This window comes from Rattus norvegicus, chromosome 12 (genome assembly GCF_021556685.1).
Source record: "Rattus norvegicus strain SHRSP/BbbUtx chromosome 12, alternate assembly SHRSP_T2T, whole genome shotgun sequence".
NCBI classification, from domain to species: Eukaryota; Metazoa; Chordata; class Mammalia; order Rodentia; family Muridae; genus Rattus; species Rattus norvegicus.
The window spans coordinates 15074565-15138102 of record NC_141545.1 but is presented as its reverse complement, the minus strand read 5'-3'; the positions used below and the strand labels follow the sequence as shown (position 1 = coordinate 15138102).

At 49.4% G+C, this 63538-nt stretch overlaps 3 long non-coding RNA genes across 5 annotated transcripts; 1 reads left to right on the top strand and 2 right to left on the bottom strand.

The window, feature by feature from the left end:
* Positions 1-22677: 22677 nt before the first annotated feature.
* Positions 22678-23847, bottom strand: LOC120095887 (uncharacterized). Its single transcript, XR_015634219.1, has 2 exons — positions 23663-23847; positions 22678-22841 (listed from the first exon to the last, which is right to left on the bottom strand). It is a non-coding gene; the product is annotated as an uncharacterized LOC120095887 (long non-coding RNA).
* A 3797-nt stretch (positions 23848-27644) lies between these two features.
* Positions 27645-62857, bottom strand: LOC148002182 (uncharacterized). Its single transcript, XR_015634631.1, has 3 exons — positions 62638-62857; positions 30631-30785; positions 27645-30226 (listed from the first exon to the last, which is right to left on the bottom strand). It is a non-coding gene; the product is annotated as an uncharacterized LOC148002182 (long non-coding RNA).
* Positions 51523-59610, top strand: LOC148002183 (uncharacterized). 3 transcript variants are annotated; one of them, XR_015634628.1, is made up of 5 exons: positions 51523-51714; positions 57661-57803; positions 58224-58362; positions 58731-59240; positions 59352-59610. It is a non-coding gene; the product is annotated as an uncharacterized LOC148002183 (long non-coding RNA). The 3 variants fall into 3 exon arrangements; XR_015634629.1 differs by having other exon boundaries at positions 51539-51714; positions 57710-57803; XR_015634630.1 differs by having other exon boundaries at positions 51550-51714; positions 57710-57803; positions 58735-59240.
* Positions 62858-63538: the final 681 nt, after the last annotated feature.

Genomic DNA, 63538 nt, shown 5'->3' with positions numbered 1-63538 from the left:
CTCTGTACACAGCAGGGCAGCTGCACTTATGAACTCACTGTGGTCCTGACAGCATGTGTATGACCTGTGCAAGCCCAAGCTAAACCAAAGCCCAGCACAGAGAGGGGAGTTGGGCATTAAATCTCACATCTAACCAAGGTGCTATTGGTGCTAAGAGTATATAGCCCCTGGTGAGTTGGTAACGCTCCAATGGAATATTATACATCCAAGAATATATGGGGAACGTAGGTGGTTTTGAAGCATGAGAGAGAGGGAGGAGGGGTGTGAGAGGGAGGGAGGAAGAGAGAGAGAGAGAGAGAGAGAGAGAGAGAGAGAGAGAGAGAGAGGACATGTTTGATGAGTAGGGAAGGGAGGGGTGCATGTGGGAAGAGTTGGGGGAGGGGAGTGAATAGGATCAAAAGACATCGAATAAGACTCTCAAAGAACTAATAAAATATATAACACATGCTTTTAGAGATAGAGACATAATCACAGTCAAGCTCATATCACGCCATAGTTCTTTATAGGCTAAAACCCAGCTTTACAGGCTGGAGAGATGGCTCAGTGGTTTAAGAACACTGACTACTCTTCCAGAGGTCCTGAGTTCAAAGCCCAGCAACCACATGGTGGCTCACAACCATCCATAATGAGATCTGATGTCCTCTTCTGGTGTGTCTGAACCAGCTACAGTATACTTATATATAGTAAATAAATAAATCTTAAAAAAAAAAACCCTGCTTTATGAGCCCAGGGTAGTGGTTTTGAGTCCATGGAGCGCAGAAACGAAAGCTGAGATTCAGAATGGAATTCAGTCTCTTCTCTGTGGCAATCTCCCTCATTCCAGGACCCAGTGATACTCTCAGGCTTTCTGCTTGGCATTCTGTAACCATTGCTTTGGACTAATTAGAATTTGCTTAGCTAGTTCAAATGGCCTGATTTTAGCATTCTGCAATTAAATTTCTTGGGGCAGTGTGATATTTAGCCATAAAAGGAAAATATTCCCTTCCCCATTCTGAGAACTAGTTGAGCAAGGCAAAGAAAGGTAGACTGTATCCACTTAACTCCACAGTCCTCTACACATATGTATGTGTATAGCATGTGTGCTCTGTCATGCCTAGGGAGGCCAGAAGAGGGTAAATAAATAAATTTCCTGGAGCTAGAGTTATAGGTGGTTGTGAGTGACCATGTGTGTGCTGGGACTTGAAAATACGTAAGTCGAATTTGGGCTTTCAACCTCCAAAATGATACAGCGGATAAACTTCTTTTCTTTGTTAAATATCTAGCCTCAGGTACTTTGTTATAGCAACAGAAAATGGAGTAAGATTATGATGTTACTGATTGATAAATATCTCTTCCTTGCCTGTTGGTTTCTGTTTCAATAAAGTTACTTTGTACTTTATTACAAAGGGTCCTCCCCATCCGGTGACCAGAAAGTGTTTCTAGAACAGGGACCATCTAGTCCTGGGGCCAGGAGGGGACAGGAAGGGAGTAGGAATCTAGTTCTAGAGACCAGATGTTCTTCCATGTTCCTTCCAGATGTTTTTAGAGAGTTTTCTCTGCTGTTTTCACAGCAGACTCCACATCTGGATGCTGCAAGTGAGGAAGGCAGACCTGCACACCACGTGACAGCATCTGGGCAGACAACCTCGGGGAACTCCATGAAGTACTTATGTAGGGAAGCCATAGCTCATGCAGTTACCACCATACAACAGAGAAGAGTCATCACTGTCACCGGACTGGAGAGAGGGCTCAGTGGTTAAGAGCACTGACTGCTGTTCCAGAGGTCCTGAGTTCAACTCCCAGCACCCACATGGTGGCTTGCAACCACCTGTAACCCCAGTTTCAAGTGTTCTGAAATCCTCTTCCGGCCTCCTTGAGACTGTACTCATGGGCACTTGGCAGGCATATGGTGTGCAGACATAACAGCCATATACATAAAATAAAATATAAATTTAAAGAATAGCCTTCAATAAAATATCAACAGCTCTCTGGGGTTTTTGTTTGTTTGGTTGGTTGGTTGGGTTGTTTGTTTGTTTGTTTGTTTGTTTGTTTTTTGATAAGCAAGCAACGTGAGCGTGTGCCACAGGCCTGTATTGAGCGTCCCCAGTTGGGTGATGTGCCATCCTGGGTGTTTCTTTATAAAAAGGAGAGGAAAAACACTTATACTTAATATTCGCTTCTCAGTTTACTGGCCCGTGAATTAGCCTAGTACTGTCATAGTTATGTTCTGAGGGACTTCATAAAACCCAGTGCCTGGCACATGAAGGAGCCTAGTAAAACTCATGGGTCCTCAGTATCCCAATGCCAGAATGTGTCTCCTCCACATCAGTTCCGGGACCTTGCTTCCCGCCTCCCCTCCCTGGGACCTTGCTTAGTAAGCTGACTCCGCCTCTCAATCTGTGAAGCAGACTTGCCTTGCCCAGGTAATTCCCGGATGACAGTTTCCCCAGGCAGTCTCCCAGGAAGGCAAGCTGCCTGGTTCGGTTCGACCTGCCGGGCATTTAATCTGAGGCACGTGGGAGCCTCGACTCCCTCCATGAGGTCCTGGTATCCTTCACAGATGCCGGCGCTCACTGCACTGGGCTGCGGAGCTCACACCCTTGCCTCTGCCTTAGTTAGTCCTGCTGGACTCCTGATGCTTTTGTCTGATGTGTGGCTTCTCACTTTTTTTTTTTCCGGAGCTGGGGACCGAACACTGAGCTAAAATCCCCAACCCGGCTTCTCACTTCTTGCCTCTACTCTCCTTGGCTTCTTAGCTGCCATGAGCTTCCAGACTATCCATTGGCATTTCCTGCTCATACTGCATCCCCACCGGTTCGCATTTTTCTCTAGGCTCCGCCCCACAGTTACCTGGCAACAGCCAGGTGTGCCTGACTCACTATAAAAGGGGCTGCTCCCCCCCTCCTCTCCTCCTCTCCCTCTTGTCCTCTCCCTCTCTCTCTCTCTCTCTCTCTCTCTCTCTCTCTCTCTCTCTCTCTCCCACTCCCCCTCTCTTCCCATTACCCTCCCCCCTCTCTTCCCATTACCCTCCCCCCCCTCTCTCCACGTGCTCATGGCCGGCCTCTACTCTTCTACTCTCTCTGTGTCTCTCTGTGTCTCTGTGTCTCTCTCCCTCCTCCGCCCCCCGCCTTTCTCTGTCTCTACTCCCTCAACTCCCCTCCCCATGCCCCCGAATAAACTATTCTATACTATACTACTGTGTGGCTGGTCCCTCAGGGGGAAGGGATGCCTCAGCACGGCCCATAGAAGCACCCCTTCCCCCACCCCTGACTGTGCATATTCCTTCTCTCTTTATTTTTAATAAAACACAACAACCCCTACCCAGCTACATCTATGCTAGACTTCCTAGGAAGTTGCCCACCCATGTGGTGCAACTTCACGTCTTCATGCCCAATTTGTGCCTTGAGCCTCACTTCAAATCACTGAAAATATTTTTCACTTGCCTTTTTAGGGGTCTGGTTCCTTGCTAACTGCATCTAGGCACTGTGCAGTTGAGCAAGACAGGCCTGTATACACTCCTAGTTGCATCCCAGGACCCAGGCAACCACACCTACCTCACAGGTAAGGTTTCTGAAGGCAAAGTCTTCTCTTCTCTCACATCCCAGGGCTGCTTTGGCCTGGGCCTGCTCCTCAACCACTCTCTAGGCTGCCTGGAAAATGCTAAGCCTCATAACCAAAACTGCTGGACTGAGAATGTAGCCAAGTCTAGCCCAGTGACAGGTACAGAATATGGCCAATGAATATGGATCAAGTAAATGCCTTAAATTTTTGCTGCATGTAATCAATCGTAAGGTTTATCCTGCCTGCCAAGCAGAACAAAAGGGAAATTTTCAACATTTTCTCTGAGAAGTTAGCATTAGATGGCAGCAAAAGTGTTGAGCTGGGATGAGGAACTGGCTTGGATCCTGCCTTTGTCACATTTAAGTTGTGTCATGGATACACTCCTCATTATGCTCAGGCTTTGGTTTTCTTAATGTTTGTCCTAATATATATGTGAGCATTTTGCCCAAGTATATCTGTGAGCACCTGAAAGAGCGTACCCCACAACGGGGAGCCGCGTCTCTCGCTCCGATCGCGGGGTGGGGTGCCCCCAGGAATCACGAGTAGCCATTCTTGATGTAACAGCAAGAGGTAGCTTTTATTAACGAGATCCCTATTAGCGGGATCCCGGGTCGGTATGTATCCCACACAGGAGACAGAGGAATCGACCCGAGCTTCCAAACTTGGGGGTTTATATAGGGGAGGTTAGGGGCATTCGAGAGGGTACACATGATTGGTCAATTCAAATGGTGCACAGTTACTTTCGGCGCGAAATTACATCAGCAAGGTGTACGTGCTCTCTAGCAGCTCGGCAGGCAGGTAGGGTGGCTCATCTCACTCAGGGGGGTGAAGGAAGGGGAGGGGGTGGCTACAGATGGTCAATGTCCTTGGGGCTGATAGCTGGTTTGGCAAGTCCTATCTCTGGCTCTCCCTCAGGCACGTCCGGCCCTGCACATCCGGACTCTGACAATGAGTAACCTTTTTAAAACTCTAGTTCTACACACCAAATGCATGTCTGGTGCCCACTAGGGTTGGAGGAGGGTGTTGGATCCCCTGGAACTGGATTTATAGATGGTTGTGAGTCACCATGTGGGTGGTGACGGTCAGACCTGAGTCCTCTGCAAGAGCAGCCAGTACTCTAACCACTGGACCACCTGTCCAGCCCCACGTTTTGGTTTTGTTTCAAATAGGGATGCTGGGTCAGACACTATTTTAAAGTGTCCCCGGCTAGTCAGCGCTAGAATTCTAAGAATGTTGGCAGGAAGTGCTTGTGGTTCCCCAGCTTCCCTTGTGTCTGTCCTACTTCCCATCCTTATAAAGTGAGTGGATTTCACTCCCTACTGAATGCCACCCATCGCTCAATCTCCCATGGACAGGAGGGGTCAGCTGATACCTTTGCTAGTCTGAGGCAGGGGTCCTACTTCCTGAGATGAGAAGCTTGCAGGCTCAGGATGTCCCAGACTGACCCACTTTGGTGGAAGAGATATCTGGGGCTGAGGGCAGTCCTCACTCAGCAGTACTTCCCCCTCTCTGTGCATCCTGGGCTGATTTCTACAGGTCTATAGCCTGTGGGGGAGGAGGAGACAAAGAGAAGTGGCCACGATCCAGCGTGATCTGTCTGCGCATCATGACAATAAATCCTCACATCTTACTGCGTCTCATTCTGGATTACGGACTCCTTGAGAATGAGGACTTTGGTTCAGATGAGCTCTGTGCATATGGAAGGGATCAGTTAGCAAGTACGACCACTGTTATCTCAGCCTTGATCCCCAAAGGAATAAGTAACCAGGGACCTTGGGCTGTCCTGCATGCTACAGAACCTGCAGTCTTACCTACTACAAGGCAAGGCTCTACTCTCTAGACTCCTCCAGTCCATGATACTTGGCCACCGAGAGGAAGATAGCATTAGGGACTAGTTTCCCATGTGTGTCACTGTCCAAGGATCACCAGTGTGTGGAGTTTTGGCCACAACAAGGCAAGGATCAGGAAGGTCATCTAGGAAAATCTAGCAGGCATAAAGTCATACAATATAAAATGGTGTTTTACAAAACCTTATATGGTAAAGACCAATAACATCTTCTCTCTCCTTTCTTGCTAACATTTCTTCTAGCCCAGGCAATGGCTACTTGAATGAGCTTAATAGATCCAGACTTTATAACTCCATCACTATCAGCTCCTTGAAACAGGCCAAGCATGGCTTACAAACTGAAAGTTTAATGTTATTCCGTTTTAATTTAGACATTTTTTATATTATGTGTATAAGGGTTTGCCTGCGTGTGTGTGTGTGCCTGGTGCCCTCAGAGGTCATCAGATCCCCTCAGAATCGCAGATGGTTGTGAGCCACCATGTGGGGTGCTGGGAACCAAACCTGGGTCTTCTGCAAGAGCAGCCAGTGCTTTTAACTGCTGAGCCGTGCCTCCAGCCTGATTTAATGAATTTGGTTAAAGGCCACATTTGACACACTAAAACTCTGAATGAAATGTCTCTCTATCCTTACTGCCTCCCCCATGCCCCATAGTCATTTAGAACTGTCCTGTGTGCCAAAGAAAGTTTCAAATGTTACTGTTCCGTCACCTCACCTGGTGTACACCGCTGTGAGGTGAATTCATCTCTAAAGTCGTGTTCTCCTCATCCTTTTTCAAGCCTTATATCCACACCTGCTCTCCTTTGGAACCTTTGTTTTCTTACACCCTAACTTTATGAATCACTCTAGGTGAGTCAGGCCCTCGTGTCACTGCTGCCGCCGCCACCAATGATGATGATGAAGATGATGATGGTGATGATGCTAAGATGCTGTTTCTGATGCTTGCACCCACTGTCTTACAAGTGCTGTGAAGGTTCCAGGCTCTACACCTCTTATTCTGTGACGTTTTCTTCTAAACCAGCTACTACTCAAGACTAATTCTGGATTCTTCTCTCCTAGGACTCCCACCAGTGTCCTGTATACACACCACAGCTCTCTATAGAGTAGCCTGGGCCACTCTCTGCTGTGAATCCCACTGAAGACGAGGTCTGGCTGCTACCTGAGCGCCTCACGCTGCCCTACACTTAGTAAACGTGGGCTGTTAGGATGGCGTGGTGCTGTCCATGGTCCTGAAATAGCGCTCCAGGGCTGAGCACCGACTACCCTGAGTCCAAACCCTCTAGCAGAGAAGAAACCAGGTCATGGTGTGTGTTGTGGTGAAAGAGGAGAACGTCTGATGAGAGAAAATTGGAGCATATCAGCATGGGGAGCCAGAGAGATGGACGGTGAAGGGGAGTGAGGTAGGAGAGACTTCCTAGAATAAATTTCGGGATCCTAACTAACACAACCAGACAAAGACGAGAGCCTCCAAGGGGAGGAATAAGCAGATGCATCAGCTTGAACAAACACATTCTCACAGTGCAGTGCATCTGGGCAGCAGGTGTGGTGGATGTGACATTCACGGGCAGTCTCCGAGTTAATACTGCATCTTGGTGTTTTTTTTTTTTCTCTCTCTGTCTTAAAAATATCAGTTTGCATGCCACCCATAACAAATTGGAACTCTCTTTTGTTTATTCTATTTTATTTATTTATTTTTACTTATTTTATGAGTTCAATGTCGCTGTCTTCAGACACACCAGAAGAGGGCATCAGATCCCATTACAGATGGCTGTGAGCCACCATGTGGTTGCTGGGATTTGAACTCAGGACCTCTGGAAGAGCAGCCAATGTTCTTAACCACTGAGCCATCTCTCCAGGCCAAATTGGAACTCTCTTACGTTTCGTAAACTGGGTTGCTGGCTTCCTGGTGTGGCATGTTGTGTTTCTCTTGCCACTTTGCCATACCAATTTTAGATAGTTCAATGAAAATTTAGTCACTCTCATCTCTGGGATACTAAGTCTCTCATTTTCTCAAACATCTCAGCTTCTTTCTCCCCACTAACTCTGTTTAGATGAAGATTTTGTTTTGTTTTGTTTTGTTTTGTTTTGTTTTGGAGCTGGGGACCGAACCCAGGGCCTTGCGGTTGCTAGGCAAGCGCTCTACCACTGAGCTAAATCCCCAACCCCTTGTTTTGTTTGTTTTTGACGGAATCTCATGTATCCTGCGTTGGCCTTAAACTTTCAATGTATGACCTTGACCATCTGTCCTCAGGCCTCCACCTCCCGGGCGCTGGGTTTACAGGAATATGCTCCCACCAAGCTGAGAGGCTTGACGACATTCTCATTTTTCCAAGAAATTAAGATCAATAAGAAAAGCAGAACATGGTAGTGTTTGCCTGTAATACTCCCAGTACTTGGGAGGTGGAGTGAAGAGAATAGAGTTCAAGGCAAAGATCTTCCTCCCATCTATAGAGGGCAAAGGAAGAGACTAAAGCTAGGTGGACTCCCCACTCCCCCGTCCCCCTTCTTTCCCCTGCATGCCCATTAAAACCACTTCCGCCTCTGTTGTGGACTCCTTCTGCTCTCACTGGTTCAAGGCTTTTGCTCCAGCAACTATGTTCTCTCTGCGTTGTGGTTTTTCTTGGCTCTGGATCATTTCCCAGCTCACAACTGTCCTAGCATTTCTTGTGTTTTAGAAGCCCTCCCTAAGCTTACGCCATCCTGTATCGGTCAGCTTGACTTTGGTATAATACACTCCTGGGGGTGGTTGACCTATAAAGAGAAAGCGGTTATCCTGATCCACTGTTTTAGAGAGTTCAGTCCATGATCTGGAGGGGAGGCAAGATGGCAAAAACTACTCACTTTCTATCCAATAAAAAAGAGAGAAAGCAAAAGGGGGTGGAGTCCCACAGCCGACTCTCACTAGGCCCCACCCCTTAAGGGTTCCACCCTCTTCCAACTGCACCTAACACCTGGACATTCAAGTATACACTTGCCCTAAACTCTGATCACCCCATTTTTCTGTTCTGATTTAGAGCTTTCCCTCTTTTTACCCACCTTTCCTTTCAGGCCTTGACCCACTCCTCATTTCATGTAAGTTCCTCGTGGACGGCCACCACATCGGAAGCTCAACGACCTGTTCTTATCCTTTCTCCTTCCTTTACCTATCCCCGCCACTGACGCGAGTGTTCTCTCCCTGCCTCCATGAACAGCACATTCCCCTCCCCCCTTTTGCTTATTCTTTTCCTGGTTTCTCTTGTACCTCAATAGCCATATTTTCCTCATTTTCTCTACTGAGTACTTCGCTTCTCCCAACGGGGACAAGACCAACACACAAGTTCTCGGCCTGCTACTACCTGTAGTCACAGCAGGGGCTGCCGACCTGTCTGCTCTGTGCTCTGAACTGTTAGCATGTGCATTAGACACCTGGTGCTCCGTGACACATCTCTCCTTGGTTTGAAAGGATTATCCCATCTGATTCAATGAGAAGGACTTCAAAGGGGGCATCTTTGGCTCCCTACTAAATCACCCTGCTAGCCCAGAGGAAACCTCGCCATGATTGGCGGGTATTAGGCAAACGAAGCACAGGTGGGAGAAGATCCAGTATCCAGGGAGAGTATTTAAGAATGTCAAGCCTGTGGCTGAAAAAAGCAAAAAAGCAGCAAATGGAGAAGGAAAGACGTTCTAGAAAAAGACGAAATTTCCCAAATAAAATTTACAAAGCAAACCATAACATTGTATAGATCTAAATTTGCTACAAGGTATCGTGCAATTTATATAAATATGTATAAATATTTGGTGAATTCTATTTGGAAATAAAGATTACAGACAAAGTAAAAGAGGAAAAGAATGTCAACCTCTTTGTATTTAAATTTTCTCATACCCAAGAATAAAATGCCGTTCAGTCCTGGCTCCTTTTTCCTGGCTTTGTGGAGAAGTTCCTTGCATGAGCTTGAGAGAGCCCTGATGCCTGATAATAAGAAAACTTAGTAACAGCCTATGCTCTAGACCCAGAGGGTCCCCAGCAGCCTCCATTACTGAAGCTCCGACTTTTCTTTTGCCCTGTGGTATCTGCAGTGGCCCTTGAGTGCCAGGACATTTTTAACTGGAAAATTTGGATTTCCTATTTCAAACTTACTACGGAAACCTCCCCCTCCTCCACTTCCACTGTGAACACCGTGTATACCGTATCTCATCTTCCATGACTCTGTCTGCTTAATTATTATTTTCCCCCCATAAGTGCTAGCAGTAACCTAGCTGTAATGTACTTGCTAATGAGCACAGCTTTGAAGGGCCACGTAAGGATCCAGTAGAGGCCTTCTTCCACCATTGCCTCTGAGTGTGGCCACGTATACCGTCCCTTGGCATGCAGAGAGGCCAACACAGACGCATACATACGGTGCCAACAATGCATTCGCCCCCATAAAACGAAATTAAATCTTAGCACACGGTAGGTGTTTTCACATTGGTAAACTGATGGATTTCCATGGTGAGTAGCTTACAAGATTATTGATTTTGGGGGAAATTTGGAAAAAAGAAAACTACATCGTCACATTTTGACATAATTAAGCATGCTCATTTGCACACGTTACTAGGTGCCTCTGCAGTGACCCACTTCTGGGGCTGGTGAGATGGCTCAGCGGTTAAGGGCACTGACTGCTCTTCCTGACGTCCTGAGTTCAATTCCCAGTGACCCCATGGTGGCTCACAACCATCCGATGCCCTCTTCTGGTGTGTCTGAAAACAGCTACAGCATACTCATATACCTAAAGTAAATAAATCTTTTTTTTTTAAAGAAATGACCTACTTCTAAGTACACGGAATAAACTGATGTGTGGCACATCAGCTATGGTTACTGCATGAGGAGAGGCAGTGACAGGTCTTAACACAGGAGGTGTGTCACTTACGGAATTGTGATGCAGCCGAGCAGGATGTGGCCAGGGGTAAGAATTTGAGTGTCCCAGTTCCTGGGACCATTTGGTAGCCTTAGGGATGGGGGTCCTTCCAAAATAGAGACTTTTCTTTTATTGTGCCATTCTGGGAGGAAGATAGGACTTAACTCAAAATCGGTTTGAAGTGTGACTCACAATGACTTCATTTGCACAGAATAAGGGCACAGGGTTCTCCTCTCCCAGGGGACACACTAGATGACATTTGTCATGGCTGATTCACCCCTGTAGAACAAAGAGAAGAGTGATGGATGGGTGATGAAGAAGTACCCCGGTTGCCTTTTCTTCTTTTTGAGTGTGCATGACCCACGTGAGCACAGCATTCTGAGAACATCATGCAGCACCTGATGGAGGGAGATTTGCCTTGTGTGGAGGCAAAGCTGAGCTCCGTGACCACACAGTACCTGTTTATGTAACTGGAGGTTCTTCTCCATTTGGCTATGCCCAGCTGGAAGAGCCCATGGATAGGGCTCTCTGGGTCTTTTGCTGACCTCTTGACGTCCCAGGAAAGGCCATTCTTTGCTCCCCTAAGTTCAAGGCTGTGACATGGGCCTGATGAAACTGCTTGCCCCCAACTCCCCCTGACCTCGGTTCCAGAAGCAAGAATGGCGTCTTTGCCTAGGCTTGTCAGCCCGGAATTCTGACAGCATGAATTCCTTTAGTCCTCTGTTGTCATGGAGCTCTAGAGATGGGAGCTTCCCCCAGGAGATGCTCAGGTTGAAACGATCCCGAAGTTCTGTTCCTAATTGAAACAGAACTTTTCCTGTGGCTTCTGAGATGTGACAACGTACACTCAATGACTGTGGTGTGGCTCAGTGAGAGCGCGTGCTCTGTGGTGTGGCTCGGTGAGAGCGCGTGCTCTGTGGTGTGGCTCGGTGAGAGCGCGTGCTCTGCGGTGTGGCTCAGTGAGATCGTGTGCTCTGTGGTGTGGCTCAGTGAGAGCCTGTGCTCTAGCGTGCTCTGGGCCCTAAGTTCCATCATCATTCCCTGAGAAAAGGAAAATCACCCCCCATAGAAACCATACTCCCAGGGGGGCTCAGACATGTCAAGACCTCACCAGTATGACATCAGTCAGAGCAGGCCCACCTAACACTGTCAACGATCCTTCTGGTTCTCCACCCCAATTCTTAATAAGCACCTCAATTCCTTGAAGCCATGAGGGGCCCTGGTGTTAAAGAATTCCTAACCCTTTCTCAAATAAAAGTTAAATACAAATCCCAAGGTAGCACCCACAGTGTTCCTGTTCGGATAACTGAAATAATTGAAAGATAACATTCTTGGGAGGAAGTGGGGCACTCTGTCCTGAGAAAAGAGGGGACAGTTTGTCACTCTTCGGAGACTATGCATCTGGCTGGCAAACAACAAAACTATTACAGGCCCGGGAAGTAGCTGAGCTAATTTACCTAGCACACATGAGGCCCTGGGTTTGATCCCCAACACCTTATAACCAGGTGAGGTCATGCACACTTGCAATCCCAGCACCAGGGGTTGAGGACCAGAAATTTAAGATAATCCCTCCTCGGCTGCACAGTGAGTTCAAGACCAGCCTAGTCGACAAGAGACCCATTCATAAAAGAAAAATAGTGGTGGCGACTCTCCTAGCTTGCTTCCGTTGCTATGACAAGAACGATGACCACAGCAAAGTGGATAGGAAAGGCTCGGTTTGACTTACATGTCCCAGGTCACAGTCTGTCACTGAGGCAAGTCAGGGCAGGAACTGAAAGTGTGAACCTGGCGGCAGGAGCTGATGAATAAGCCAGGGAGGAGTGTTGCTTACTGACTTGATCCCCGAAGCTTGCTCAGCCTGCTTTCTTGTAAAACCCAGGACCACCAGTCTAGGGATAGTACCACCCACAATGGGATGGACCCTCTCAAATCAACCATTAATCAAGACAATAGTCTACAGTCTCGCCCACAGGCCTATTTGATGGAGACATTTTCTCAACCATATCCATCTTTCCAGATGACCCAGTTTGCATTAAGCTGACAAAACCCAGCATAGGTGCTTAGATAGGACCACTTTGCTCAAAGACAGGGGAGAGATTGAACCCTACGGTTTGAGTAGAGCCAGCCAAGTCTGCAGAGTAGTCAGCCTCAGGAACAGGGAGGGCCAGCCTTGGCACAGGTCGCCTGATGGCACCGAGTCAGGAAAGCAGACTGACTCCTCATCTCAAGCCCACGTTTGTTATTATCAACAGCAGAGCGATGGGAGAATGTGAGTGCCTTGGGCTGGTCCTGTGCTAGTGGTGGGATTGCCCCTGACGCCCTAAGATCTCCTGGGGTTGAGATGGTCTCAATGGCGACCAGAACGAAAGGAAACCTGAGGGGTCTTGGGCATGAAAAATGGGTCTGAAATTCAAAACATCCTATTCTAGTAGTCTGGGTGATTACACACCACACACACACACACACACACACACACACATGCACTCATGCCTGTGTGCACACACAGAGTTTAAAAAAATTTTTTTAGAGAAGCACAAAAAAGCAGGAAGACAAATTGAAAGATTACCTGGGTATCTCCCATCTTGGTTCACAAAATGTAACATTTTGGTGATGGACTGGTTTTTAGTGTATATTTCAATGTACATTTTCCTGGATTTCTTGGTAATTTTGGTATCCACTTATAATTTAATTATTTCTGAGCAAGGGTTCACTGGATACCAATGGAGGACGCACAGGATCTAAGCAAGAAAATAGAGCCTTGGACATATAAAATTATGAGTTATATACGTTAGTCAACCTTGTGCTGCGGTAAAACATAAAACCTGAGGCAACCAACTGTCTCAAGAGAAAAGTGTTGATTTGGCTCCGGTCTTAGAGGTTTCTTGACTAGACAGCTCTACACTTCCCCTCCAAGGGTCTCCAAGAACCCACAAACCTCTCACTAGATCCTACCTTACAGAGGCACAGTGCCACTACAGGGGCAGGGGAGGGGACAATCAGCATCCAAACTATGGCAATTGAAAATCTTAATTCCCACCCTGCATTCATGGCCAGCAAATGCTAGGCGGTGTGTTAAATGACTCCTCCTTCCAGAAAGGCCGACGGTAAGCCAGGGCCATTGAAGGAGCCTCTCAGTACTGACTCACACTTAAGTTAATGCAGTGGTGGTGGAGAAAAAAATGCTAAGGGGGCAGGGTTATGGGGACAAGAGCAGGGAGTGGAGCCATCCAGACCCAGGTTCAAGACAAAGTGAAAGGCACCAGAGGTCAGAGGTGGGGGAGGGGGTGGGGGGGATGAGGGGTGGGGGCACGAAGGGGACAGGGTCGGGGGAACGGGGACGGACGGACACACACAAGACCACGACAATGACCACCACCACGACGACACCATCAGCCTTAGCAGGAGACTCCGCACCTGCTCTCTGGGGAGCAAGAAACAGGGACAATGGAGGCCGATGATGGACTCAGCGCTTTAGGTCACTTGGCCTTAGTGATTGCGGGGAGGGGGGGGGTTGGGAGGTTGCGGGGGGGGGGGGGCGGAGACGGACCGAAATGGGCTCCAAGTAAGGGCCTGTTCAGGGAGACCTCAGCTGTTTATTCCTCTCAGGGAACTCAAGAGCACAGTGACACTCAGAAACTTTGCATGTGTCATTTTTGGAAACTCCCACCTGCACTGTAAATAGATTTAAAATAGAAAGTCGGGCGCCGCCTCGTCTCCCACCTCCTCCCCGCAGCCTCTCTCAGGAGTTGGAATGCAAAGTTCCATTTAGAGAGTCCCAAGGTTTGGTGCTCACCTTTCTGGAGGCCTCGCGGCCACCCAAGGGAACAGGTTTGGGTGGCTGCATTCACTAGTCTTTTGCAGGTCGGTACAGGTCCCCACTGCTGGCTGAAAACACAGGGTCTGGACAATAGCCCCTGTTTTTATTGCAGAACAGTGGGGCCCTGGAGCCTTCTGCCAACAGAAATGAAAGCCAGAAAGTTACAAAAGCCCTGAATGAGTATCCAGTAGATTGGGTCAGGGCTCAATTGGTGAGTGCTTTGAAGTTCTTCCGAGGCCATTAACAAAAAGGTGCGAGCAAGTCTGTATTTATCTCTCCCCAATCCAGGCCCATCTTACTCATTATTAACAGCCAGTCCTTCAGCCACATCAGCAAGATTGACCACTCAAGGCATTTAATGGATGCCAGGTTCTTTTCCAACGGCCCAATGAGAAAGCAAGAAGGGTCGATGGCCACCAGCCTCTGTGGGGGATGCTGGGAGAATGGGAAAGGAACCGAACTGTTTCCTATCGCTCCCTGACTGACACTTTATTTTCCGATCCTCAGGACAGCTATATAGCATAGACACTTCCCCTTCTGCTCCTTCCTTAGAATCCATGGAGGCAGAACAATTATGTAAATTGCTTCAAGACCCAGAGTCACAAGAAAGGGGTCCTGCACTCCCCAACGACACATTCGGTGTCACATGTTTCTGTCCCCACCTGAGGGAGCCCAAGAATCTCACCAGATATGCCTCTGCACCTCTTAGTTCTGCCGAAATTGGGCCCGACAGCCACTGCTGTGTTTCTAAAACCTGCCACAGAAGCTGCTCAGGACGCAGGCACAGACCTTGAAAGCCAGGCTGACCTAAAAGTCTCCCAAGAAGCCAGGGGAGCACGGAGGAAGGAGGACCTCACAGAGCTCCATTAGAGTCCAGAAACACCACAGAAGTCACAGGCTTTCTAACGGCAATACTGCTTTACCTTCCTGTCAGCCTGTGAGCTTCTAGCACTCCTCATACAGGCATTCCAACTGGGGCGAGCGGGCACCTCTTTGTCGTTTTGACGTGCACTTCGTCTCCAGTGCGATGGCCCTTGTTTTCTATGGATTACCTCAAGAAGGTTCTGTGCAGAGGGGAACGCAGTTACCCTGAGGTACTGAGGTACTGAATGAAGATGTTGACCAAGCTGAGGCCTATGAGAAGCAAGGGAAGGAGATCTTACACAAGGTCGCATCCCAGGGAGACCCTCCTGGTCCTTCAGACTTAAGAGAAGAGGCTTCTGGCCAACGCGGTCTGGAGAGGACCCTCAGGGAGGGTGCAGTTCATCTTGTGGCCCTGCTGCCAGACAGCACAGTTCTCGGGCTCCAAGCCACCTTGTCATGCTGTGTGAACCTCTGCTATTAAAAAAAAAAAAAAAAAAAAAAAAACTGCTTATTTTCTATGCCCTTTTCGTCTGACAGGTGAAGAATTGCCAAACTTTGGGCTCTAAATAACTCTCATTAGTCATTATCTGGGATGAAAGGCCTCATTTACTACCTGGGAGCTCCTTCAAAGCCATTCCAAGGCAACCTTTTTAACACCAGGAGGGTATTCGTCCTGATTTGTACCCATAGAGACAGAATGCAGGTGGGTAGCAGGCCTCCAGGCTCAGCTGCAGGCTAAGTGTTAAGGGCTTATGCCATCGAGGGGCTGAGCTGGTGCACGGCTTTCAGGATTGTCTGAGGCTCTCGTGCTGCTGTCCTCTACATCTTGAACATGGTCGCTGGATATGGGCTGATCTCCCGCACTACGAGGGGGCTATTTTGCTTAGTAGGCAAAGTTTATTAAGTGGCAGGAAATGTATCCACCAGCCACAGACCACAGTCAATGTTTTACATTCGAGAGGTTCCCCTTTGTGACTAAGATGCCACAAATCTAGCTGTGACCCCGTAAGTGTATGAAGACCTCAAGAGCCCAGAGGACCAGAACGGAGGGATGCTGCTCTCAGGGACCACTGCGACCACAGAGACAGAGCCTGACAGTAGCCATTTGGAGCAGCCATCTAAACTCTAGACCCCATCTCTAAAGACGGTTCTTTAGTTTACTCTCCTCAGCACCCCAGTCTCTCTCCAGCCTCAGATTCACTCACGCTCTCATCACATTCGCTATTTTCCCCTTTGCTGTGACAAAATGTCCAGCAAAAGACAACTCCAGGGCTCACAGTTGGAGGGGATGCTACCCATCAAGGCAGAGGAGACACAGCAGCACGCAGATCCATGGTGGCAGGATGGCCCCTCACATCCCCAAAGATCAGAAAGCAGAGAGAGAAATCCCCAAGGTCCACACCCAGTGACCCGGTTTCTGAGACTCCACCTTCCCCAAGTCATAGTGCTACTGGGGGAACAGTGCGGTGAAGTGGGGACCAAGTATCCAAACGTACGAGCCTATGGGAGCATCTGATGTTCAAATCGCATCACCGATGAATAAGGTTGACACTGGCTTTCATTGACCCAGAGTCCAGGGGCGTGTGCACAGCACTTCAGACAGCACTGTAACCTCCAGGTCCCTAAGCACTGAGTACACAGCAGGGAATGGCCTTACGGCTGAGGGGGAGGCTCTAGACAAGAGGAAATGGGCCACAGAACCCAAATCTGGTTATGCTCCAACCCAACCTTCTCTCCCACCCAGTCTTGGGTCTCCAAGTAGTACTTTCCACCAGCTTCCCAGGCTCCCCAAGAAGACATGAGTCTGAGCTTCACAAATGGCCCTGTGGTTTCCAGCTTCAGAAATAGGGCAGAAAGGAAGTGTGGGGAGGGGACAGCCTGCTTCCTCTTCCAGATCTCTATTTAGTCTCTCTTCCCCACTGGCCTGGGACACTGCAAAAGCATGCGGCTGCTTAGAACCCTGTGTGCCTGGTATCACGGAGCTTAAGGAGGAGAGAGAAGCCTTGGTACATGGAACCGAATTGTTAGCAGTCCAGCAAATGGTGGAGAGGGGAGAGGAGAGGCTGTGCCACGAGATGGCTGGAAATCTACACCAGGTCCCAGCAGAGCCACGATAATGCTGCAAACACGTCCACAGGACGGTGGGTTGTCCTGGGTTTGCTTTATTGCTTATATTATGTTAATTGGGTTCCCAAATTACACAGGAATTCACACGTCTACACGTAAGATGCCGAGGATCCCTGGCCCCAGCTGGCTCTAGTTGGTAAAGTTGCTGGGAAGGGATACAGAGGCAGGACTTTAAAATTCCCAGGCAAGGGAACCCAGGGAAGAGGAAGGAATTTTTAGAACGGGAAGCAGGAGGATCAAGCTTGGGAGCTACAGGAGAGGAAAGCATACAGTTACCTGAGAGCCAGGGAAGAGCTGCCCCTCCCCCATTGGGGTAGCAAAGATGGAATGTAGTTTTTAATAAGTAATAACTCAGGAGTATCGGAGGGGAGGCGTTAGCAATTTGGAAGTTTGGGAGTAGCACAACCATTGAGCTGCTTAGGGCATATTAAAAATAAGGCACTGTGTCTGTGTGTGTGTGTGTGTGTGTGTGTGTGTGTGTGTGTGTGTGTGTGTTTCATTCAAGAATCCACAGCATTGTTGCAGTAGCAAGAAGCATGGGCGCAGCCCCCCAGTAGGGAGTTAGAGCGGATTAACTACTACCGCTCTAGTGGATAGTGGGAGAAGGCAATCCTGAGAAGCATACATAGACAAAATGCACCATATCTGCTCTTTTGAGTGATAACGACCCCAAGGTATTATTTATCCTAGTTTGCTTTTCTATTGCTGTGTCAGAATATTGATCAAATATGGGGAGGAAAGGGTTAATTGGCTTACAGGTTACATTCGTCACTGAGGAAGCCAGGAACTGAAGCAGAGACCATGAAGGATCTCTGTTCCCTGGCTTGCTCCCTTGGTCTTGCTCAGCCTGCGTTCTTGTATAACCCAGGACCACCTGCACAGCCGTTAGACAGTGGCCCACAGTAGGCTGACCCCTAACTATCTTAGTTAGGTTTTCCATTGCTAAGAAGAAACACCATGACCAAGGCAACTCTTAAAAGGAACAACATTTAATTGGGGCTGGCTTACAGTTTCAGAAGTTCAGTCCATTATCATCATGGCAAGAAGCATGGCAGCATCCAGGCAGACAGTGCTGGGGAAGGAGCTGAGAGTTCTACATCTGAAGGCAAACACAAGAAGACTGACTTCCAGATGGTCTTCTAGGAGGAGGGTCTCAAAGTCCATCCCCAAAGTGACGCACTTCCTCTAACAAGGCCACACCCACTCCAAGGCCACACCCACTCCAACAAGGCCACACCTCCTAATAGTGCTATTCCCTGGGGCAAGTGTATTCAAACCACCACGTTACCCCATAAGAGAGCAATAAATAAAACACCGCAGACATGGCTGCAGGCCAAACTGACAGCCTAAGCTAACTATGACCAGGTCATTCATCAGAGCACAAAAGCCAAACCTGTGCAAGTCACAGGGTGGCCCAGAAAAGGCTGTCACAGGGAGAGCAGCAGTGATCTGGAACCCAGTTTGCCTACCAGCATGTGCTTCTCTAGGATAAAAATGAGTTGTTTGGGGCTGAAGAGATGGCTCAGTCAGTGAAGTGCTTGCATGAAGATCACAAGGACTCCCTGGCAGTAGCTTTAGCCTAAATAATGAGTTCTAGGATCCTTAGAGACCCTGACTCAAAAAAGATTGGTAGTACTTCTGAGGATGACACTCAAGATTGCCCTCAGTCGACACATGCATGTGCACACACATACATGCACATAATGCACACATGTGCACCTGCACACACATGCACCTGCACACACATGAACATGCATGCACATGTACACACATGCACATGCACACACATGCACATGGGCACACATGCACACATGTGCACATGTACACACATGCACACACATGCACATCGGCACACATGCACATGCATACACATGCACATGGGCACACATACACACATGTGCATGCACATATACATAATAAGAAAAATTAACACCCTACTCTAAGACAATCAAGTCTGAGTTCTAAAACTGTGACGTCTACCATTTCTGAGGGGGTCTAGCATCAAACTTTACCTGACAGGTATCTCCAATAGGATGGTAACTATCATGGTTTAAATGGGAACTGTCCCCTACAGTTCCTGACATTGAGCACTTAGTTCGGAGTCAATGGCGCTACCTGGGGAGGTTTAGGTGGTGCAGCCTTCCTGGAGGAGGTACATCACTGAGGAGAGGGCTTTGAGAAGGAGAGCCCCACATTCCTTTCGGTTCTCACCCTCCCTGCTTCCTATTTGTCATTGAGGATGTGAGCTCTAAGCTTCCTGTTCACACCCTGCTTCCCCACCGTGATAGATTCTTATCCCTCTGGAATGTAAGCTAAAATAAACTCTTTCTTCCCTGGTTTGCCTTGGTCATAGTGGTTTATCACAGCAACAGACAAGCAACTACCGGTGGCGAGCTGACGTCATGAGATCTCTGCCGTTCAACTCATTCTCTCTGGGAAGCAGGAGCTCTCAGCGGCCCAGCACTGCCAGGATGTGCCAGTCAAATTCCTAGAACCTGCCCCTAACTTCCCAGCAGCAAAGACAATTTAAGCCTTTCTTCTCATGTAACATTAGTAACCTCAGCCCGGAACCCCCAAGATTGTTCTGTCAGGGAGACTTAAACCCCAAGGGGAAGACCTATGTTCTCTCGGGCCTGACAGTTCGGGACGGTGGCCTTTGTATGTGATTGGTCACAAGGGTGGAGCTCTGAGAGATAGGATTAGTACCCCTTGAAAAGAGACCCAAGAAGGCCCTGAGAGATGGCTCAGTGGTTAAGAGCACCGGCTGCTCTTGCAAAGAACCCAGGTTTGATTTCCTGCTCCCACACCACCATCTATAATGCCAGTTCCAGGGGATCTGATGCCCTCGTGTGGCCTGAAACACCAGCACGCACATGATGCACATACATACATACATACATACATACATACATACATACATACATACATACAGGCAAAACCCTCAGACACATAAAATAAAATAAATAAATCTTTAAAAGATTAGAAGCTACTGAAGAGATCTGCCGGGTCCCCTTCACCTTGTTGAGGGTGTAGTCTGGACTTGATCCAGACATGGAGAATTTCAGATGTATTCCTCCCCGCCACCCCGCCCCTGTGTGCGCTCTCAAGCTCGTGTGTGCACATGTGTAAAGACATGTGTGCAGGTGCACGTGCACTCGTGTGCCTATGTAGAGGCCACTGGTTGTTTGTATTTGTCAATCATCGCTCACTCCCTTCCTTTCCTTTCATCTATTTTCAGGCCTGTTTTATTTTGTGCGTGTGAGTGCTTTGCTGTACGTTTGTCTGTGCATCACGTGTGTGTATGTGTGTGTGTGTGTGTGTGTGTGTGTGTGTGTGTGTGTGTGTGTGCGCGCGCGCGCGCTTGGTGCCTCAGGAGGCTAGAAGAAGGTGTTGGATCCCTTGGAACTGGCATGGAGGGTGGACGTGAGCCATTGTGTGGGTGCTGGGAACTGAACCCAGGTCTTCTGCAACAGCAGCCAGTGCTCTAACCACTGAGCCACCTCCCCTCCTCCTCCCCCCACCGTCCCTTGCTTTTTTTGAGACAGGGAATCTCAGCAAGCAATAAAGCTCACCGACTCACTTGACTGGCTGTCCTGCATGCCCTGGGTATCCTTCTGCCTCTACCTCCCTGGTGCTGTAAGTCCCCACTTCTTACATTCATGCTTGGGTTTGAACTCAGGCCCCTATGCTTGGATGACCTGGGAGGGAGAAGCATGTGTCCAAGCCTAGAACTCAAGCACTATGCTTTATGTCTTCAGGGAGCAGGGGCTCCCATATACCAGACGATTGGCCCTTAGCTAGGGCCAGGGAGTTGATGTCCCTTCTGCAACGTGTGAGGTCCAAGCATCAGCCACATTGCCTCACACACTGGGGCTCCGGTGCACACAATTCCTGTGTGCTGTTCTTCATGGCTCCTCCTGCCTGGTAGCTCCTGTTGATATCAGGAACCGGCTTTACAGTTGCAGATCACCTCGGAATCCGGCAATGATGGTGATGTCACCCGTAGGCGATAGGGATCGCGCATCTGTTGCCATGGCAATCATCATACATTCCCAGAGTCCGCTTGGCTCACCTCCACCTTTACCAGAGAGCGGTTACATCACAACCCAAATAAAAGGCAGAACCCCCGACCTCCACCCCCTTTTTCCCCTTCGTCTTTTGCCCCGTTCCCCCACAATAAACCTCTCACGTGGGACTGTACTGGCCTGGTGTTGTCTGCCCAGATGCAAGCCTCAATTCTAACACAACAGTTCCTACTCACCAAGGGGAAATGACAAAAGATCACCTACAGAAACTCCCAGGGATGGCGAGACCCACCACAACTATGGGATCAACGTTCAGTGGTGGCCCAGAAGACGATGACAGAGGCAAATCCCTAACAGCCACTAAAAGCTGACCTTCCAGCAGAACGTCACAGGCACTAACCAGGTGCCCATTCATATAAGTTTAGAGGCTGCAAACCAGGGTGCTTCGAAGACCTGTTTGCTGGAAGTTTTACACGGCACAGTGTACAGTGCTCTCTGGCCACAAACCTCTGTTCTGTTGCTGAAATAGAATACTTGAAACTGGGTACTTTTTTTTTTTATTAAAGGGGATATTTTGACCCATAGTTCTGGAAGGTGGGAAGACCAAAATGAGACACAATAATGGGGAAAATGTCAGGCTGCTTTGACTCCTGTATGTAAGAGACAAGACATGAAGGAGGGCTTGCTGTGTAACCCCCTAGTCTCAGAGGGGCTCATCCAATCCTGTCAGAGAGGCAGCCCTGAGGAGGCAGCAATCCATCCATGAGAACCCTACCCCACGACCAACCAACCTCTCTAACTCGCCTCTCCCTTCCAACACTGAGGAATTAAGGTTCTGAACAGTGAATTTTGGGGGAACACCCTCAAACAAGAGCAGGAAAAGACCAGGGAAATATCAAGAATCTAAGGTGTGTGTGTGTGTGTGTGTGTGTGTGTGTGTGTGTGTGTGTGTGTGTGTGTGTGTGGGTTTTCAACACAGGGTTTCTTCATGTAGCCTTTGCTGTCCTGGAATCCACTTTGTAGACTAGGCTGGCCTCGAACTTAGAGATGCTCTGCCTCTGTCTCTGGAGATTAAAAGTGTATGCCACCACTCTGGCTGTATTTTTCAGAACTTTTTTTAAAGTTAATTGTATGAGTAGAGTTGTGCGAATGAGGGCAGCACCAGCGAGGCAACAAGAAGGTGTCCGATCCTCCTGGAGCTGGAGGGGCAAGTTGTTGTGAGTTACCTGCATGAATCCTGGGAAGTGAACTCTGGTCCTGCAAGAGCGGTCAGTACCCACTCTTAACAGATGAACCATGTCTCCGACCCTGGAAGATATTTTTACCCTGCTTTCCTAACTAACGAGTTAACTTGTCAAGGCTTCATAGATATCAGAAGACAGAAGATACCACATCAAGAAATCATGGGCTCTCTCTTTCTCATCAGATCCCTTGGTGCCCTTACTGAATTCCTCAAGGCCGTGTGTGCACTATGAGCCCCTGGCATAGCTGAGAGGCCTGTCATTAGGAAACTCCGAACTTTTGTGCTGGGGATATTCTAACATTCTACTGGTCAAGACGCAAGTGCACCTCACTTTCTAGAGAGGCTGGATTTTTTAATCTTTAATGTTTGCAAGGCAGACATCCATGAAAACCTTTCTTCCAGAACAAGGCCATCTGTGTCCCTGTTCACAAAGTCCCCAGGGAGAATCTCAGAATGGGGACCATGTAGATCAGAGAATCGGTGTCCTCTTCCAGAAAGTCACAAAAATCTGTAAGCAGGAGAGTTATACTTTGAAGAAGGGGGCATCTCAAAGAGGGGCACTGCCAGTCAACACATCTGCTTCCCAACATGGCCACGCCCTTCTCTGGTTTCCTCTATTGATTTGGTTCTTTTAATTGGTTTGTTGAGGATGTGTGATCAAAAATGGTTTGGGCCACAAGCTGTGTGACCCTAACTTCAGTAGCAGACAGAGACTCCTGAGTGGTGGCCTTAAGAGTTGCTCCTCCGGGGGCTGGGGATTTAGCTCAGTGGTAGAGCGCTTACCTAGGAAGCGCAAGGCCCTGGGTTCGGTCCCCAGCTCCGAAAAAAAGAACCACAAAAAAAAAAAAAGAGTTGCTCCTCCAACCAGAGCTTCCAGGGACTAAGCCACTACCTAAAGACTATACATGGACTGACCCTGGACTCTGACCCCATAGGTAGCAATGAATATCCTAGTAAGAGCACCAGTGGAAGGGGAAGCCCTGGGTCCTGCTAAGACTGAACCCCCAGTGAACTAGACTATGGGGGGAGGGCGGCAATGGGGGGAGGGTTGGGAGGGGGACACCCATAAGGAAGGGGAGGGGGGAGGGGGATGTTTGCCCGGAAACCGGGAAAGGGAATAACACTTGAAATGTATATAAGAAATACTCAAGTTAATAAAAAAAAAAAATTAAAAAAAAAAAGAGTTGCTCCTCAAGAAAGGAGGGAGGGATTGAGTCAGAAAGGCTTCTTCAGGCAGGGGTCTCTGCTCCCTCTTTGCAGGGGCCCGGTTAGTGAGGTCAATCGTCCGATGTCCAGATTTGAGCCGTCTGAGCCTAAGCGTGAACTCACCAAGCAGAGAGCAGCTTGAAGCCCTGCTTCTTTGGACTGTGATGATACTCCGAGTCTCTAAGCTCCTTCTGTCTTCCCCATAAGGAGAGGGACTGACAGAGCCTCCTGTTCCCTGCAGACCTGTGGTACTGAGCGTCTCTGGGGTCTGTGCACCCCACACTGTGCCAGAAGGCACAAGATGCCACAGGATAAAAATGGAACGTTCCTTGCAACCGTCAACTCTTGTTCATCCCTCATTTGTTCCGGAAGAGCGGATGTATCCGATCACGTGATAGCAAAGGGACTCAACACGTGCTAAGGTGATTTAGAGTCTAACAGTGTAAAGAGCGTAAATATTCTTGGAATGTGATACAAGATCTGCATTTTTTTTTCTAAATATACCTACAGACACAAAAATTTTACTTAGTAGCTCATTTCTCTTTATTCTGCGAAACTTTATCCAGTAACCCAGCAGAAGGCCTGGTCCAGCTCGATAAAGAAATAAGAAAATCTTAGGAACTGACCTGTGGTGGGACAAGTTTATGACACTGATGCTCAGGAGACAGAGAAGAGAGGGTCAGGAATTTGAGGCCAGCCTGATCATAAGTCGGGGGGGGGGGGGAGGAGAAAGGGAAGGAGGAGGGGGAGGGGGAGGAGGAGGAAGAGGGAGGGAGGAGGGGGAGGGGAGAGGGGGAGGGAGGAGGGGGAGGGAGGAGGGGGAGGGGAGGGAGGAGGGGGAGGGAGGGGGAGGAAGGAAGAAAGACACTAAACAAAAAAAATAGAGTTTGAAGGAAGTTGACAGAAAAGGTGGAACATTTGAGTTGGAATCTCGGAAGCAAGGAGGAACAAAATGTAAGATGATAGGAGGGCAGCATTTCAGGAGAGGATAAATCAAGTACCAAGGTCCTAAGGTCTGGAGTACTGTATGAGAAAGAAAGAGACGCTTGTGGTCACAGTGCTGTGAACTACGACAGGAAAGAGAAGAAGTAAAAAAAGCTTCCAGCTCTTAGCCTGGTGTGAGGGCAGGGCCAGTGGGCAGTCATGGCCACCTGGGCAGCCTGGCATGAGGGCCTGTGGGTGGGCATGGCAGTCACAGAGAGCTGATACCAACTCGAGAGGGAGTGCAGTAGAGGAGACAAGTTAGAAAGACATCGATCATTGAACCACCACTACCATTATGGTGCTGTGGGCACCCTGACTTGTAAACCCTGGGGTAACTCTGTGATCAGGAGCTCTTACAAGTGTTCTTTTTCTTTTTTCTTTTTTTTTTTAGATTTATTTTATTCATTATATATAAGTATATTGTGGCTGTCTTCAGACACACCAGAAGAGGGCATCAGATCCCATTACAGATGGTTGTGAGCCACCATGTGGTTGCTGGGATTTGAACTCAGGACCTCGGAAGAGCAGTTCAGTGCTCTTAACTGCTGAGCCATCTCTCCAGCCCATTCTTTTTCTTTAATATTTTTTAAGTATTTATTTATCTTATGTATATACTTACACAGTGGCTGACAGAAGAGAGCATCAGATCCCACCATGTGGTTACTGGGAATTGAACTCAGTACCTCCGGAAGAGCAGTCAGTGAGCCATCTCTCCAGCCCTCTCCCTCAGGTATTCAAAACAGGAAAGTTCCTGAGCTCAACGGAGACACCAACAATGTCAAAGAACAGGTGACAGCAAGCAGTTAGAATGAACAGCACAGCCCTGCCTCAACGTTAACAATAAAAATGGAGTCACTTCTGTCAGCGTTCCCCAAATTAACCCAACAGGCTGTGGAGATTTTTTAAGATAGTGTTGATTGTTATGTCTGCGCATTACATGCATGCAGTACCCATAGACGCCAGAAGAGGGCACTGGATTCACTTGGATTAGGAGTTAGAGGTGTTTGTGAGCCACCATGTGGGTGCTGGAAACCAAGCCTGGGTCCTCTTCGAGAGCAGTCAGCACTCTCAGTTGCTAGGCTGACTACCCAGCCCAAGATGTGGTCCTATGTGTGGCTGCCCGACACTAATCTCATCTCCTTGTAATCTGTTTGTGGGTTTTGTTCCTGTTTTTATTTTTTTGTTTGTTTGTTTACAATACAGGCAACATTCACCTGGAGACTGAAGTGTAAAAACAGAGCAGAGAATTGTAAACACTTGGCAGGAAAGAAAAGGTTCTAAAGAGATGCCTGTCCCTCCCCTTGTCTGTCCGACTTTTAAAACAACATACACACGCCCCCAAATGGAATGTCCCCAGGAGTCCTACGGGAAGAGAAGAAAAGAGTTGTAGTCTGGTGCCAACCAGAGGAGGGCCTGTCCATAAGTAAAAGTTTACACAATCCCGACAACTGGTCAAATTGCCAGGGGGAGGTAAGAACAGAGGCACCGCTCCTTGGAGTTCTCCTCCAAGGACTTCTTTCCAGAGACTTCCATTCAGGCAAGCCTGGGATTTTTGGATTCACCACAAAAAAGAATTTGGGGACACAGCAGTAGGAAGCAGAGTTGGCGTTTATTAAAATGGATCGGAAGGCGTACTGGAGCAAGAGTGTGGGGCTTCTCAAAGAGGAAGTGTGCCTTGCAGTCTGGACAGTAGACGCACATACATGACCACGTGTCTTTTCTTTCCTGCCAAGTGTTACAATGTAACTAAGTTATGTTGCTTAGTGTGACTTACAAAAGGGCTTAAGAGTTAATGAATTTCCCTTTGTAAACAAGGTCGGTTCTCTCCTTCCACCTTGTGGGTCCTAAGGATCAAACTTGGGCTGTCACCCCGGAACCACCTCAACAGCCTAAAGTCATTTTTAAATCAAGGAGTCACAAAGGTTTTGAATTTAAAGATGTATCTAAGTACGACTCTTGATAGAAGGGGAGTGCCTCTTGGTTGAGAGAAACCAACTATGAGATAGACATTGGGAGGGCGGGGGTGAGGTAAGGATGGCTCAGCTGGCAATGCCCTTGCTGTACTCCACTGGAAACCTGAGTTCAATCCCCTAGAACCCATGTAAAAATGGAAGGCGAGGACAGACTCCACAAAGGTGTTCTCTGACCTGCACACACATGCACACACAGGCACATATGCACATGCACACACACATACATACACACCCGCTCATGAACAGACCCATGCAGGCACACTCACATAGGGACAGACAGACACATGTACTCGTGCACTGATGCACACACTCGCACACACACACACACACACACACACACACACACACACACGTGCAAACCCACGCACATCCCCACAAAATACTGTTCTGCTTTAAGAAGGACATCTGAGGAATGACTTGAGTCTCTACTTTGAGTATAGATGTTAGAAGTTTCCCCATTCACTTCACTCACTGAAACCCTGGATCTTTACGGGAGATGTCATTTTCCAAGGTTGCCAAGAACAGATAAGTCAGACATGGCCACAGGTTAGAGAAGGAGAAACCAAATGATAACTTGGGGGGACTGCAGTCTACCCTCTCTGCACCCCCACTTCCCTGTGTGTTAACCATCAGCTCCTTGTTAAAAACAAAAATAAAACAAACACCACCAGGTATGAATAACAGTGAAAAGATAGGTCGTGGCAGTACCCTGTAACGGGGGTGTTATGAGCCTTAGAGCTGATGACTAGAATCACTTAGCTCCCTCTCCACACACAATCACCAGTCATTGGCCCTTAATTATCAATTCTCAAGGCTGGAGATGACGGCTCATTGTTTAAGAGCACTTGTTCTTCCTGGGGACCCAGTTCAGTTCCCAGCACCCACATCCAACATCTCCAGGGAGTACGACACCACCGCTGGTCTCCACGGGCATCAGCAACCAGTTTTGGGTGTCAGGCAACATCTGATCTACCCAGTCAGCCTTCTGTAGCAACAACACTTTTGATATCCATGGCAGGGGAGAGACCCCACAACAACCCCCTGCAGATATCAGGGGCTCTGTACCTTTTTTCCCCGTGAAAGATTCTGAGAACGGAACAAATGATGCACGAGAAGGAGTGAATGAAAGGCAAGGAACGCAGTAGAGTCAATCATTGCTGGCCCGGTTATTTTATTCAGTGGCGTCTAGAGGTGTGTTTCAGCCCCCTCTAGTGGTGATGTTTGGCAACTTCATCACTTTCCGGAATTGTTTACGGTTTAACCAGCCTCTTTCCCAAGAACCACAGGCAGCAGCCAGCCTAGTGCTGACCACCACTGCATAAAAGAACTCAGAGCTGTACTGCCTTGACAGGAAAGACCGTTGCATGGCCAGGAGGCAGAGGCTGTGTGGAGGTTTACAGAGAGAAGGGTCTAGAGAAATTGCATTGTTTGGAACTGTGGCGTTTAAAGAGAACTTTACCATTAGCTCATGGGAATGGACCTCTCCCACACAGACAAGCTTGTCTGCCATCATCCTCTGCCTTAAGTAGGGTGTCTGTTGCTGTGATGAAACACCATGACTAAAGCAGCTTGGGGAGGAAAGGGTTGAGTTCACTTACACTCCCACGTCATCAACGGAAGTCAGGACGGGAACCTAAACAGGGCAGGAACCTGGGCGCGGGAGCTGATGCAAAGGCCATGGAGGGGTGCTGCTTGCTCCTCATGGCTTGCTCTTTATAGCTTGCTCAACCTGCTATCTTATAGAACCTGGGATCATCACCCTAGGGATGGCACCACACAACAATGCACTGGGCTGCCCACATCAATCTCTAATCAAGAAAATGACCTACAGGCGTGCCCACAGTCAGATCTTATTGGAGGCATTTTCTCACCTGAGACTCCCTCCTCTCCAGTGACTCTACCTTGTGTCAGGTTGACATAAACCGAGCCAGCACACACACCCCCCACCCTACTCCGGAGCACCAGGATGCTTAGAGCTGAGTGACAAGGAATGGAAGCAATGGGGAGGAATAAAATAACACCGGCAGCAATTATCGACTCCCTGCTGTATTCTTCGCCCCTCATTCAATGCTTATAGGATTGACTCCACTGACTCCTCACAGGAGCCATGTCAATACATCATTTCTCCCATTCTACAGATGAGCAAACTGAGGCAGGAAGAAAGGAAGTGACTTACCCAAGCTCTTCTTGAAGGCTTAGATTTTTCTCTAAACCTGCTTTGTTTGTGGTTCTTAAACACTTCAATATTCCTTCTAACCCACCGACCAGAAGGTTGGTGACAAAGAAGGTTAGTGGGAAAGGGGTTTTGTGGACCTGTTTAGTAGTAGTTCTTTGGGGGAGATTCCACTCTTGGTGGTCAGGACACCAGCCTTGCAATTCCATAGCAAACCAAACATCAAACACACATCAGTAGCTGCAGGTGGATCCAGCAGAAACCGCCAGGCTCTGCCAAGTCAACAGAAGCATCAAGAATCACCCGGAATACCACGAGAAGTTCTTTGGCATTTCTTTCTGTGAAGTGAAAGCCAGCAAAGACCAGAGAAGGCCAGTGACGGGTCACGCGGAGTCACAACGAAAGAGCCATCTCTCTCTGTTTATAGGGTTCCATTTATACTCTTTCCAAACTTCACGAGTTCTCGCAAGCGTCTGCTCCAGCAAAACATCACGTCCCCTCTCTGCCTCTATAAAACATCCTCTCACAAGACAGCTTCCAGGAAAACAGTCACGTGACACACCTGCGTTTCCAAAGAAATCAGAATTTTCCACTTCACTTTCGAGCTTTTACGTGGCTGATCCGGCTCCTGAGCTCAGCTCCCTTTTGTTTAAGACAGTTGTTGTGACCGGTGTCTCTTCACTGACTCAGACTCAAAGTGTCCCCATCCCTTTTAAGTCCACCCTGAACAGTGACAAACAATGCCAAGGGGATGTAGGGGTTGTGAGGACAGTTTGGGGCTGGCCTTTAACTCAGGGTCTCTAAGACTGAGTGTCTTAGGGCATGGGACGAATGGTTAAGATTTTTCTGAACCAGGGCTGGAGAGATGGCTCAGTGGTTAAGAGCTCTGACTGCTCTTCCAGAGGTCCTGAGTTCAATTCCCAGCAACCACATGGTGGCTCACAACCATCTGTAATGGGGTCTGATGCCCTCTTCTGGTGTCTGAAGATGGCTACAGTGTACTCACATGCATGAAAATAAATAAATAAGTAAATAAATAAATAAATCTTTAACAACAACAACACCAAAAAATATTTTCTGGACCTTAAGACCCTCCTTTGAAAGGCTGATGATGTGAACCCTACCAGCTGGTGGAACCAGGTCCCGTGGATTCTAACCTCAATCCCGTGCCCCTGGAAGGCCACAGCTTTCAATAATTCCGTGAACTACTGGAGGACCTTCTTTTTTCCTTTTTAATATTTGATTTATTTTGTTTTTATATATATGGATGTTTTGCTTGCGTGTATGTCTGTGCACCACGTGTGTTCCCGGTGCCTGTGGAGACCAGAGGACGATGTCAGATGCCTTGGAACTGGAGTTACATTTGTGAGCCACCTGTGGTGGGTGCTGGGAACCAAACCTGGGTCTTCTGCAAGAGCAGCAAAAGCTCTTAAGCGCCGAGCAATCTCCCCAGTCCCGAGGACATTCCCTTTTGAAAGGTTTCGGACTCCGGTGGCCAATTCATCTGATTTTCTGTCCCGATGAGTCCACTGCACCGAAGGCCATTAAGGAACCCGACTTGATCCAGAGAGAAGCACAGAACAATGAACCAAGATCAGAAGCAAAGAGTCATCAAGAGAAGGGCTTTGAGAGATGAGGGGAGGTCGGGTACAATGACACATGCTACCTCTGCACTTGGGAGGCAGAGATGATCTCTGAGTTTGAGGCCAGCCTGATTTACCTACCAATTTGCAAGCCAGCCAAAGTAAGTTACAGAGTAAGACCCTGTCGATATGTTTGCATGTTCGTGTGTTTGTCCAGTGTATAGGGAAGGAGAGGAGTTGGGTAGAGGGACACAGTCACAGAACACTGGCTGTGTAACTAGTTGCCTCGAGTTCCCAATCCCCACAGAATCTAAGCTAGACATATCCAGGTCACCTTGGCCCAGTGGACGGTAGCTACTGTGATCTAAAAGATCTCACCTTTTAGAACGTTTACACAGGGCTGCAGAGATGGCTCGGTGGTTAAGAGCACTGGCTGCTCCTGCAGAGGACCCAGGTTCAGTTCCGGGCTCCGCGTGACAGCTCACAACCATCTGGAACTCCAGTTCCAGGGGATTCGATGGCCTTCTTGGGCTCTGCAAGGCATACATATGGCTCATATACATACGTTCAGACAAAACACTCAAACATCTAAACTAATTCAAACCCGTTCCTCCTAATGCAAAGCCTCCGATGACGTCATTGGGAACACTGGAATTGTGGGAACACTGGATTGTGTGGCATGTGGATTATGTCTCGTCCAAGTGGTTATGGAAAAGAGGGAGGAGGGGTGATTTTGGGGAAAGAAAGAAAAAAGGGGACCCAGACAAAGGCCAGCATGGTGTGAGCCGCTCCGGCTCTCCTCAATACAGCCCTGCCCGCACTGTAAAACCCCTTTACCCAGATGGCGCCGAAACTGAGTTCTGGGTGCTGCCAGCCCAGTCTTGAACGACTACCAAGCACTTGAATCAGGAATCAGGACCTTATATGGAAAAAAAGCCAGCCCCTGCCTGACAGACACATCCAGGGCTCCCTCCCCACCTGACTTCTCCGGCCTCTGCCTCGCTCAAGAGCCGCTCCTATAAACCTGAGCTGTGAGCTGCCTGCTGCCACTTTGCAGTGCCTCCCACCCCCACCCCCACCCCCCACCCCAACAAGTACACACACTCCCTCGACCTTTGCGACCTTTGCAGGGTGATGAGAAAGGAAAGGAAGGAAATTCTGCTTAATAGAAACCTCTTAAAAGTAAGGACAGAGCGCGATGCATTCCGCGTTTGGATTCTTGGTCCCTGTGGTTGCAGGCGGGGTTGCCATCGCCCTCAAGCAGGAAAGGACCCTACCGCCAACCACCCCCTAACCCACCACCCAACCCCCTTTAAGTACAACCCTGACCGTTTTTGTTTTTGTTTTCGTTTCTGGTTTTTGTTTGTTTGTTTTTGTTTGTTTGTTTGTTTGTTTGTTTGTTTGTTTGTTTGTTTTTTCACCTGCCCTTGCGGGAATGCAGTTATCAAAAGCTGCGGTGCTCCAACCCGCCACAGGATGGCAGTGTTGTCCCAGGTAACACACAGACTGAGCCCCAGGAAACAAGTTTCCGCATTCCTGAACCTCAGGGAAACACGGGGCTGAGAACGTATTATAAAATAACCACGAAGCTGCAGGTAAAAATAAAAATATGATCACGTAAATTAAACAACCTTTCTTTATTAAACCTCCTTACTAAATATTGGGGGGAGGGGGGCAATCCTTTCCAGGATGGAATTGAAGATTGCATTTTGATGTCTCTAAGCTGTTTCAAGGGCCTTTCCCTGGAAGGAAGCTCTGCCAGAAGCCATGGCAATAGGGGGCAGAATAGCATACGCTGGGGGACCAGAGGCCCTGAGCTCCAGCTGCAATTGGACCTTGGCTCCAGAGGCTCTTTTGTGTCTCATTTCGGAATCCAAGAATGACGGTGGGTTCCCACTTCACCAGCTGTGAGGAACCCCTGAGCAAACTTGCATTAGGTATCCAGCGTAGCACAGTTAAGTGCTCAAAAGCCATTAACTTCAGCCATTCTCAACTTGCTGGGAATCTTTAGAGCCGTGTAGCTCCTTCCCAGTTGGAGGAGCCTCTTATCCATAGGTTTTTTTGTCTACAGTTTCAACCTGCCCGTGGTTGGCAGCGGCTTGAAAGTTCTGAATGGAAAACTTTCAGAAATAAGCATTTCGCAAATTCTGAACTGCGCTTCATTCCAAGAAGCGGCACAATAGCCCGCGTCATCCTGCTCCTCCCCCGCCCAGGGTGTACCATCTCTGTGTGCAGTGGATCCACACTGTATATGCTACCTGCTTTTTCGTTACCTAGGACCTAACTCAGTTATCGGGTTGACGGTCATCGTACAGAGCATCACAGGGACAGTGTCCAAGAACCCTGCGGTTCCAGGAATCCTTGGGAGAACGGGGTTGGGGGGAGCTGGGGAAGGTGGTCCTGGAAGGTATGCCTTGTGCGTAGGATAAATTATGGTCTCCAGTTCACCTGCGTTCATCGACAAACCGTTCAGAGTAGCCCAGGGTCCACTGGCACGAGGGGAACGCAGCCTCATCCAATGGAAGAGTCCTCGGCCTTAAGAGGAATAAAACCTGGCACGTGTTACAACGTGGCTACAGCTTGAGAGCATAGCCCCAGCTGAAGTAAGCCAGAGCCGAGAGGAAAATTCCTGTGTGATGCTTCGTACATGAGGTCAGACTGAGAGAAGAACACCAGGGTGTTGGTTGCCAGGAGCTGGCAGGGGTGGGAGCAGTTAATGTTTCAAGAGATTGGCTTGAGTTTCGGTTCCGCAGGATGAAAAGCCCCGGAGGCAGATGGTGGGGGTTGCGCAAGGACTGGAAGGGACTTAATGCCGCCGAACTGCACGCATGATGACAGCCAACGTGGTCCGTTTTTATGGTGTCACACAGTTAAAGATTATTAGGTTAGAAAGAAGTGTTTTCCTTTGACAGGTCCACTTGGCTGAGATCCTGTGCTCTGGGTAAGACATAGGGTACAATTCAAATTTAAACAGTGGTTCTTAAAAGGAACCCTCTCGTCCCACAGTGTCTGGCTCAGACTCAGCAGTGGCCTCCTGAGGGCGACTGCAGCCAGAGGCTTGGCATTCCCAGAGTCCTCTCTAACAGCAGTGACCTACAACCCTGTCATGCTAACACCCCCAGGCGGCTGAGAGGGTTTGGACACCCCTACCTCCTTACCCGCTATCTCCCCATCTCTAAACCCCAGAGCCACACACTGATTTCACCCTTCCCCAGGTTCTTTGTCCTTCTTGGTTCCCCAGAGAAGAGAAGAGGACCTTGGGGGACAGTGGGTTATACCCCAGAGAGATTTAGCCTTCCTTGGAAGGAATCCAGACTCCTGAGCCAGAATTCTCCCCTTTGCCAGGAGTGGAGTTGACAACCCAGCTGGCATGCAAACACTGACCAGAAAGATGGGGAAGCGAGTCCTTCAGTAGCAAAGGCCAAGCTGGGAAGCAGAGGGAAAACTCCATTCGAGACCAGTGATTGCACAGTGGCACTGACATCCTCATTCTTCTTTTTTTCTTTTTTTCCGGAGCTGGGGACCGAACCCAGGGCCTTGAGCTTGCTAGGCAAGCGCTCTACCGCTGAGCCAAATCCCCAACCTGACATCCTCATTCTTAAAACACCAAAGAGGAGGTGTCTACAGACTCAGTGGAACTACTCAAATGAGGGAGCTGGTGAGATGGCGCAGTGGATAAGAGCACTGGCTATAATTCCAAAGGACCTGGGTTCAAGTCCCAGCACCCACATGAAAGCTCGCAACTGTCTGTAACCCTAGTTCAGGGGATCTGATGCCCTCTTTTTGGTCTCCTCAGGTACCAGGTACACAAATAGCACATAGACATACATGTAGGTTAAACACTCATACATATAAAAAAGAAATTAACTGGGCTGGAGAGATGGCTCAGTGGTTAAGAGCACTGGCTGCTCTCCCAGAGGTCCTGAGTTCAAATCCCAGCAACCACATGGTGGCTCACAACCATCTGTAATGGGATCCAGTGCCCTCTCCTGGTGTGTCTGAAGACAGCTACTCTGTGTGTGTGTGTGTGTGTGTGTGTGTGTGTGTGTGTGTGTGTCTTTAAAAAAAGAAAAGAAAATAAATTAACTGATAAACTGCACACTTCCTAGAAACACCCCAAACAGAAGTACAGCCGGGGAGGAGGGGGACACCAAGGCAAATGTTCCTTCCCCATCTAGGGCATATCCAGGCACAAGCTTCTGCTCAATGAAAGCACAGAGTTACACACCTACACACCTTCTGCTTACAACCCCATTAGTTAATTAAGTCAAAACTTTACTGTGTCTTCAGATTAGCTCTACAGCTAACTTAGATGCTCCCAGCCTCCTGGGGGTCTGCTGGTCCCTTTGCTTGGCTCGCAAACGTCAAGTGGAAGCTGTGATGACAGCTAAAGCGAGGCCTAGCGGTCCTTCCTTCGTGATTGCAGCTTTTCTCCTTGGTATCTTTATGCTGTGCTATAAAAGGCCTATTATACTTAATTTAAAGAGTGAGGCCTGTTGACACCTCTTTCAATTGTTAATCTTTAGGAAGCAATGGGCGGAATATTATTTGAAAGGAATAAAGCACTTGCTTTATTGGAGAGTAGTAAAGGTCTAATAGCCGGCACAACAACTCGCTGTTTGCTCTTCAAGATAGTTGGATTTATTAGCTTAAGTCGCTCAAGGCATGTTACAGTCAGCCTCGGCCCCGCAAGTCTTTACCTTGGGTTGCTGGAGCACACTGAGGTCTGGCGAGAAGCTGGTCTAGTCCGTGAGCACACCATCCCCAGGCATGCCACCCACAGCCCACCCCACACGTGCCCATACATTTACATGATGGCCCACGCTAAACCAGGGGACAGTGGGCTGTCTGTCATAGGTTCTGCACACCAGGCCACAGTCTGTCTCATCTGTCTCTTGCAAGTCCAGGAGGACCAGACCGGGACTTAATTAAACACAAGAGCCTGAAACCTCTTGACTCTAGGCAAGTTGATTCCAGAAAATTCCTTATTCAGACTGGGACCTTCAGTTTCTCCTCATCGGGTGAGATCTCAGGGCCAGCCAGTGGCCTCCAACCTTGGGGTAGAAATGGCAGGCCCCAAGAGAAGTCCAAAGTGCACACTTTTGAAGTGGCAGCTGTTCCCAGAGATAAGCTGCTGTCTTTCAGAGACCCCACAAAGACAAAAGTGTAAAAGTTCATAAGTCTGCCAGACGACCTGCTTTGGCTTCTCTGAGATGAGGCCTGGGAAGGTTTCAAAGCCTAGAGCCCCATGTTAGGCTTCTAAATACCAGCTACTCTCTCCTCTAGGTAAGTGACTCCACCCTGGTACGCTGAGGTGAAGTTGGGGGGCTGTCTGGCTGGACAGCCCCTCTGCTCACAATCACAATGCTGGTCAAGGGAGCTAGCTCCATACCCACCCACGCCCAGTTCAAAAGGTGAGCAGCCCCAGCCAGGGCCTCCTGACAAGCCTCGAGCTGGCCCCACTTATCCTCCTGCCCCTGAGAAGCATTTATCGCTTGAACTTTCAGCCTACTAATTCCAACCAAGGTCCATATCGCTCAGCTTCAGGCAATAAAAAGAAAAAAAAAACCATATGTTTATCTTTTGGAGTCAAATCCTGTCTCTCCCAGATGACTCTTCCACTGGTCTGTTTCCTTGTTCTCTGTGTCCTAATTCCCAGTCAAGGCCAGTTAGCTCGGCTCTTCCAGCAAGCCTGAGAACCTGGCCTCTCAGTGAAGGGAGCAGGGCCTGGGTTCCCTGAGGCCCATTCAAGGTCATGGCCAAGGTCAGGAGCTGTTAAGAGCAAGAGCCCTGGCCTTCAGGTGTTCTGTTCTACAAATAACGGGGTGGTAGTCAACCAGATCTAAAGGTATCTAAATAAATAAATCTCTCCTTGAAGCCATAATGGAACTCTGGGAAGCTAAGGAAACCTAACACCCACAAAAGTGGTGGTATCTGGACATCCCATAGCACCAGACAAGATCTGCATTAGGCCCAGTGTAAGTTTGAAGACACAATGACCCCCTGGTCTCCTGTTCCACCTTCTTTCTGCCTGCCCTGGGACCATGTGTCTGGTTTCTGCACTATTGAACAAGATTCGAGGTCAGTGTTGAGTATTAGATACCACCCTAGGGAGAAGGAACCAGACGGAGGATGAGACACCTTTGGGTTGATACACGGATGGACAACAGGTTGGCAAGCACCAACCCAGGACCAAAAGTCAGCCCCAGGTAGCAATCCTTGGCTCTCACTGGCTCTGCCCTTGAAGGAATCTCATCAAGTCATTGTGTGGGCATGGTCAAGATGGGGTAGGGTTGGGGGGGGGGGGTCCTCCACTAGCTATGTCTGAGCAAGCAACCCCAGAGATGTGTCCTCAAAGACAGGCAGCACCAGGGCTCCGCTAGGCCAGCCAAACCACTCCACTCTTGAGTCAACACCAAACCTCATCAAAAGAGGAAAAAACTACCATTACCCCGGCTGTGAGGGGAACCTGTCAGGACCAGTCAGACAGCACCATCTTGGGAGCTCCTGTCTTGGTGGCACCAACACTTAAGGACACTTTGGTATTTCTGGACCCCTCTTAATCATAGTTTGGCCGTTTTCTTTTCACTAGCCCAGCATCACTGGGCAACAGACGTGAGCATCTCTGAGGCAAGCAGAGGCCCCAGATGAGTGTCAGGAAAAGAGGCATTGGCTATGGTAATCTTTATGTACCCAGGACCCCCTTAGGAAATCTAGAGATCCAAATGAGTTACGATGGGGAGATGCCCAGGGGGTTGCCTGTGCCTAGCAGTGACATACAACCCTGTCACCCTAACACCCCGGCGTGTGCATTCACACCATGACCATGCACGGCGGTAAGGCGAAAGAGGTGGGAGCTCAGAGGGCTCTGTGTATCCATGTGGCACATCCCACCGTCTCCTCGCCCAGCCAGTAGCAGCATCCCTGGGAGATGCTGGTACTGCCAAGGCATTAATGATGCTGTAAAGTCATAAGCGAGAGGCTAAGCGAGAGGCTGCTCCCGCACGGGTGAGCACTTGATAAAAGGGAGATTTACAGCCACATCCATCAACTTAATTATCTTTTACTAGGGTTTAAACTCAGTTGTAATGCTAATCTGTATTTAGTACGGTCTACGGGATCTACGGACACTTTACGATCTTCCTCTATTCACAAGTGTCAAATTATGGCAATATTGATAAAACGGTAGGGACGGTGGGGGTTGGAGGAGGCAACCCCAACCTGCCCATGTGCTTTTTACAACTCCGTAAAAGAGGGAAAGAAAGAGAACCTACTACTCTCTGATGTAAAGATGAAACCACGCCGCCAATAATCTGGGCTGATAGTGTTTCAGAAACAGTTTCATAGACAGCAAAAGCGTCTCTCTTAGACGTCTCCAGCACCGACCCTGTACGATCCTTAGAGCAGTTTCTGCAGACTGGACCGGAGGAAGCTAGTTCAAGGCAGACTGAACTCTGCTGCCTCTGTCCTTGCAGGCTATTTCCTGTAGACCAGAATGGGTCTGGGAGCCTTCCATGGTCCCTCTACACAGAAGAGCACCCATCCTCTGCTTCCCTACTTCTTTTTTTTTTTTTTTTTTTTTTTGATTCTTTTTTTCGGAGCTGGGGACCAAACCCAGGGCCTTGCGCTTCCTAGGTAAGCGCTCTACCACTGAGCTAAATCCCCAGCCCCGCTTTCCTACTTCTTGAATGGGTTCTCAACCTGTGGGTCATGACCCCTCTGGGGGGAAAAACAACCTTTTCACAGGGGTCACACATCAGATACCCTGCATATCAGATATTTGCATTAAGATTCATAACAGTAGGGGGCTGGAGAGATGGCTCAGCGGTTAAGAGCACTGACTGCTCTTCCAGAGGACCTGAGTTCAAATCCCAGCAACCACATGGCGGCTCACAACCATCTGTAATGGAATCCGATGCCCTCTTCTGGTGTGTCTGAGGACAGCGACAGTGTACTTATCTATACTATATAAATCTTTTTTAAAAGATTCATAGTAGTAGCAAAATTACAGTTATGAAGTAGCAGTGAAATTAATTTTATGGTTGGGGGGAGGGGTCACCCCAACATGAGGAACTATATCAAAGGGTCCCAGCATTAAGAAGGTTGAAACCACTGGTTCAGGGGACCCTGGAGGGAAGCATGCTCCCACCATGTGGTTGCTGGGATTTGAACTCAGGACCTCTGGAAGAGCAGTCAGCGCTCTAACCGCCGAGCCATCTCTCCAGCCCCCTGAGCTCAACTCTTGACTCTTGAAAGGAGCCATGGCCTTTACAGGAGGAGCTCCTGATCCTCAGTCCCTCTCTTAGGTGCTGGGCTTACACGTGTGTGCCACCACGCCCTGCTCCTATATCTTTCAGGGGCACCGACCTCTCGCTGCCTAGAGGAGCAGTTTGTTCCGATGCCCTCTAAGTGGTGGGCAGTGTACGATTCTCTACCCGGAACCCACAGTCCGTCTTGATGGTTCCTCACCTGTGTTGCCCGGCACACAATAAGCGCTCCAAAAAGGGAGACACAAAGAGGGGGAAGGAGCCAGCCCTGCTGAAGGCTCAAGGGAGACAGAGCGCCACAGTGGAGAAAACTCGGGATGCTCAGGGCTCAGGGAGACCCTGGGGCGGGGTGAAGGGAGCACATGTGGGAAGTGAAAGGCAGAGAAAACTTCAGGGTTCCTGGGTACCTACTGTGTGACCTGGGCACCTACTGTGTGACCTGGGCACCTACTGTGTGGCCTGGGCACCTACTGTGTGACCTGGGTACCTACTGTGTGACCTGGGCACCTACTCTGTGGCCTTCCTAGGACTGAGTGATAATAAAGTCTGGGGAGTCTACTGAGCCAACCTGAGTGCCAAAACATCCAAATTAGTCCCTCAACATACAGATGCCTCATGCTTCATGTCCGACTGTGCCCCATGTCTGTCTGTACAGTCTACCACCACCCCCGCTTCTGTCTCTGTAGTGTCAGCAGGCCAAGAAGGGGTAAAAAGGATGGGGGGGGGACTTTTTTCTTTAAAGAATAAAAAAGAAGAAAAGAAAGAAAGAAAAGAATAACAAAGCCATTTTTAAAGGCTTCTAGTGATAACGGGAGATTCCAGTGTTCAATTATAATGAGAGAAATTAAAAGAACATTGCCAACGATTGTTAAGGCAGTTGTAGCGAAAAGTCAACAATGGAGAGAAATAAAGTCAATACAATTTCTCTACCTGAAAATATAAACGCTCTCGAAATGATTTATTTGGCCATAAATTATTTTCATGCACTCTTTCTTCTTCCCCCTCCCCCACCTTCCTCCTTCCCCGCTGCACACACTTTCAAATAAATGTCATTTGTCCCAGCCGAACAGAGATTGTAACTAAAGGGCTCCGGTATTTTTTAACTCCAGAAAAATCACTGAACGTATAGGCACACTTATGTCTTGAAAGCAAACCTCCATGTTTTACATTCTAAAGTGTTGACAGGACTTTAAATTCACTGTCAGCTCAGAGGGGCCAGAATTGTCAGGAAGGCCCAGTGGTCTCTATGGGTGACGAGAGGCTTCAGGTAAGGAAGGGGGAAAGGTCTCAGATCTAGCCAGTTCTGTTTGCTCCAGTGTATGGAGGCAAGAAGTCAGTACAGGACCTGCTGTATCTTATCCATCCCATCTTATCAGGTGGTAAATCTGTCCTTTGATCCTGGCAACAATGTGGAAAGTTGGGGACAGCTGCCACCACCCTAGTCAGCAGTGCCTCGGCAATGGCCATAAAACGTTTATGAAACCTGTAATAAACCGGACAGATAAGGAAGAGGGCTTCAGATTTCAGAAGTCAGCAGATCCGTGGAAAATGCCCTCTTCTACCTCCGAGGTCCCTTTATTTGAAAAGCAAACACAAACCCTTTGGCCATAAAGCCTCTAAGCAAAGAGTTTCAGCAAACCCTGAGATTAGATGTGTTTGGATTCTTTACTCCGATTCAGAAAGCCCCTCCCCTCCCCCTGCTAGAAATTCTCAGCATGAAGGCCACCACTAAGGGCACCAGGCAGGATCAAGAGCAAGGGTGACCCAAACATGAGTTCCGACGAAATAGTCGTTTAATGCCCCAAAGTAAACAGATATCCCAGAACTGACGGGGCGGGGGGGGGGGGGTGTCAGCTGTGACCGCGTGACTTGTTAAAGTCTCGAAGGAAGCTCTCTGACATGAGAAGAATCGGGCAAGGGTTTTAACCGTCTGGGACTTTTCCTTGGTTGGCTTTTCTGGGAAAGACTCGACAGTTGAGCTGCCAGACACAGGCGATCTCAGAAGCAGGTGGAGCAAGCCAGAAAGCCGTGTGTGTGTGTGCGTGCGCGCGCGTGTGTGTGTGTGTGTGTGTGTGTGTGTGCGTGTGTGTGTGTGTGACACACACACACACACACACACACACACACGCACGCGCCCGCAGAGGCAAAGCTAGAACAGCCCTGGGAAAGGCAAGTCACTCCAGAGCAGAGAAGGCTGCCGTGTCAGCAATGAATGGACGATGCCCCAGATGGCACAGAAAGTCAAACTGCACACTGGAAGGCAGAGTGGGGGGTGGGGGGTAGGCTTGCACGCAATGCACGTGGGTAGGTGCCTTTGTCTAGAACTCCTAAAGAGCAGAAAAATAGTAGAACAGACTAAAGGAGGGGCGTTTGGATTCGGGGTCTGTCAGTCTCCCTTCCAACCCCATCCCCAGTCAACTGTATCCAAGTAGTGAAAAAGAAAGCTCCAGAAGCCAAATGACTGACAGAACCCTGGACAAGCAACTCCACGAAACAGAAAGGCTGTCTCCCCCACATATTCCCAGGCTAGCACGGTTTCCTGTTGCACCTTCACCTGCTGGGCCTCCCTCCCCCTTTCCCTCCCGCTCACCCCTCCCTCTCCCTCTCCTCTCGTTTTTTATTTTCACACTTTGCCTAGTTGTTTAACATACAGTAAATCCTTAGAAATCCTTGCACATCTGTCCCTGATCTAGTTTCTCTATCAATTTTCCGGGCTTGGGGCCGGGGACACTATTTGGTTAACCTTGTAAAGCACCTGCCCCAGCATTCGCTGGATACCTGGAGCTAATGGGAATGTGGATGGGGAGGATACTAAAGGACTGAGACCTGCGGGCTCACTCTCTCCCCCTGCAGGCCCTGCCTGGTACTGCACCTCTGCAGCAGGTTCATGGATAAGTGGTATCTAGGGAGTGGAGTGGCTGGAGTAAGGGCATGTAACAGCATGTTGGCTGTCTATAAAATGTCGCTAAGTGCTGGTGTAAATATTGGTCAATAGTGGTTTGCCCAAAATGACTGGGGGAGGGGGGTTGAGGGGCATCTCTTAAGATATTCGATGCTTTTAACTAAAAGCCATGGAGTGGTTCATCCCCGAAAAACACCCAGTTAAAGCTATGCTTGCACGCAAGGGAGCATCGAGCGTTCTTCAGGCCGCCCCAATGAGATGAGCCTTTTTTCTGCCCTCTGCCATCTCTGGGCATCCTGGGAAGGCCAGGAGGGAGACAGAAGGATCAACAGCTCTGAGGACAGATGTCCTCTAGCACAGGTAACGCTCACCAGGACAGGAAGTCACGAAGCATCTTCCTTAAGTCAAAGATCACTGAGGTGAGATGGCCAGGTGCACCCTCAGGCCTGGGACAAGGCACAGAAGGATGGTGCTTGCCTGGGGTGTGTCAGCCCTGAATTACGGTGCCCTCGGCACCGTCACACTGCCTCTGCCAGCTGCCCCCACCCCCAGCTGTCTGCCATACTCAACACCTTGAATATCCAACTCTGAGGCCCAGACTTTCACTTGAATATAGAGGACCACCAAACTGCAGGGTTAAACGCTGTAGCTATCACGGGTGTCTGATTATTGATGCTCAGAATGAATCGCTGGAAAGCCTTAGGAGTCTCTGGTATGCACGGCCTCTTCTGGGTAAAGCTTAGATTTTTGCCCAAAGGTTGTCAGTCCCTGCTTCTTCTCACCCAGGCTTATGCTTTGACAGAGGTCTTTCTCTTGTACAGTCTTTCAACATTCATGATCATGAACCAGACGGGAAATGGGGACAGTTATCGTCTATGTTTTACAGACAGAGGTTGGCCGTGTCCAAGGTTTCAGAGCAGGACTGGTCAGGGCACGGAACCTAACCTCCATCTCTTCGGAGCACCGCCTCCAGCTGTGGGCCTGACCGCTTCAGATCCTTGGAAAGAGTGAACGAAGGGGGCGCTAAGGTCAAGGACAATGAGGAGAGTGACCCTGGGCTCTGCTTACACCCCGTGTCAGATGAGTTATCACAGGAAACAGAAATAGGGGTCAATTAGCTTCCCATCACGGTGGCAAAAGTACCGGAGATAAAATATCTTAGAAGGAGGAAATCTTTGGTTTGGCTCGTGGTTTCAGACTGTGGTCCTGTTTCCTTGCTTTGGGCCTGTGGTAGCCCATGGCAGGTCACGGTGGATGCACACAGCAGAGAAAGTTGTTTACCCATTTATGGCCAAGAAGCAACTTCAGGAGGAGGTCAGAGTCCTAGGAGTTCCTTTGAGAACACACTCCCTAACCTCCTTCCAATAGGCCTTACTTCCTCAAAGCTCTCTACCTCCCAGGAATGCCATCGGCTGAGAACCAAGCCTCCAATTCGTGAACTATCAAGGGACTCATTAAGGATAAAAAGACTCCAGCTTAAGACCTCCAGGCCAAAGCCAACCACCACAAGGGTACAGTTGGGTCCTCTCTGCACACAAGCTGGAGCTAGGCCAGGTCTGGACAACATCCGCCTCCACAGGCCAGACCATGTCTCTTCTCTGCGGTCTCCCACCTCACCCAGATACTTCAGAGCTCATTGCCCAGCCCTTCCTGACAGACAGGCTTCCCTTCCACATACCGACAGGAGCCTCGAAGGATTCCTATTTGTTTAAATGTCTGGATAGTGGATATTTTCAAATGGCATATTCTTAGTGATGTTAGTGGAAGGAACCCAAAGACCTATTACATATAAATAAACAAAATGTGGTGGGATGCTTTCCCTTAAAAAGGAAGGATCTGGACTGGAGAGACGGCTCAGTGGTTAAGAGCTCTGACTGCTCTTCCAGAGGTCCTAAGTTCAAATCCCAGCAACCACATGGTGGCTCACAACCATCTGTAATGGGATCTGATGCCTTCTTCTGGTATGTCTGAAGACAGCTACAGTGTACTTATATATAATAAATAAACCTTTTAAAAAAAAAAGAAGGAACTAGGTTATGTGCCACCTCACGAGTGAAGCTGGAATACATACAAATAAAAGTTAAATAAGCCCATGACCAAAGGACGAATATTTGAGAATTCTGCGTCTATGATTCTTCGAGCAATCAGTCTGGAGACAGACAGGAAATAGAATGGAGGCTTCTGGGAGCTGGAGGAGTGGGGCACGAAGAGTGACTGTTTAAGGGGTGCAGTCTCAATCCTGCAAAATGAACAGCGTTCTATCCGGGGCTGCTGGTGACGGCTGCACAGCCATGTGAACGTGTGTAATGCCGGCAGTGTGCATTTAAGAGTTAAGATGGAAAGTCTTGCCTTATGTGTACTTTGTTACTGTTTATTTCCAAGTTTGGATGTAAAGTCAAGAGAAGATGGCATCAGGCTTTGTCCCTGGTCAGGGGACACCTGGCCTCCCTGCAGAGCCCCTGCCCACACGCTGTTCCTCAAGCTCCCAGCTCTGCCCAAAGCAAGAGCACCCACCTGCTTCCCCAGCCCTGATCTCACGGCTTGTTTCTGCCTAGAGAGGTGCTTGCCCAGATGCCACCGGCCACCCACGGTCAGAGGTGGCCCTGCATGCTTGGCTCTCTCCCAACTAGTGGGAGACATCTTGCACACAGCAAGAGGCACACTCTGCATTCTCTCTGCATACCTTGCTGCTCCCGCAGAGACTGCATACACTTGGTGCTTAATAGAAATGAGGAGGGAGGTGGGGGAGGGTGAGAGAAAGAAGTGGAGGGATGGAAGGGAGATGCGCCAACGTGGGTCAGAACCCACCTCCACTCTGGAATTTATTTCCACTCCGTGTGTACAAATGGGGCCTCGGGATGAACGGGCAGTATGTCCTGTGGGACGTGATTTCTCCCTTCCCCGTCTCACTCCCCAGAATTTTGGAAGTGACGGTACCCATACCCTAGGAGGCCTGTTCAATGTAATTGGCATCAGGGCCCACAATGAAAGCCACTCGCCCACCCCACCCCACACCCCACCCCCCCCACCCCCGCCGTCGCTTCCTGCTGCCCAAGAACGCTCAATTCCGGAGCAGGCTGCGCAAATCCAGGGCTCTACCCATTAGCCCGCACCACCTGGGCGCCCTTTCCTCTCTCGGCTTCCTGGACCTCCCTGGCTCCCTCAGCCCTGGGGCAGAATTATCCGCACAAACTGTTCCGGGGTGATAATGAAACTCTCGGGTCAGGAAGAGGGAAGCTTTGTGACCTGGCTCGAGGAGGGGGACTCTTTGCTTGTCGGACCTTGGGTCTCTTTGCTCATCAGTCCTTGCTATTTGCCCACCTGTCGTTTCAGTTTTGTGACAAGGTGACACGCAGAGGGGAGAGGGCACATTTTTGGCAGGAGAGGTAATTTATTAGACGTCCACTTGCTGGCTATAAACATCTCCTTTCGGTTTGTTCTTGCAGTCCCGGCCTGCCACAGGGCTGATCCCCGGTTAATGCATAACTCGGTGAGTGCCACTCTCGGGGCAGGCGGGCCTCACGCCCCAGCTCTTCCCTTCCTACTCCACCTGACCTGACTGGGGCCATGTCACCCTCTGCTTGTACTCGCTGCAAAGACGCAGGCCCGAACCGAAGTCCCACAGGGGTTGATGCTGAGTCAAATGAGGTCACTCTTACTGAGAGCTGTAGGCTAGCCTTCAAGTTTCCCACCCGCGTGGGATGGCTGTAATGGCCACCTTAGCACAAAAAGCAGCCACCAGTGCGCCGTGGGGATGAACCTTCTGTTCTCTGACATCCTCCCTGGGGCTCCAAATAATCAAGGGTAAAGAGGAACACACTGGAACTGTTATGCTCTGGGAAACAACGCACTGGACGAGAACTGGTGCCTGTTGGTGCACACGCCTTTAACCCCAGCACTCCAGGGGCAGAGGAAGTCAGATCTCTGTGAGGCCAACCTGTCTACACAGTGAGAGTTCCAGGACAGCCGGGGCTGTGAGACTCTATCTCAAACTAATCGAAAGAAGAAAGAAAAAGCAGGTCACTTGCCAACGGAACTTACCGAAGGGATGGGTCCCTAAATATCCAAAGTAAACTCGGTGGCTGAGGGGAGGCTTTTCTAGAAAACCTTAGAACGTAACCCAAACGTAGAAAGAGCATGTTAGGTTGCGACCAAATCCCCATGAAGCGAGTCTCTGCAGAGCAGAGCTTGACCTGGTACTACACATACCGCTCCTTACCCAAGCCAGAGTGACCCTCATCCTGGCCACCATCGAAGGCTTGTGTCTGTTTCCTGAATGTTCTATGGCATCTGGCTTCTCTCAGCAACATGGCACATATGGTTGGAACTAAACTCCTTCTAATTAGTTTATTTCCCCGGGGAATATAGGTTGTGCGTAGCTTGGCCAGCATGTCAGAAATACAGGTGCTGGGGGGAGGATGGGGAGGGGAACACCGATAAGAAAGGGGAGGGGGGAGGGGGATATTTGCCCGGAAACCGGGAAAGGGAATAACACTCGAAATGTATATAAGAAATACTCAAGTTAATAAAAAAAAAAAAGAAAAGAAAAAAAAGAAAAAAAAGAAATACAGGTGCTGGGGTTGGAGACACGGTTCAGTGATTAAGCGCAGGCTGGCTGCTCTCCCAGCGGACCCCAGTTCACACCCCAGCACCTACATGGTGGCTCACAGTCGTCAATAACTCCAGTTCCAGGGAATCCAGTGCTCTCTTCTGGTCTCTGCGGGCACCAGACACACACGTGGCACACCGACGCATAAACAGGCAAAACACTCAGACACATAAAATTAAATTTTTTAGACGCAGGTGCATATATTTTTAGTAGGTAGGCTTCTACGAGCGCCAGTTCAACCAAATATAAATTGAAAATAATCAGAAAAAAAAAGTCTATGCTGACCGTGTAAAGATTGAAGGGAAAGAAAGTCCTTGCCGCCGGTCTCTAAACACACATTACAGTAACCGTTGCATAGGACTTACATGTCCTTGTGTGTTCTTTTTTTTTTTTTTCTCCATCTTTATTAAATTGGGTATTTCTTATTTACATTTCAATTGTTATTACCTTTCCCGGTTTCCAGGCAAACATCCCCCTAACCCCTCCCTCTCCCCTTCTATATGGGTGTCCCCCTCCCCATCCTCCCCCCATTACCACCCTCCCCCCAACAATCATGTTGGCTGGGGGTTCAGTCTTGGCAGGACCAAGGGCTTCCCCTTCCACTGGTGCTCTTACTAGGCCATTCATTGCTACCTATGAGGTTGGAGCCGAGGGTCAGTCCATGTATAGTCTTTGGGTAGTGGCTTAGTCCCTGGAAGCTCTGGTTGGTTGGCATTGTTGTACATATGGGGTCTCAAGCCCTCCTTGTGTGTTCTTGCAGTCATTGTTAGAAAAAGGGACGTCCTGGGTTTTTGGACATCTGGGTTGTCCTGGAGCCAGTGTCCTACAGATAACAAGAGGTGGCTGTGATGCCTCCACTTCACAAGGACAGCAGGGGCCTTTGCTGAGCCTTGGTGAGGTGGGAAGGTCTTAAGATGTACAACAGTTTGATACACACCTGTCACACAGGAAATCTTGTTTTCAGTTTCCTGGTCCAATGTTTGCTGTTGGGCTGCACCAGAAGCGATGGGGAACTTGCAACAAAGGAATTTGTGTTGGGGACAAATGGGTATAGGTGGGGCTGAGCGAGGGCCTGGTCTGCAGGTCACTTTTCTGAGTTAGGCAGCCCAGAGTTGGAGAAGGGACTGTCCATGAGATATTGACTTTCACCCAGTGTAAGCAGAGATAAACGAAGAGAGAGGAAGAGGCCAGGTCCAGTGGCTCTTAAAAAACAACACAAGTCCCCAGTACCGGGCCTTGAACACGCCTTGGGTACAGGGGCTCCGTGTGCAGAAGCATGTGGAGTGCAGTGAGAAGGGCGGGAGCCAGGAGAGTGCCTGTCGCACAGCCCAGTGGCCTGCGTTCTCATGCTCAGAAGCCACATAAAAAAGCTGGAGGCGGTGTGGGGGGGCAACCCCAGCAGCGCTCTGATAGCAGGATGGGAGGCAGAGACAGGAGAACCCCATGTCTGGAGCTCAGAGCCAGCTAGCTTGGACCACAGTGCAGTGGCAGACAGCAAAGGAACCCTTCCCTCTGTCCCCAAACTAGGTGGAAACCAAGGACTGACACCCATGGGTGCACTGTGGCATGTGCACTCCTGCACTCGACTCACGCACAGGGACCTGCACACCTATCTCCCTCTCCCTTCCCCTCTCCCTCCCCCATTTCACTCCCCCACCCTTCCCCCCTCCCCCGTCTCTCTGATGCATAAATAAGCATTAAACCAAGAGTTCCCAGTGTATGTGTGGCAGGCTGACTAGACAAAGATGACCTTGAGGTCACTGGGTGGGGATGTTACATCACTTCCTTTGGCACCGAGGCCCAGGACCAGGAAGTTCCTGGTAGTAATGAGGAGGCTTAACCAACCATGAGAAGATGGGGCACCTCAGTTCCCTTCCCTTGCCTGTTGTAAGGACTCATGTACATCTCATGTCTCCATCATGGACCCCTGTCAGCTCCCAAGCAGAGATAAGCACATGTTCTCCACTGTCCTTAGACTAGCTTCTGCCCCAACCACTGGCCCTCGTCAGACTAGGGACTGAGGATTCCCAGTGTGACAGATATTAAGAACTCAATACTTCCCTACTCCATGAGAAGCTCCTCAGAGGCTCTGCCCAGGGAGTGAGGGCTAGAGAATCGCAGATGTGAAAATCCACCGTTAACTTAGGGCGGGAAGAAGGGAATCGCAGAAAGAAAGAAACATTTGGCGGGGCTCTCCTGATCGTCTGCCTGTCTGTCTACTCTGAAAGCCAGTATTAGAAAGTTGGTGCTGGGGTGTAGCTCTGAGGGAGAATGCTTGCTCAGTGTGTACTACATTCTGGGACGTATCCCAGCATTGGGGGGAGGTGGGGGGACAAAGCAGAGTAAAGTAATAAAGTTTCAGCATACCACAGACTTTCCTTCTGGTGCCCTGGGACATACCCTGCTCATAAAAAGCAATTGAAGTGGGGTTTTGTTTGGTTGGTTGGTTTTGTTTCAAAACAGGGTTTCTCTGTGTAGCCCTGGCTGTCCTGGAACACACTCTGTAGACCAGGCTGGCCTCAAATTCAGAGATACCTGCCCCCCCACCCCCGCCATTCCCCACTGTCCCCCAGCCCCACTTCTGCTGCCAGCGTGCTGGGATTAAAGGTGTGCACCATCGGGGCTGGGGATTTAGCTCAGTGGTAGAGCGCTTACCTAGGAAGCGCAAGGCCCTGGGTTCGGTCCCCAGCTCCGAAAAAAAGAACCAAAAAAAAAAAAAAAAAAAAAAAGGTGTGCACCATCACTGCCTGGCTAAAGTCACTTCTTATTTGGGAGTCCCATACCCAATTCACAGCCATCAGTGAGCAGGTGTAGACGTGAACACAGAGAGGCCAAGCTGTGACAAGATGGAGGAAATTTCAGGCGTTGCCCTGCCTGGGGAGAACCACCCTATGCCTGCAGTCTCATCCTCTCTCGCACATCCACACTGTATGCCAATAAGAAGAACCAGGTATCTATGGGGATGGTTGTGAGGAAACACTAAGGTTATCAAAAAAGACCCCTGTCCTCCAGCGAGGTGTTATTTGCTTCTTCCTGCGCTATGCCATCGCTGGTTCAAACCAGCCTGCTCATTGTCTCGGCTGAATTAGCCCTGTTTCTGCCTGGGAACCAGGACTCGAAGAATCTCTAAGGATGTTTGCACCATTGGCTCATGTGCAGAGAAGTGTACAGAGGGGATTCCACTAGACTTGCATGCTACGGAGGCAAGGGCAGGGGGAGGCACCTGCGTCTGTAATCCCAGCATTTAGGAGGCAGAAGCAGGAGTAGATGAATCTCTGTGAGTTCAAGGCCAACCCCAGTCTACATGGTGAGACCCTGTCTCAAAATAGAAAAAGGAGGAAGTGGGGGAGGACAGGAGGAAAGGGAGAGAGAGAGAGAGAGAGAGAGAGAGAGAGAGAGAGAGAGGAGGAGGAGGAGGAGGCGGGGGAGAGAGAGAAGGAGAGAGGACAGGAGGGAGGGGGGAGAGGAGGGTGAAAAACAGATTCTCAAAACTACTAAAACTCTGCATGTGTCTGTTAGAAGATGTGGGCCACGTGGTGAACATCTAAGGAGGCTGCTGTAGCAATGCTTCACTAAGTTATTACTAATGAGACCGTTATCATCCACAGCCCCAGGACTAATAAAAACAGGGAGTGATGAAGAGACTCCTGAGGGACACTGACACTGTCTACTGAGTAGTAAGAGGAAGCCTGCTTGGGAATAACCAATTCTATTTGCCTCACGAACTCAGAAAGCAAACGCTGAGGAAGGGCGCATGAGGGGCCCATACGGGGTTCCAAGGAGTCACCTCTCAGGGCCACTGTCTCCCACCCACAAGTTATAATCCCATTCAAACAAACTTGGAGAGGGGAGAAGGGATCTTCTGGAGCGGGACTCCGCCCTCACCCCTACCGCCCTCCCTTCCATTCACAGTGGACACACACAAGGCCTAGTGTCATGGCCGTGACACAGGTGGCAGCCAGACCCCTATAACTGCTCCTCTCCACACTTGAGCCAGTCACCTCCTGTCCTCCCCCTGAAGGAAGCCAACAGAATGCTCTGATGTATAATAGCAAACCACACCAAAGCACTCCCAAGGCCCTCCTTAAACGTCTTGATGACGGCTCCTTTCCAATCTGTTTTCCCCAGCCCTGCAAAGGTGTGGCCACAGAGAGCAGGGAGCTGCCATCGAGGAGAGAGCGTGACAGATGAAGGGTCTGTAAGGGGAGAGGAACCAGGAAGAGGAAGACAGTACCCAGGCAGCTTGTTCCTGACCCACCCTGGCCTTCTCTCCTGTGTGCACATAGCAGAGCCAAGCTTGGGGACCAAAGGGCACACACAGCTGAAGAGCTATGAGCCACGGATTGAGAAGGTGGCCAAGCACCTATGCACCCACTTAATGTGCATCACGAAGAGGGCTCCATCAAACACAGACAGGGCGGACGGAAGCAGAGGAAGGTCTCTGTTCCCCAGATGGGCCCCCTTTGTGCTCAGCAGCTCCTGTACTCCCTACCTGAGTTATCAAAAGGAAAGAGGAGGCCCAGCCCCAGCAGGGGGCACCCATATCAAGGATAAAGTCAACCGAGACCTGTGAATCATTGCCCAAGAGATACACCACAGCCTGCAGCCAGGAGCTGTTCCTTGCGTTCATATAGAGAAGCAGAGCATCTGGGCACCCTCAGCACGGGATGCCTACACCTCTGTGACCCAACAGAGAAAGAGACAAACATCTCAAAGGACAGGGACCTAGGCTACGGCTGATCTCAGGATGTGAAGAAAGCAGACAGGAGGACAGAGATTGAGAAGGTCCCCGTAGGACCGGGCCTGAGATGCCACAGAGCTTAGAGGGCCAGAAGCAGATGGACGGATGGGTACCCCATTCTGCATTCAGTGCTACAGCAGGTTCCAACTTCCTGAACTGCGTTTAATTGCGAAGGGCTGCCCCATGGTCGTTAAGACGCTGTGGAAGCCATCTCCCTTTTCCAGGGAATATGTTCAGCCCTTCAGAGTTATCTTTGCTCCTCTGTGGACAGACACAGGGAGGAGGACATGAAAAATCACCCAGGAGATAATTTCTAAGCCAGGATGCACCGTCAGCCCAGATGCCAGCTTAGGATCAGAGTCCCTGAGGAAGGTGGCCGTGACTCACGCTGGCCTCCCTGTCCCTTCTGACTAGTTTTTCTGCTCACAGGCTGGCCCTGCCAGTGTCCCAGTTTCATTTCCTGCCCCTGTCACAGTGGAGACTTGAGGTGCTCAGTAACTGTCAGCAGCATAGGGAGAGGAGTCCAACCAACCCAGATACTCCAGTTTCCCACGAGGTCTGGCTCATGTGTGGGGGAAGGCTGAAACAGAGCCAATTGGCTGCCTGTCAGTGCATAATCCAAACATGGCCAAGGCCCCTTGACCAGCAATAAACCAGCTCTGGGAAAACAGACCCTGGAGCCAAGGATACAGCTCTTGCCTCAGTAATGATTAACCGGCAGCCAGGGGGCCCTGGAGGTCAGGGTGATCATGAGAAAGGCTCCCGTAAGCCTACCCCAAGTGCAGGGGGCCCTGAGGAAGCCAGCCTGGTGTCACTACTCGCCAGGGCTTCCCACCTCCATGGAGGGCATACTTCTCAACCACCCAGCAGTCCCTCGCCTCTGTCACGGGGACAGGAGCCCTGGCATCACAGAGAGAGAGAATGGGCCCTTGTAAAGTCCAAGGTGAGCACTTGAGTCTTCCTGGGAGGCTACATTTCCCCAAACCCGAGACGATAAGGCTTTCCAAGTAGAAGCGGCTTAGTGCTTATCTTTATTGCGTGGCTTGTCCTAAGGCACAGAGGGCCGTTCTGTTCTAGTGAAAGTAGGGACAGATGTTTTCAGGGGACTTTTCAGCTCTCAGGCTCTGTTGCTTCCTCCTCCCTCTTCTTCCTCCTCCCCGTCCTCCTCCTCCCTGCCCTCTTCCCTGTCCTCCTCCCCATCCTCCTCCCTATTCATCTCCTCCCCTCTCTCCTCCTCCCTCTTTCTCCTCCTCCTCTTCCTCCCTCCCCTCCCTCTTTCTCTCCTCCCCGACCTTCTTCCCCTCTTCCTCCTTCTCCTCCCTCCTCCATTTCTTTCCTCCTGTTCCTTTCCTTCTTGTTCTTCCTCCCCTCCCCTTTCCCTTCATTAATCAAAGAGGTCTTTTTCTACAGACAAGGTCTTGGCATGTAGACCAAGCTGGCTTCAAACTGGCAATCCATCTGCCTAGTGTCAGAAATTTTTTCCCCCTTGAGGATGCTCATGTCTTAATTTGGAAGTTCTTGTGAAGTTCCTGAATTCAAGAAGAACTCTTCCTCAGTTTACATTCAGCCTCACGCACCCCCAGTTTTACAACTCTTGTGGTGCTCCACACACAGTAAAAAGAAATTCTTCCACTGGGGAGGCAAGGCCAAGGCAGAGAGATAATAATAATAATAATAATAATAATAATAATAATAATAATAATAATAATAATAATAATCTATAGCGCTCAGGAGGCTAAAGAAGGAGGATCCTGAGTTCAAGACTGCTCTAATCTATATAGCAAGACCTACCTCAAAAACAGAAACTAGGGGCTGGAGAGATGGCTCAGTGGTTAAGAGCACTAATTGAGTTCAATTCCCAGCAAGCACATGGTGGCTCACAACCATCTGTAATGGGATCCGATGCCCTCTTCTGGTGTGTCTGAAGACAGCTGCAGTATACTCATATGAAGAAAAGTAAATAAATCTTTTAAAAACACACACACAAGTAAAGAAAACAGAACAAACAAACAAAAACCCCCAAATGGCTGAAGAAATGGCTAAGCAGTTAAGAGCACTTCTGGCCTTTCCCGGGGGCCAGAGTTTGGTTCTGGGAACCCAAATCAGGCAGCTTACAACCACTTGTAACTCCTACTCCAGGGGTACAGTGCCCTCTTCTGGCCTCCACAGACACTGCACTTAACATATGCGCAGACACACGCATGCACTCACACACAGACACACACAATTAAAAATAAAGAAGTTGAAAACAAAGCAATTACTAAATGGAGCCTCTCTTAAAGATGAGGATCGATGGCATCCCCTGAAGCTTACAGGAAGTAGCAAAGTCATAAAGAGGAGGAGGTCATGTATGTGGCTGTCAGCCGGAGAGAACATTAGCTATCTGCTCACACTGGGCAGGGCTGGCAGCTTCCTCCCTTCGTTGGAGGAACATTCGAGCAAAGGCAAAGTCCATGCACGGTGCTGAGCCAGGACCCCATCATACACACCCAAAATTCAAAACAGTAAACATAAACTTTTAACGAAATAGAACACCACTTAGACCTGAGAGAGAGGGGAACCTCTGGGGAGACCTTTAAAGTGGGGACTGAGGAAATCAGGAAGGAGAGAAGGTAAAAGGTAGGCGAGACAAAACTAGGAATATACGAAGAAGCCCTGCAGAAATCCATTGGTTCGTGAGCAAATTAAAAGTATTTTGTGGGGTTGGGGATTTAGCTCAGTGGTAGAGCGCTTGCCTAGCAAGCGCAAGGCCCTGGGTTCGGTCCCCAGCTCCGAAAAAAAAAAAAAAGGAAAAAAAAAGTATTTTGTATATTTTTGCCAGGTATGGCGGTGCACACCTTCAATTCCAGCACTTGGGAGGCAGGAGCAGGCAGATCTCTGAGTTCAAGGGCAGCCTGGTCTACAGAGCAAGTGCCGGGACAGCCAGGGCTACACATACGTTTTGAAAAAAAAAAGGCATATATTATATATACATAAGTATATAAAATATATTTATATCTTTTTAAGTTTGAACAGGCATGCCCCTCGCAGATAAGCAACTCTGTTCCTAGAAGAGATGGGTTATTAAATGAACGTTTCCACGTCCAGTGTAGACTAACTCCGATCAGGAAGGCCACAGAAGCACCCAAAACAACCCAGACATTGCCAGGGCTCTTCCACCCCACCATAAGTAGATAGGAAGACCCTATTGCCAAAGACACCATTCATTTTAGATGCAGGACCTGCAGAAATCAGCCCCAGAGGTGGTATGCAGGCTACCAGAGGAAAAAGGATACTTATTAATGGTCTCACCCAACACTGGGCCCTGCATGCTAACAGTACAGCCTACCTGGCAAGGTGTGCCCACTGGTTCAATAGTGGGGTGACTTCTGCGGGGGTAACCAACCAATTTCTGATTGGCTATGAGGCATGCTCCCTAGGGGGGATTTCATCTTGGTACCATAAAGCTGGCCCAAAGCCCATGACTGGGCAGATCGCAGGCCGTAATGGGGAACCTACTGGTCTTATCTTGCTAAATGGCCACGTCGGTAAACTGCATTCTTAATCTTTATGCTATCAAGAATGCTCACAAATGTGTGTCACTATCAACTTCGCTCAGGGAAATTCTTTCGATGATGGGTAACAGTTAGCACAGAGACTGAGATCTGACCAAAGGTGCTGAGTCTGAGTCTGTGAGACCTCAGCTGTGAGTGGCCATTTATATCAATCCCAGCCTCTACCCAAGGCTCAGGGAACACCACAGAAGAGGGGGGTTGGAAGAGAATGGTGAGGACATCTGTGAATGACTTCTGGATGTGATGAGGCTTTTACCTACATCAACTCCCAGCCACCGTTGTCACCTGCACCGGGTCAAACCAGCTGTCGACATTCTAGCATGGTTGGTGAGGAACACGGAGGTCTCATCCTCGGGGGAGGAGCTATTGATTGATGGCTGCTGAGGGAGGGAGACTGAGGAAGTTATTAATAATGATAACACGAGGGGCTGGAGAGATGCCTCAGCGGTTAAGAGCACTGACTGCTCTTCCAGAGGTCCTGAGTTCAAATCCCAGCAACCACATGGGGGCTCACCACCATCTGTAATGAGATCTGATGCCCTCTTCTGGTGTGTCTGAAGATAGCTACAGTGTACTCACATACACTAAAAAAAAAATAAATAAATCTCTTTAAAAATAATAATAACGGGGCTGGGGATTTAGTTTAGTGGTAGAGCGCTTACCTAGGAAGCGCAAGGCCCTGGGTTCGGTCCCCAGCTCTGAAAAAAAGAACCAAAAAAATAATAATAATAATAATAATAACAACAACAACAAGAAATTGGGAGGGAAGAGAGGTGGAAAAGCCTAGGTGGGAACCAGAGGGAGAGAGTGGTAGACAGATAATAATCAAGACGCACGGTATAAATGTATGAAATTTTCAAAGCATAAATTAAGATGTTGTTTAATAAAAGGCCACCTAGAGTAAGGCATTTCTATTTCCAATGACTGGCTATCGATTCAGTCATAGATGTGCAGCACAATAGCAATCCACCATACATTCTATATATCTAGCGTGTGTATATATTAGTCGATGTATAGACACACATCCATGAGGTGCTCTGTGACATTTTTAGCACAGGCACACAGCACATACAGTGGCAGTGCGTATGTCTTGACCAGAAAAAGAATCAAACCCGTTCAAGCTCCGAGATCTAATTACCAGCTTGTTGGGAACAGAAAACTAGAGACAGACAAAATGTTCAAGGCACCCAGCGTAGCAACCGGAAGAGCCCAGATATGGGAAGGCCGTGTACCCACAGATCCCTGTCTGATTCTATTGGAGGGGGGCTGCTGTAATGTTTCCTGTGATTCTGTGGGAAATTGGTATCAAGAGAATTAAAAATACCTAAAAGTGTTTTGCATCTACACATGTGCACGAATCCAGAACACCATCCAATTAACCAGCCTGCTGAGGCAGGAACTGCAGAGGGTAGCAGAGACACCCCCACCCCCATCTAGCTCGCCCTTGCACCAGGCCTCACTGTTGTGGAACCCCAACTCTAGAGACACCCTGACTCCGAGGCCATGATCTCATGCAGTTCCCAACACGAGGGGTGAAGAGCGCACAAAGACTTGTACCGCCCTTGAGCTGGCCACTCAGCCTCTAGCCCTTGTGGCCCAGGTATCCAGGTCGAGGGTTCTAGGTCTAACTCTGTCATTCACTGGCTGGGTGTCTGGAGAGGTCGTTAAATCTTTCTGAGCACCAACGCATCCTCTATCAAGGAAAGCCATTCATTTCACAAATGCCTGTGGACAGTTAACAGGGCCAGAAGCAACCACTCCTGCATCCGGGAGCAAGAGGTGTAATTTGGGGCGCTGTCACGTAACTTGGGGTGCTGTCACACAAGGCTGGGCGAGGAGCAGGGTTATCAAGTGTATACCACTGACATCTGAGGGTCTAATCCTTCTAATTAACAGGGAGGACTCCTTGGGGCAGGTGGCTTTGGGGTGGGCCCTTGCACACAGAAGGTGTCCAGAAGAATAGGACTCATCTTGAGCCTGCAGTCAGGTGGGTACAGAGACCATGATGCCCACCAAGGGCCTTGGCACTCTGTACGGAGACTACAGGGAGCCACTGGAGACCCAGGAATAAGGGCCGTTAACTAGGACAATTCTTTCAAATTAACAGAGGATGGGTTAGGAGAACGATATTCCATCCCCCTCATTCCCTGAATGAGTCTGTCTGTGGACCATTTCGGAGAGATCCAAGGGCTGCAGAAAATAGATATTCACAGAAAACAGGAAATTTCCAGATTCCCATGTCCAGCACTGACCATGAAAGATGCCCGAGACACATCCGATCATTAAATTCACGCCGATAATCAGTAAACACTTCTAAGGCCGGCTGGCCTCAGGTGGAGGAGCGCGTGGGCTGGAATCCTCAATACGCAGGCAAAACATCCCTAGAAGTCTCTTGGTGCTGGACTAGAATCACAGAAGCAAAGCAAGGCCAGGCCCAAATGGAAGAATCGAACCAAACTCTCTCCCCCTGAACCAGCCAGACACATGTCCCTGCGGCCCACGTGTCAGTACCAGGTGCACACACTGACTTTGCTTACACGTTCTGTCCAACCAGATCAGGTTGGAGGAGACCTCCCACTGTGTCACCATGCCATGGGCACAGCAAGAAGTCACTATTAGCCCTGGTCAGAGCAGCTGTTCAAAGCTAGCCTCCCCTACTGAGTTTCCTCAGTCATCCCTTTGTCAAGTTCTTGCACTGGAAGATTGCCTTTCCCGGCCTCATTTGCATTCCCCTCCACTCTTTTTGTTTTAGTTGGCTTGGATCTCCAAGTACAGGGCAGTAGCTTTAGACAGTATGGGGGGTAGCCAGTGTCAGGCAGGATCAGGTATCAATCGGTCGGTGGGCCCCAGAGCAGCAAGGAGGACAGAGAAGGAAGGACGGGAGGTCAGCGAGTCCATCAGCAACGGCCTCATCGATGCCCTGAGGAGGATGAGAAGCCACAATTTACGGAAGCTCTGCAACAGCCATGGTGGTTGCAGAAAGCAGACCTGGGACGCAGCCGGATAGCGGAGATGCAGCTGGATAGCGGGGACGCAGCCAGATAAGCAATCCTCCTGCGGCACAGAAGTAGCAGTAGTTCCCGTTTGGTGGGGCTGTGCGATGTGAATCTATACAAACCCCCAAGATGCTGCAGTTACTATAGGATTCCTACACTAAAAATGTGGTCAACTCTTCCTCCTGCCAAGGGTTCCGGAGGAGAGGAAGCCCATCACGAGGATGTGATGTGTGGGGCTGGATAGAGAAGATACTTTAAATGGGTCAGAGACCGCTTCTTGGCTCTTCAGATAAAGGTGCAGTGGATTTGGCCAAGCAGGGTTAGTTTTTCCTCTTCTAGAAGGAGCTTTGGAAACACAGTCACAAACTGGCCATGACCCCAAACCTAGGCTCTGGTCACCACTGACGGCTGCCTCGCTGACACCAGACAGAGGTAAAGCTGCGATGGGATTGCCAAAACGGGCCTCTGCCTTCTCGGTTTTGGTAAGTTGGCTTAAACCCCATTACCGTCTCAAGTTGACACTGATGAAAGCTTTGTATTCAGTTGGGCTGAGAACAGGTAACTCGGGGGACAAAACCAGCAGGTTTTACTGGTCCCAACCCAGAGAGCCAGAAGAAGCCCAGAAATGTACAGGACTGTGTGGCAGAGAACTTGTGCCCAAAGTTGCCAAACCTCTTACCTTTGCCTGGCACTTGAGACAACCAGCTGATATCTGTGCAGGTACTCAGGTGGGGTGAGGGTTGTGGTAACCGTTGGAGTTTTTTGCTGAGAACTTGAGTTGGGGGGAAGACATTTGGAAGTCGCACTACATACGCGATGTGAGAGTGTTGTCACTTAGAACACATGGGGAAGGGTTTGTGGTGTGCTGGTTTCGAACTCAGGTCCCTTGTCTGATCTATCAGATTCTGCCAGAAGGCTCTGGGCCACTTGCACTGGCCCCCTGCTTCCGGGTAGAAACTCCAGCCCCCTCAGCAACTGCCACTCCAGAGTTCCTCACATTAGGGAAGGTCCCCCTCTGCGCCCTGATCTTTGAGACTTCAGGTAAGACTTGAATACTGCAGAAGCTGCGAAGAGGTGGTTGGGTGGCAGAGCCTTTCAAATCTGTGTGTTTCTCTGAATGTAGAGATGCGTTTATAGTATGTAGGGGCTGTGTTTTCCCTCAGCCAGATTTATTCATTTGGTGTGTGTGTGTGTGTGTGTGTGTGTGTGTGTGTGTGTGTGTGTGTGTGTTGCCTGCATGGACGTGTGCACCACAAGTGTGCTTGGAGCCCTCAGGAAAAAGGATCAGATCCTCTGGAACTGGAATTACAGAGGGTCGTGAACCACCATGCGGGGGCTGGGAATTGAACCACAGGTGCTCCTAACAGCTGATCCACCTCTCCATTCTTTCTCCAACCCCCCTTTTAAAGACAGGGTGTCACTATGCAGCTCTGATGGTCTGGAAGGCACTCTATGTAGACCAAGATGGCCTTGAAGTCCCAGAGGTCCACCCGCCTCTGCCTCCTGAGTGTTGGAATCAAACGCTTTCGGCACCCCGCAGCCCCACCACGGACTCCAGAATTTCAGACTTCAATTCTGCTTCCAAGTGGTTTGAATTCCAGACGCTCAAACTGTGTGCTTTTTTTGTCTAACATTACCACAGGCTCATGAGATCTGCCCATGCTATGCCTTGTAGTTGGGAATTCTTAAGGAACTGGCACACAGGACAGTCATCTGTCACCCAATTCCAGCACCCCCAGTAACACTACTCAACCCTGAAGACTTAACAGGGGCGGAGCCAAGACGTATCACCAGGAAGCCCATTATGTCACTGTCCCAGCTGTGGCTATGGGCTGCTGTGCCTCACGCCACCTCACAAGCCTGAAGAAGCTCGCTTTAGGGGAAATGGCTGGGTCAAGGCCAAGCAGCCAGGCAGAGAGGTATTGCCAGCACCCATACCCACCATTGCCTGTAGCTTCCTGGAAAAGCCACGGCCTCTGAGGGTTCACCTGCTTTGTGCAATTACCCAGAACACCCGTTCCTCCCTGCAGTCTCACAGGGAAGGCCGGCCAGGAGGACTCATGCAGCAGCGTAGCCTGCAGAGGAAGCTGGCATCCAGAAACCTAGGAAGGACGCCGGAAGCCAGCCTGAGGTGTGTGTGCACCTCCGAGGTGGATGCCACAAGACATCTCTGGCCCCACCCGCACCCCAGCATCTGTGGAATGCAGAATTCCCGAGTCAGGGCTGGGAATGTGCTTTTTTACAAGCTCTACATGTGACACTTACAAGCATTAAAATTTGTAGAGTGGCTATAGTCGTTTACATTGCCTTTCTGAATGGAGCTGGCTGGCTTCTCTCCCTGGTTCTTTGCTGATCATCAAAACATAAAAGTGTGTACACAGGGAATGGGAGGCGGTGTCCCGAGAACGCTTGATCACCTCGGAAGGGCGGGACAGTGGTGACTTTTACTTTTACCTTAGAGTGTACTTCATTTGAAACAGTTTGGTTCTTTAGTACCGTCCAAAAACCCCTCATCTTTTGACCTTCAGTTTCCTGGGGCTGGGGTAGGGGGACCAACAAAAAATGGGAGAGTTGGCAGCCACAGCGTGAGACACTTTCTCTGCCGAGATCCCGTCCTGACTCAACTTGTTTAAACTTTGTTCAGCCAAGTGAATGTAAGCAGCACGTGCCACTCGGGAGGCAGAGGCAGGTGGAGCTCTGTAAGTTCGAGGCCAGCCTGGTCATATAACCAGGGTTAGGTCAGCCAAGGTTGCACAGCTAGAGGCCCAGTCCCAACCAATCAATCGACCCATCAATCAATCGATTCATCAATAGTTCAATGCTGGAGTGGGAAAAAAGACTTTGGGTTCTGAAACCCAAAGGCAGGAATGAAACCGAGTAAGACAAAAGTCTGGATTTAAAATGGCTTGGCTGGATGTACCAGGTCAACAGACTGTGTACCGCCTCAGCCAGGCCTTACTGTACCTCCTGGGTGTCTTCCCTGATGAAGCCACTCTGCATGTGTCAGCCTCCACAATGTAGCTTAAAAAGCGTCACAACGGGGGCTGGGGATTTAGCTCAGTGGTAGAGCGCTTACCTAGGAAGCACAAGGCCCTGGGTTGGGTCCCCAGCTCCGAAAAAAAAAAGAACAAAAAAAAAAAAAAAAAAGCGTCACAACTGTCACAGGTTGTCACGGCTCACACACGCCTTTAACCTCAGCCCTGGGGAGCCAGAGGCAGGCGTTTGGCTATGAGTTCGAGGCCAACCTGATCTACACACAAGGTCTAGTACATCCAGGACGACCTAGGGAGTCCCTGCCTCAATAAATAAATAAATACGCATAAGAGGAAATAAAAACTTGAACCTGAGCTCTGAGGGGGAGTCAAGCAGGTAGCATGACAGTGTTCATGTGTGTGCATGTGTGTTTACTGTGTCTTATTTTCTGAGGCAGGGTTCCCTGCAGGTGATTGAGCTCCAGGCATCTGTCTCTGCCCCCCCCCCTTGAGATTAGGGGAACTCAACCTTGGGGAACCTAGGGGAACACATCTAGCCTTGGGTTCCTGGGGATCGAACCCAGCCCCCCATACTTGTACAGCAATCGCTTTATTGACTGAGCCATCTTCCCCAGCCCCTACAACCAGTTTTGAAAGCATGAAGTAATCCTGGTCAGATCTCACATCTGGGGTGCCTTGAGATCAGGGTTGCTTCTTTCCAACACCGCCATCTTAAATAAAGGGACAGCGCCCAAAAGGTCCCCAGTACTAACATCTTGCACAGCACATGGAAGACAGCTGTGAATCTAGTCTTCAAACAGACCCCAAATGAGTGAAAAATGTCACCAGGGAATGGCCTGATACTGCTGGGGTAAGAGAGGCGTGGTTACCTGGGCCCACCAGCCAACCGCTTACCAACGTCCATGCTGGACGTCTGTCTGTCTACCATGATGGCTACTCAGACTCTGCCTGGCGCTGGGGGTGCAACAGAGGTTATTTTCAGGTATTCTATCAGTAAAGGCAAAGAGAAAGGATGCTGTTTAAGGAGTTCCTGTAAGCCCTGGTAATGGTATCAATGATTTAAAGTTCAAAAATCTTGTCCATACCCTGTGTTCAAAGACCCGCTTGGAGCCAGTCTTTCCCCCTTTGCAGCCACCTGACATGTCCCTTCAACTGTAGAGACTGAAATTTCTCTAACTCCCTTACAGCTGAATGCTCTCCCAGGTATATAAGCGAGAGACGCTATTAAAATAATAAGAGACCTCTGCAGGTCAAGGGGAAGACTTTAGAAGTCTCACTGTGTAACCCCTGACAGTCTAGGACTTGCTAGACCAGGATGCACTCAAACTCAAAGAGATCCTCCTGCCTCTGCCTGTCAAGTGTTAAAGACATTCAGCGTCCACCACTGCTGCACTGCGAGTTCCTTGTGGAAGGCTCCAGATGCCCTTTGCTAGAGATCAAATTGACACATACATGAGCTGTCCTGCAGATCCTTACCCTGGAGCCATTTCATCGAGCTTCACGGGGTAATTAGAGGATCTCAGGGACCATTTTGTTTGGACATGATCTCTCTTCTGTACCCGCAGCCCTTGAGATGTGCCTAGGAGACTGACGTGACTACAAAGACCTTGCCTATTCGGTTCTTAAGAGACAGGCCCCGTTCCAGCCCTGGACTGACTGACTTTTTTTTTTTAAATAAAAAAAAATTTTTTTGGTCACTTCTGTCCCCAAATCCATTTGTTCTAGGCCAAAAGACTGAGAAGCAATACCTTCTCAACCACGGAGAAGTAAAAAGCAGAGAGCGAAATAGCTGTCAACAGGACTGTCTCTCACCTTGGCACTCGAGATATTTTTTTTCAGCACACATATTTCCAAGTCAAAAAAAAAAAAAGTGATATATCATTCTACAACGTATTGAAAAGAAGGGGGAGGAGTCGGTGGTGGCGGAGGAGGAGGGGGAGGAGTCGGTGGTGGCAGAGGAGGAGGGGGAGGAGTCGGCGGTGGCAGAGGAGGAGGGGGAGGAGGAGGGGGGAGGAGAAAGAAGGAAAGAGATGTATAGAAAAAGAGAATCCACAACACACACGGAGCCAGTCACAGGCGCCACTCAGTCTGCAGCTGGCCCAAGTTTATCTCTGACCGTCCCCCGGCAGTTTGAAACATTACAGTTCACTGATAACCAGAAATGAGTAAGCGCTAAGACTCCTCAAATATCACCCCTGTGGCACCAATAAAAAACCCATAACTCCTGCCCTGGCAGAGAACTGTGGCCAGCACGCCGATGAAGGGATGGTTATATTACCCAACCACGGGTTACAAATGGCTTTGTAATCAGTATCTTCCTTACCCAGCTTAGCCTGAGTGGCCCTCAAGCCAGCACAGCCCTGCAGCAGCAGACGGAGAGGCCTTCCGCTTCCTGGAAAGTAGATGTCTGAGAACTGAACATTCCTGGAGCCAGCTTTCTCAGAGCTCAGCTCCATTTTCATTCAACCCGAAGCTTAACGCACTGGTCGTGTGGAGGACAGCAGGGTCTGGCTGCACCCGCTCCCACTATCAGTGAGAGAGTCACGGGGCAGGGAGGATTTCTCAAAGAATCCGAGGGCCATGGAGGCAGACCCCACCCACCCCACTCACCCCACCCCCAACCCCACTCAAAGCAGGAAAGGAGCCGCATGCCAGCTGGGACAAAGATTGTTGTGACTTTAAAAATGATCGGTTTTACTTTACGTGTATAATAAAAGGATGGTTTTCTGTGTACAATTTTATGTGTATGATGAAGGGATGGTTATGTTAATGTGTATGAATGTTTGCCTATATGCATTTGTGTGCACCGCATGCATGCAGTACCCGAGGAGGCCAGAAGAGGGCATCAGATCCCCCTGGATCTGGAGTTTCAGATGGTTGTGAGCCACCATGTGGGAGCCAGAAACCCAAGCCAGATCCTCTACAAGAACAGCCAGTGTTTTTAACCACTGAGCCATCTCTCTGGCCCTCACTGTTACCGTTTTAAAAGGTGATGCCTATGAGACAAACAATTGAGATCATTTTAAAAAAAATTTTTTTCGGGGTCGGGGATTTGGCTCAGTGGTAGAGCACTTGCCTACCAAGCGCAAGGCCCTGGGGTCGGTCCTCAGCTCTGGAAAAACCTGAGATTAATTTTTAAATATAGGGCTAAAATGAGACGTGCAGATAGCTGCTCCCACTGACCCAGGCCCAAGGGCAGGTTGAATACCTGGGTGGGATCTGTC